Raw genomic sequence first — 72,089 nt, forward strand, 5'->3', positions numbered from 1 at the left:
ACATAGAAGAAGCTTTACTTGATGATTCTTGGATTATTGCTATGCAAGATGAACTAAATGAATTTAGAAGGAATAAAGTTTGGAATCTTGTACCTAGACCCACTGATAGACCTGTCATAGGAACTAAATGGGTATTTAGGAACAAGTTAGATGAGCATGGTACAATCACTAGAAATAAAGCTAGGCTAGTAGCTAAAGGATATAGTCAAGAAGAGGGAATTGATTATGATGAGACTTATGCCCCTGTTGCTAGACTAGAATCCATTCGCATGCTACTTGCTTTTGCTTGCTCTAGAGACTTTAAATTGTTTCAAATGGATGTTAAAAGTGCTTTTCTTAATGGTGATTTGAAAGAAGAAGTGTATGTTGAGCAACCTGTTGGTTTTGAAGATGTGCACTTATCTGATTATGTGTATAAACTTGATAAGGCTTTGTATGGTTTGAAACAAGCTCCTAGAGCTTGGTATGAGAAATTATCTACCTTTTTGTTGTCTAATGGTTTTTGTAGAGGTAAAGTTGATATTACCTTATTTACCTTGACTAAAAATAATAATTTGCTGATAGTACAAATATATGTAGATGATATTATTTTTGGTGCTACTAATGAACACTTGTGTAGAGATTTTTCTAAGCTTATGCAGGATCACTTTGAGATGAGCATGATGGGCGAGCTCAACTACTTCCTTGGTCTCCAAATCAAGCAATGCAAGGATGGTTTCTTTGTCAACCAAGGAAAGTACATCAAGGAGATGCTAAAAAAGTTTGGGATGGAGTCTTCCAAAGCCTCATCCACACCTATGAGCACGACAGTCAGACTCGACAAAGATGAGGGAGGTAAACCTGTTGACCAAAAGTTATTTCGTAGCATGATTGGCTCCCTACTCTATGCGACTGCTAGTAGACCTGACATTATGTTTAGTGTTTGCTTGTGTGCACGATTTCAATCATGTCCAAAGGAATCACACTTATTCGCCTTAAAACGCATTTTCAAATATCTTTCAAATACTCCAAATCTCGGATTATGGTATTCTAAGAACTCATTTTTCGATTTAAAAGCTTACTGTGATGCCGACTTTGGAGGATATAAGGTGGATAGAAAGAGCACTAGTGGAACTTGTTTCTTTTTGGGAAATTGCTTGGTGTCATGGTTTTCTAAAAAGCAAAACTGTGTTGCACTTTCAACGACCGAGGCCGAGTATATGGCTGCCGGTAGTTGTTGTGCACAAATTCTTTGGATGAAGTATCAATTACTCGACTATGGTGTTACTATTTCAAAAATTCCAATCTTTTGTGATAATACAAGCACCATATGTCTAACAAAGAATCCAGTTCAACATTCTCGTACTAAACATATTGACATTCGACATCATTTCATTCGTGATCACATTGAGCAAAATGATGTTGAACTTCACTATGTTGACACCAAGAATCAAATTGCTGATATTTTTACAAAACCACTAGATGAATCTACTTTTACTCGTTTGCGTGGTGAACTTGGCATGATTGAGTTGTAAACACTAGTCGAATACTCTTGTACATATTTGTTAAATTGAGGGGGAGTATTATTAATGTGAGCATTATAATGTCGGATAATACAAATTAATTGTATTTATCCATAATTATGGCTCAACATTCATTTATGTGCTAAATATTTTAAATTTTAGGTGTTCCTCATCTTGGCTACTTCGGAATCACCGCTCCTATTCGGATGCTCCGTTTCACCTCGGATCCACCGAACGTGTTCGGATCGTCCGAACCTGACCATAGGTTCCAGAACCTCCGATTCCCTCTTCGGACCATCCGAACAAACATCGGATCGTCCGAACTCCTTCCGATGTCATTTAATGTTCGCGCCTTCCCATGCCTGATTGTCAGACTTCGGACCCTCCGTTTACGCTTCGTAGCCTCCGTTCTAGGATCGGATCGTCCGAGTATTAATCGGATCGTCCGAACCTCCTGCCAGCTAACCGTTCCGTTCACATTCCGGACCTTCCGAACGCATGTTCGGACCGTCCGAACATGGCCTATAAATAGGCGTTCGGATTCTCTGATTTATTTGCCAATTCACATCTTCTTTCTCTCCCTACACAAAAACACTCACTTCTCACTATGCCTCCGCGCCGTAACGTAGCTGGCCGAAATGTTCGCCCTCGTCACGGTGCCTTTCACCATGATCTTACCCAACCACCCAACCCTCGTCCTACCCCACCTGAATTCGAAACCCGTAACATTCTGCCTGGTCGTACCCTTCACACCGATTACCTTCGTGCAAATTTCTTTACGTTGATTACTCTTATTGAGTCTCAACGTTGGGGAAACTTCTTTCTACCTTCCGTACCCGATCTCATCTACCCCTCTCTCATACATCAGTTCTATGCGAACTTTTCCCTAGTTCTTGGTGGTGATGACACTCGTGTTGTTACCATTGTTCAGGGTCGGTTCATTTCTTTTTCTACCGCCGACCTCTCCACTTGGTTCGATCTTCCTCGAGACGGACCGAGTGAATTCTTTTCTCAGTCTTGGACTGAGAATGACCCTACTTTTGATCGAGTCACTGCCTTGACCACCATCTTCGGTCGTCCGCCTACTCCTGCCGATGATCGTCCTCATGCGAAGGACCTTACTCCTCAGCTTCAGCTTGTTCTGAAGCTTATCACTTCTTCCATTGTTCCTCGCAGTGGAGACCTCTCCACTTGCAAGTATCTCGATCTGTACATTCTCTATTACTTAGTCTCTCAGCGTCCTTTTAACCTTCCTCGTTTTCTTATGTTCGCCATGGAGTATGCGGCTTCTTCTACTCGCGTCTCTTTTCCATTTGGCCGGTTCATTAACCGGATTCTAGCCCATCTGGGCATTGACTTTACAGATGAAGAATCCTTATCTATTTCTCCTCGCGAGACTATCGATCATGATACCGTTGTTAAGATGGGACTCTCTTGGAATCCCGTCTTATCCTCTTGGGTCATCGACAAGGATCGCATCTTTGCGTCCTATCGTCCGACCGAACACTTTCATGTTCCCTTCGGTCTCCTTCCTCCTCACGTTCAGACGAGAGGATTTCCCGCTGGTCCCCCTACTACGGGTACCACTCCTACCCCTTCGTTTGATATTCCCTCTACATCCCATCAGCGTGTTCCCGACCCTATTAGCACTCCTTTGATGACCATGGATGACCTTCCTCATGGCTTCACTCCGCCTGCTCCCTCTGGACCCTACGATCGGATTTTCGAGTATCTCGAGCGATTGGAGACTCGTTTTGACACTCGTTTTTCTCTTTTAGAGTCTACCTTAGAGCGCCATCATACCGAGACTTCTTCGCGTCTGGATTCCATCGAGGCTGAGATGAGGAGACATAGAGAGTCGCGGGATGCGGATTCTTAGCTTATGTTTTTGTTATTTTTTTATTTTATCTTTATGCATCATTGTATAAAAGGATTGCATTTATTAGTGGATATTTTACCTGTTTATTTGTCTCTCTTTATGCTTATGTCTTTTTGCTTATCACAAAAAGGGGGAGAATTTATTTGGTTAAAATTGCTGTTAATTGGTTATTAAATAAATTCGCCTTAATTCAACCTCTTAGACTTGTTATTTGATTAAGGGGGAGTTATTTAATAATAATTTAAATTATGTTGATTATTGTTATCTCAATTTTTAACCAAGTTTTGTGATCATCAAAAAGGGGGAGATTGTTACGCCTTAAACGCATACAAATCTCGAGGATGAGATTAATGTTTTTAATGCTGTAACATATCCCAAAGTTTTTGTTTTGATGATACCAAAACTTGGATTAAAAATGTACTAATGTTTTATATTGAGGCATGCAGGAAATTAAGAACAGTTTACGTTCGGAAGATCCGAAATGTTGTTCGGACGGTCCGAAATTGTGCAATTCAGAAGCAAAATAGAAGCTGTTCGGAAGCTGCGATGAGAGCGTTCGGACGTTCCGAAGATGTGATCGGACGTTCCGAACACAAGCAATCAAATCACTTCAATGCGGAGACAAATTGATATGACTGATTGATCGAGTAAGATTTCGGACGCTACGAAGTACATTTCGGACGCTACGAAGTGTTGAAGATTTCAAATCTCCGGAAACGCGGGAATGTTCGGACGGTACGAACTGGAGTTCGGACCTTCCGAAGCTGTGCATAGACTGTCTGAAAGAACTGTTCGGAAGCAACGAAGTATGATCGGTCCCTCCGAAGCATATGTTCGGACCCTACGAAGTCAAGAACGGACGATCCGAAGTCATCCCAAAATTACGCAAATTGATTTCAATCAGATCGGACGTTCCGAAGCATAAACAGAAGATCCGAACCTTGGCGTCCAAGTCTAGTATAAATAGGCCTTTGAGGATGCATTTTCAATTATTCGAATCCCACTCCACTCTCTTGTCTCTTACAAAGCTTTCTACTATCTCTTGTGTGCGTTGATTAAAAGAGTTGTAATATCAAAAGAGTTGTAGAAAAAGAGTGAAAGTAATACTCTCGATTGGGTTGTAAAGTTCGTGGCTATCCTTGGAGCCCTCAAGGCCAAGTAGACGCATCGAGGCGTGGTTGTAAAAGCTAGCTTGGAGCTCCTAAAGCCAAGTCGATATAGTGATACCTCGATCCTCATCGAGAAGGGGAGACGTAGACGATTCTTCGTCGAACTTCCATAAACATCTCTATCCCTCTTTACTTTACGCATTTACTTTACTACGCATTTATTTTACGCACTTACTTTACGCATTCATTTTATTTGTGATTGTCCCTCAAGTCTTCCGCTTGCAATTTTTGCAAACTCGTTTTAAAAACGCTAAAGGGCCTTAAAGAACCTATTCACCCCCCCTTTAGGTTCTTCAAACTCAGTACTGAAGTCAGATTTAAAATCTGACGGACGGATTTCTCGCCAAGTCAAATTACAAGCTTCGAAGGCTTTTCCTATCCCTTTCGTTTCCTTCCTTTTCTCCTTTCTGATGGATTTGCATGTAAGTATATATATATATATATACACACGTTGCATGAAGAGAAACGTGTCACCCTTTTCCAAATGCCGGTTGGCGCTCGGGCGGTAATAACATTCCGCCCAGGCGCGAGCTCGGCGCTCGGGCGGTCAAGATCTGCCGCCCGGGCGCGAGGCGCTCTGTCTCCGAATTACCCGTTGGCGCTCGGGCGGTCAAAAACTACCGCCCGGGCTCCACATCTTCTGCCCGGACATTAATTTGTGATGCATTGGCGCTCGGTCGGCCCTTTTCTACCGCTCTAGCGCCGAAGGTTCTGTCCAAATTCTTGGCTAACCATGCAACGACGCCCGGCCTCGTCATTTGAGTTCTTATAACCTCAATTATGTTAATTAATCAACGTCTGATTACAATAATTAAATCTCGGGCATTACAGAAACAGTCTCGCCAGCCATGACCACTACCGGACCAGTCACATGGCGAAACTTCCGAGAAACATTTCTAAAATAGTACTATCCGGCGGAAGTCAGATTGCAGAAGTTGAGTGAGTTTGAAAATCTCACTCAAGACCCAGATATGTCAGTAGTGGAGTATACATCTCAGTTTAACGCCCTTGGGTCTTATGCTCCGACAATTATGGCAAACGAAGTTTTGAAATTGCACCGTTTCAATAAGGGGTTGAACAGCAGGATCCAATCAGCTCTAGCAGTATACCAGCCTGCGAATTTCTCAGACCTGATAGGCGCAGCTAACCGTGCTGAAACTGATATCCAGCGCAGGGAGAAGGAATTTAAAAACAAAAGGCCTATGAGTAGTCAATCTTCGCATAACGGTCAGACTTTCAAGAGGCCTAACCAGTCCGGTGGACAATCTAAAGGGCCTTCACCTAACTCAAGCTACCAAGCTATTAAGCCTTGCCCAACTTGCCACTTACGACACCTGGGAGAATGTCGTAGAGCGAGCGGCGTCTGCTTTGGATGCAGGAAACCAGGACATCGTATGACAGATTGTCTAGACGCCACCAACAGAACAACTGGACCGGGTAAGGGAGACGGGTCAAATCAGGGGTGAATACCAATAAGCCACAGGAGAAAAAGCCTAACGCCAGGGTGTTCGCCATGAATCAAGAAGAGGCGGACGACGCCAATGAAGTCGTATCAGGTACCATCCTAATTCAAAAAGTACCTACTTATGCATTGTTTGACTGTGGTGCAACACACTCTTGTGTCTAAGAGATTTGCTAAGAAATTAGGACTTAAGCCCGAGTCACTAGTTGAGCCTTTTCAAATAACCACACCTACAAGTAAGACCATCGAAACTCATGAAATTCACAGAGATCGTAAGATCAGTATAGCTAACCAGACTTTCAGTGCAAACTTGATACAATTAATTATGGTCGACTTTGACATCATTCTAGGGATGGATTGGTTATCCAAAAACAATGCAATGGTGGACTGTAAAGGGAAAAGAGTTAAGCTCCGAACCCCAAATCATAAGGAGATCGTGTATCATGGTAAATGCAAGGAGCGGAAATCACTCCTTTCCGCTTCCCAAGCCTGGAAGGCCATGAAATCCGGAGAAGACATCTACCTTGCAATGATCAGGGAAGTAAAAGGAGAAGTCGAACTGAGGATAGAAAACATCCCAATAGTATGTGAGTTCCTGGATGTCTTTCCAGAAGAACTCTTAGGAACAATCTAGAACCGCGAAGTTGAGTTCGAAATTAATATAATTCCTGGTGCAGCACCAATTTCGAAGGCACCTTACAGGATGGCGCCAGATGAACTCAAAGAGTTAAAGGAACAACTCCAAGAACTACTAGACAAAAAGCAAGTTCGACCGAGTGTGTACCCGTGGGGAGCTCCAGTACTCTTTGTAAAGAAAAAAGATGGAAGTATGAGATTGTGCATCGATTACAGAGAACAAAACAAGATCACTATCAAGAACAGATACCCTCTCCCAAGGATAGAAAACCTATTTGATCAGCTTAAGGGAGCTACGGTCTTTTCTAAACTAGATCTGAGGACTGGTTACCACCAACTGAAGGTTAGGGCTGAAGATATCCCCAAAACAGCTTTTCGGACAAGATATGGGCATTATGAGTTCACAGTGATGCCTTTTGGGCTGACCAATGCGCCTACAGTCTTCATGGACCTTATGAACAGAGTGTTCAAACCATTCCTGGACCGATTCTTAGTGGTGTTTATTGACGGCATCCTCGTCTATTCTTCCAACGAGAAAGAGCATGAAGAACACCTCCGCCTTGCACTACAGACTCTGAGAGAAAAAGAACTCTATGCTAAGTTTAAGAAATGTGAGTTCTGACTGAAGAGTGTATCCTTCTTAGGGCATGTGATCTCCGAAGCAGGAGTATCAGTGGACCCCAAGAAAGTCTAGGCAATTACAGAATAGCCAAAGCCTAAGAACGCCACAGACATCAGGAGCTTTCTTGGACTGGCAGGTTATTACAGAAAGTTCGTCGAAGGTTTTTCTTCACTCGCCATACCACTGACTAAACTCACTCAGAAGAATTCCAAATTCATTTGGGACGAAGTTTGCGAGAAAAGTTTTCAGACATTGAAAGAAAAGCTCGCATCCACGCCAGTACTAATCCTACCCACTGAAGATAAGGAATTCACCATCTATAGTGACGCATCTAAGGAAGGTATGGGATGCGTACTCATGCAAAAGGAAGAGTGATCTCCTACGCATCAAGGCAGTTGAAACCGCACGAGCAGAGCTACCCTACGCATGATCTGGAGTTAGCAGCAGTGGTATTTGCCTTAAAAATTTGGAGGCACTATCTCTATGGCGCCAAGTGCAAAATTTTCACAGACCACCAGAGCCTCAAGTACTTGTTCACCCAAAAAGAACTAAACATGAGGCAAAGGCGGTGGATCGAACTACTGAAGGATTACGACTTGACTATAAGTTACCATCCAGGTAAAGCGAACAAAGTGGCCAATGCTCTAAGTCGAAAAAAATGGAGGCAAGATCACTCTAGCTTCACTCTCCACTCGGCCATGTCTACAAGAAACGGTCAAGTTAAACCAGGACCAAGACCCCGAGCTAAAGAAACTTAGGGGACAACTCGAGAGCGGAAAATCTCAAGATCTACAAATTGATGACAGAGGAGTCCTATGGATGAAAGAACGACTGTGTGTACCAGACAACGATAACCTTCGTCAACAAACACTGTCACAAGCACACAAGTCTAAATTCTCGGTCCATCAGGGGAGCACTAAAATGTACCGAGACCTTAAGAAGAATTTTTGGTGGCGTGGAATGAAAGAGACGTGGCAGAATTTGTCTCTAGATGCCAAGTTTGTCAACAGGTCAAACCAGAGCACCAACGACCCTGAGGATTATTGCAACCTTTGGAGATACCAGAGTGGAAATGGGAACATATCTCCATGGACTTTGTGGTAGGGTTACCAAAGTCGAGGCAAGGTCAGGACGGAATATGGGTAATCGTAGATAGACTTAAAAAATCTGCACACTTCCTATCCGTCCGTATGAACTACAATCTGGACAATATGGCTACACTGTACATGGACAACATTGTACGACTTCATGGAGTACCAGTGAACATCCTGTCTGACAGAGACCCAAGATTCGTCTCACATTTTTTGAAGATCTTCCAAGGGGCCATGGGAACGAAAGTTACTCTTAGCACGGCCTATCACCCTCAAATCGATGGCCAAACCGAGAGAAAAATTCAAACCCTGAAAGACATGCTGCGAGCGTGCGCCCTAGAATTCAGTAGCAATTGGACAACCATCTACCCTTGATCGAGTTTGCTTATAATAGCAGCTATCACAGCAGTATTGGGATGGCTCCATATGAATCTCTGTATGGAAGGAAATGTCGGTCACCCTTATAGTGAGATGAAGTGGGAGAAAAGGCTGTAGTACGACCCAAACTCATACAGATAACAGTAGACAAGGTTACAATCGTCCGAGAGAAACTCAAGGCAGCTCAAGATCGACAAAAGAGTTGGGCAGATATAAAAAGTAGGCCAGTGGAATTCAACGTTGGCGAGAAAGCCTACGTAAAAGTCTCGCCTATGAAAGGAGTTGTTCGGTTCAGTAAAGCTGGGAAGCTAAACCCCCGTTATGTGGGGCCCTTTGAAATTTTGGAAAAATTGGGCACACTGGAATACAGACTGGCACTGCCGCCAAACATGTCTAGAAATCATAACGTTTTCCACGTGTCCCAACTACGGAAATACATCTCAGATTCAAGCCACGTGTTGGAAGAAGAACCGCTCATGATCGAAAGTAACTTGGGAGAAGAGCTGAAGTATGAAGAAGTTCCCATCAGAATCGTAGACACCAAGGACCAAGTACTAAGGCGACGAATCATTCCCTACATCAATGTGCAATGGTCTAACCACACTGAAAGAGAAGCCACGTGGGAGCTAGAAGAAAGGATGAAGAACCAATACCCGTACCTCTTCATAGACCAAGCCAACCCAAGTTTCGAGGACGAAACTTCCCATAAGGAGGGAGGGATGTAAAATCCAAGATTTCGATTTTATCATGATAGTATTTGTAATTTTAGAGCGGATAATTTATATCGTGTGCAACATTTTGAACCCAAGAATTTAAGATAATATCGTGTATATTTTCGAACCTTGAGCAGATAAAGATCTAAGATTCGGGATGATATTGAGATACCGAGATAAAAATCAAGCAAATGATAGTGCAATCCCTAGATTCCGAATTCCATAATGTATTTAATATTAAATTTCGAAAATTTGGATGGAAGATTTAGATCACGGATAGATATGATTCTCGATTTAAAATCTGATTTTAAAATTCAAATCACTCGGATAACGCTCGATCAAGATAGCAGCCAACCCCTATAAATAGGAGGGCCCTATATCTCGAATTTCACACCTCCCACTCAGCATATTTTCGAGTCTCTTTCCCCCAGTCTCCCTGTGCCAAGTAGCGAAGCGCTGTTGCAGTCCAGCCACTGAAGTAGGAATTTCAAAAATTCCAGTAAAGAAAACCCCTCCCTTTCACGTTTTTTCTACAAGATCTAAGATAAGTGGGCTGTTTTAAATTTTGATTTTATGCATACGAAGGTTTCGGTTTTTGGTTTTAAAAATTTGGTCGAGCTCCGTCTCCTGCCTATATGTTTTTTTTACGAAAGTGGTTACGTGTATGTGTTGACACTGTGAGGATTCCTTGATAATGGGTGGAATTCCAACATATGGCCCTCAACGGTGGGATAGAACCGTTTTATGGCCTCGCCCCCTTAGAGGATTAAAACTTAGGGACAGACGTCAGTAAATCATTAAAGGTGAAAAATCGCAGTGTTAATATGTTACGGATACGATGTTACGATTATAAAAAGGATGTTGTATTTATATGTATGTTTCGAAAATGGTATAAATTTGTTGTGTTGTGTTCAATATCCCCCATTTACTGAGTATTTCCCAAAATACTCATCCTCCTTACTCTCCCCTCCCAGATAAGTCCGAAAAACAGGTTGAGGATGAAGAGTCCGAACAGTTCTAGGGATGGTGATTCGTGAGATCAGTAGTAGTACATTTTGAATTTATTTCTTATTACTTTGTTGCGTATTTTTCTTAATTGCTTGCAAGTGCACAACGTCAAATTGTAATAAAATGTATTTTCGTGTACAAGTGTCGATCCCATGAGGAGTATGTATCTAAATATATATTAATGCTTGTAATTAAAATAGTCTCAATTTTATTTAAAAAAATCAATTAAAAGATTTGTTTGCAAGAATAACTAAATTGACAATGGTTTTTAAATAAAATATCACACCAAACTATTGCAAATAACAATAGAATAAAAGATCTAGAGGTCCGATTTCACTCAACTATCCACCATGTATAATTTCTTGCAGCTATGTTAGAAAATCCTTCTTATTCATTAGCCAAGAATCCTATAGTTATCTACTCCCTCTCCCAAGTGTTAAATAGATATTGGTTATCTAAAATTTTATTGCAATGTTCCCATCAACAATCTACAAATAAATAACACATCAAGCACTAGATTCTCTATAGGCTACAATAGCAATATAGGCTCTCCCAAACTCTATAAATACCATTGATGTATTTTTCTCTTTTCTTGTTTATAATTTCCTTTTCCAAGTGATAAATTGTAAACATATAAATCATTCAACTTATGGCCAATAAATTGAAAGCATTAAGATTAGAACAATACAAATAAACAATATGAAGAACTTAAATAACTTAGTTCATAGATTTCAACACATGGTTTCTAGTTTTGTTCCATCTTTCCTCTAGAAATAAAAACTTAGCTCATAATAACACAAATAAAATAACAAAACATGGTTCTAAAACAAGACATATCAAATGAAAAATAAAAGAAAGAAGACTTAGAACAAGAAGTTGAAGTGCTGATTCCGTCCCCGGACTTGTGCAAAAGAATTCTCAAGAACTAGAAGAACTTGAGTCTTCAATAATTTCCAGCAGCCTCCACTCTTTTTCTTGGCTCCCAATACCCTAGATGGTAAGTAAATGATGTCTTTTTATAGTCCAGACCAGTCTCCAATCGCAGCACACCTTTTTCATCAACTTTTATGCGCAGCCTACAGAGTTACAGATTTTTCGGACTCTGTTTTGTGAAGACCGCGGGTGCGCCAGAACAAGGGCCGCGGGTGCGCTTCTGTTTCGGGGAAGGCTTTCATTTTTGAACTTTAGTGACCGCGGGTGTGGTCTCTTTGTTAGTGAGGGTGCGCTGGAGCTTCGGCAGTTTTTATCCTTTGCACTTTCCAATTCAACACTTTACTACTCCAAACTCTCATTCTAAGCTTCCAAACTACAACAACAAAAACAACAAATCACATAAAACCTGCTCAAGAATCACAAAATTCTAAGTTAAAGACAAGTAATAAAAGTACAATAAATTGCACTTATCAAACTCCCCCAAACGTAATATTTTGCTAGTCCCGAGCAAAACAAAACAACACAAAAAAACAAGTCATGAAATTATTTAAAGAACTTGGCCTCAAGATAAATTAACAACTCTTCATGCATTCACAAGTCAAATCAATCCAACCACTTTTTCATCCGGATAAAATCATGCAATCGGTTAATTTTCTTAACTTCTAATCTCTTCAACTCATGTTTCAAAACATTCTCAATCGATTTCAATTTTTACAAACACAAATCAAGAGGTCTTTTCCAGTAAAGATTGGGTTCAAGGCCATATTCATTCAAGAAAGGAATACCCAATAAATATTTGATGCAATGAGGTGTGTGTAGAATTGATCAAGATTTGTACTCAATGGAAGTGTTTATCGATTGTCCATAGGCTAGATCCTCCCAAACACTCTCCACTAGTATATTGGACAACTATGACTTGGTCAATAAGATTTGAAATGCTTGTAATGTTAGGCCTTGGCTCATGGCTAAAAATAAAGATTAGAAATTCAAATAAGAGAGTAAGTTGAATTTTATCTCTTTTGAAAACTCCACATTTTCTTTTATCTCCATTTTTTATTCATTTCATCTTTTTTTCTCCCTTTTTCTCCAACTTCTTCAATCAAACATCATTCATCATTTTTCTTTTCTTTTCTTTTGTAGGAGAATATCACTTTCTTTAATCTTTTGAATTCTTACTCCCTTGAGAAGGTAGGAAATATTGTATAATATATTCAAAGGGTTGATAAATGTGAGATATTTGAAAGGATATAGAATGGGGTCTTTTACACATATTAACGTGTGCCATTCGAATTCATATAAGCTCAAAGAGGTGACAAATGATAAATTATTTTTATTTGGTAGCTTGAAAGGCTCAATCGATAAAAATATCACCTAAATCATAGTTTGTCCGTATTTTCGCCTCGAGTGTTGTTTGGATAGTTCTAGACAAAATCTCAATTCACCAACACAAAATAGAATCTAATACTCGTGAAAAATGGTGTCTCAATGCATTAACCAAATACATATATATTCAAAAGAAAAGTGCTTGTCTTCCAAGAAGTTTCAAGAACACAATTCTTTTCTCATATAGGCTCAAGAGGGCTTCAAATGAATATTTATGAACAATATAAATGGCCCAAATAAAATCAAAGATTGCCTCAATCATATATGTGTTTCCAAAAATTTATTTCAATATCAAATGAAAATCTCAAAGTTGTATAGAAATTATAAGTCTCAAATTTACCAAATCTCATGATTATTCTCTAAATTTTTCAAATTGATCGATTAACATGAATGTAATGCATGACATTTCTTCTTAATGCAAAATTTTTCTTTTCTCATCATTGACCATTTTAAATAAAAAATTCCATGACTATAAACACACAAGCAACAAACTCACAAGAAAAAAATAAACACTCAAATAAAACTAAATAAAATGAACAACACACAAAATAAAACTAAAATCACACAAAATAGAATAAAATAACATCTCTCCCCCAAACTTAAATATGTGCATCATCCTCGATGTAAATAAACATGAAAAATAGAGGAATACACATACCTCGGGCAACGACCGTCAGTAGTCATTGCCATCCTCATCATCTGGGTCATCTTGTGGTTGTTGGAACTCCGGCGGGTGGTATATGGGTGGCCACTGTGGAGGAGGTGGAAATGGATGACCATAGGTTGAAGCTGATGGAAATTACTGAGCCAAGACAGACGTAAAATCCATCATATATCCCATAAATGTATCGGTCCTAAATCGAAACTCATCCATGTCTTGGCGTTGATTTCTCATTTCTTCTTCCAAATGGGTCAACCTATCTCTCATATTTCCTTATTGCGGTTGTGGTTATGGTTCTTGAGCTTGAGCCTGGTCACATCTTTCTGCAGCTCTTCTGTTGAATTCCCTTTCAGCTCGACGTGCCGCAGCTTGTTCACCTCTCACTGCCCTATGTGGTTGAACTACCACAATGGCATTTTTTGTCTTTAACAATTATTCATTCACTGCCCAAGTCACTTCCGCATTCTGGCATAATGCAGTGATAAGAGAAGGGTGGAGGAGTCCACTAGGAGAGTTACCTCTTGCATAATCAAGCATCGAACTCTGAAGCAATTGACCTAAATCAATTGTCTTCCCCGTCATGATGCAAAAAGTAAGGATTGCCCTCTCCTTGATGACAGTGGTGGTATGCTCGGTAGGCTTAATCCTAGCAGAAATAAAGGAATACCAATCTTTGGCAACTCTTTTCAGATCAGATTTTGCTAGGCTGACATGCACATCATCTCTCATTCTCCACTCTGCTCCCTCTATGTATATTGTTTGAAGAATATTATTATACTCAACTTGCTCAGTCCGGTATTCTTCATATTCATCATGCATACATAGAGGTATACCATACAGCGTATTGATAGTATGTGCATCAAAAGCTACCATTTTACCTCGAACCAAAACCTTCAATTGTTCATGCTTAACCTTAAGGTTAGCATAAAATTCTCTTACCAACGAAATGACAGCATCTTGTGGCTGCCTGCCAAACTCCTCCCAATGCCGAGCAGTAAGCATTAATCCAATTTCAGTTCGGGGGAAACTAAGATCAAATCCCCTTTCTTTTATAATGCTTTTGTTCAAAAATTTTCAATAGTTTTCCTCTGCTTTCTCGTCCCAAAACCTGTTTGCATCATAATATGCAAATGATGATGCACCATTGGATTGTTTCTTTCTTGTAGGCATTTTATCAAACACCTTCAAATCACCAAATTCTCCTTCAATCCAATTCACAAAACAAGATGATTCTTCACACCCCCAAACATGTTAACCACAATAATAACACCTCAACAATATACACACCAATACAATCAACAATATCAACAATGTATTCCACTAAAATTCAATTTTTTCTTCCATAACCAATAACACCAATACTTTCGAACCTCAACAAATGTACTATGGATTTGCTCACCTTGAGAGTAGAAATGTTTCTTGAAGAACAAAATCAAAGCTCCATTCAATCCTTGATGAAATTTTCGAGCCCCCTTTCAAACCCTAGGTTTTGTGTTGATTTTATGGAATGAAGATGGATATTGAGTGGAATTTGTGAAGTTATGTAGGTGTGGAGTGGTAAATTTGTGTTTGGAAAAACAAGATTTGAATTTAGAGTGTGTTTTGAGAAGAGAATTTTCAAAGTGGAGAGGAATTTTTGAAGAAGTGTTCTTCGTTTTGCGTAAATGTTGTCCCCATTTTGATTTTAAAACCATCGACCGCGGGTGCGCTAACACAAGGAACGCGGGTGCGGTATGCTCTCGGTAAATGCTTTGAAATTCAATATTCAGCGACCGCGGGCGCGCACCATCATAGACCGCGGGTGCGGTGTGGCTACTGGAAATGTAGCGCTGGGAGCGGTACAAGAAACACCGCGGGTGCGGTAAGCTCTCGGGAATTTTCATGATTTTGCATACACCATAAGCGCGGGTGCGGTGTACCTTCCGAAAAAATTTATTTTTGGTTCCAAAGCTACCGCGGGTGCGGTAATAATGCTAACGCGGGTGCACTCTGCCTTCGGGAAAATCTTGAATTTTGATTCTACTGGTACCGTGGGTGCGCTATAAACAATACCGCTGGTGCAGTGTACCTTCGGGAAATTTTTTTTTCTTCTTCAATTTTGAGTCCTAAAAAGAAAAAAAAATTTGGATTCATAAGATTTGGGAAGATACACGAGCACAATATACCAAAAGTACAAAACCCAAAATAATAATACAAAAATAAAAGCAAAACCAAAAACAAAATGCAATAAAGAAACAAAAAATTTGGGTTGCCTCCCAATAAGCGCTTGGTTTAACGTCTTCAGCCCGACTGTCACTAGTCTGATCAGTTTGGTTCGCTCAGTTTGACACTGTCGATATTCCTTACTTCAGTCCCATAGTACGGCTTAACCCGCTGTCCATTGACCTCGAAGGTTCTCCCATCACTGCACTTTAACTCGATAGCCCCATAAGGAGACACCGTTTCCACAACAAACGGCCCTGACTAACGTGACTTTAGCTTACCAGGGAACAACTTCAGATGAGAGTTAAACAGTAGTACTTGTTGTCCTGGTTTGAGCTCCCTTCTTACAATGATTTTGTCATGTCACTTCTTAGTTTGCTCTTTGTAGATCTTGGCATTCTCATATGCATCGTTTCGGAATTCATTCATCTCGCTCAACTGCAGTTTTCTAACGTCACCAGAAGCTTTCAAATCAAAATTTAATTTCTTCACAGCCCAAAATGCTCTATGCTCCAACTCCAACGGCAGATGACAAGCTTTCCCAAACACTAGCCTATAGGGAGACATCCCAATAGGCGTCTTGAATGCAGTCCGATAAGCCCATAACGCATCATCCAACTTCATAGCCCAATCTCTCCGGTTGGTGTTGACAGTTTTTTCCAGTATTTGCTTAATTTCCCGATTTGATACTTCAGCTTGTCCATTTGACTGAGGATGATATGCTAGTGCCACTTTGTGCTTGACATTGTATTTAGCCAAAAGTTAGTTGAAAATTCTATTGCAAAAATGCGTACCTTCGTCACTTATGATGGCTCTTGGTGTTCCAAACCTGGTGAAGATGTTCTTGTGGACAAACTTAACAACAACTCGAGCATCATTAGTACTTGTGGCAATTGCTTCCACCCATTTGGACACATAATCAACAGCAAGCAAAATGTAAGATTGACCAAAAGAGGATGGGAATGGACCCATAAAGTCAATACCCCAGACATAAAAAAGTTCCACGTCCAAAACATTTGTCACTGGTAATTCGTGACGTCTAGAAATGTTTCCTAACCTTTGGCATCTATCACACAATTTTACCAAAGTATAACTATTTTTAAACAAACTAGGCCAATAAAAACCAGATTGCAATATCCTTAGCTGTTGTTCGTGTTGCTCCAAAATGTCCACCATAAGGTGATGAATGACATTGTTCCAGAATTTTGTTTGCATCGTCGCCATCCACGCATCTCCTTATAACTTGGTCAGCACATCTCTTGAATACATATGGATCATCCCATAGGTAAAACTTTGCATCGTGAAAGAATTTCTTCTTTTGGTGATAACTCAAATCTGGAGGAAGAGTACCACAAGACAAGAAGTTGGCTATATCAGCAAACCATGGGAGTTTAGAATTTACCTCAAAAAGCTGTTCGTCTGGAAATGCTTCTTTTATGATTCCTTCATATTTTTTATCTTCAAGTTCGAGTCGTGACAAGTGATCAGCTACTTGATTTTCACACCCCTTCCTATCTTTAACTTCAAAATCAAACTCTTGGAGTAATAAGATCCACCTTATCAAGCGTGGTTTTTCATCCTTCTTGGCAAATAGGTATCGAATAGCTGCATAGTCAGTGATAACAACTACCTTCGTGCCTACCAAGTAGGGTCTAAACTTGTCAAATGCAAATACTACTGCAAGCATCTCCTTTTCAGTAGTTGTGTAATTTTGCTGTGCAACATCCATGGTTCGACTTGCATAATAGATTGATCTGAAAAATTTACCACGTCTTTGACCCAACACCACACCTACTGCATAATCACTAGCATCGCACATCAATTCGAAGGGCTCCTTCCAATCTGGTACTATCATAATTGGTGTTGTCACCAATGTCTTATTGATCTTCTCAAATGCCTGCAGACAATCATCATCAAAAATAAAAGTGGATTCTTTTTCAAGCAAATTACACAAAGGTTCAGAAATTTTAGAAAAATGCAGGGATGGATGAACATAGAAGAGTACGTGTCAAAGTTCTCCACCTTGTTGAAATTTGCTCCACATGTGGCTGACAGCGAGGAAGCTACTGCTGACCAGTTCATCAATGGATTGAACCCAGAGATTTTCACATTGGTGAACACAGGGCGACCGAATAATTTTACTGACGCCCTGAGCAGAAGCCGGTCTGATGAGACAGAAAGGGGCTTCATTTGTGCCTCCAGCACCGAGACCACAGCAACCACCTCCCAGATTTGAGGGTGGCGGCAACAGTGGAGGGAAGAAGGAATTTTTGAAAGCCAAAGGAAAGCAATTTAAGAAATAGGGTAGCAGTTCTTCCAGCTCCGGTGGGTCCTAGACAGAGCCAGAGTTACATTGGAGTTTATTGTAGGATTTGCGGAGGAAGACATGCAACTGAGCAATGCCAGGGAGTGACTGGTAGTTGCAACATTTGTAAACAGCCGGGACACTTTGCTAAAGTGTGTCCATAGAGAGGTTCCCAAAGATCTCAGGGAGCCGATTCATCGGGATCAGCAGCACAGACTAAGAGACGATCAACTGCAGTTCATACATTTCAGCCAGCGCCAGCTCAATCACAGTAGAGGGCAAGAGGTAGCCAGACTGTTAGCCAGCCTCCTCGATAGCAGGCCAGAGTATTCGCTTTGACAGAGGAGCAGGCCCAGGAAGCACCAAATGACGTTGTGGCAGGTAACTGTTCTTTATGTGGTTACTCTGCTTATGTATTAATTGATACCGGTGATTCACATACATTTATTTCTGAAAGATTTGCATTAAGTCATGCATTGCCTGTAGAGTCTTTAGCTACTGTAGTGTATGTCTCTTCGCCTTTGGGGACATGTTTGATATCAGTAAATGGTGTAAAATATTGTGTACTACAGTATGACGGGCATGAGATTGAATTAGATTGCATCGTACTTGGGTTGTCCGATTTTGATTGTATTATCGGTATTGATATGCTGACCAAGTACAGAGCTACAGTTGATTGTTTCCACAAGATAGTGAGATTCAGACCAGATATGGCTGAAGAGTGGAAATTTTACGGTAAGGGTTCTAGATCGAGAATTCCTTTAATATCCGTATTATCTATGACTCGATTGTTACAGAAAGGAGCAGAGGGATTCCTTGTATATTCAGTAGATTTACTGAAGTCAATATTAGCTGATTTTCCAGTGGTACGTGAGTTTGCTGACGTCTTCCCAGATGAGATTCCGGGATTACCTCTAGTTAGAGAGATAGACTTCAGCATTGAATTGATGCCAGGTACATTGCCGATTTCTAGAGCTCCGTACAGAATGGCACCAATTGAATTAAAAGAATTGAAAGATCAGCTGGAAGATTTACTGGCCAAGGGGTACATTAGACCGAGTGTTTCTCCTTGGGGTGCTCCAGTACTGTTTGTAAGAAAGAAAGATGGTTCAATGAGACTCTGCATCGACTATCGGCAACTGAACAAGGCAACGATAAAGAATAAATATCCTTTGCCTCGTATTGATGATTTATTCGATCAGTTGCAGGGTTCTGCAGTATATTCCAAAATTGATTTAAGATCGGGATATCATCAGCTGAGAGTCAGAGATTCTGATATCTCAAAGACAGCATTCAGAACTAGGTATGGACACTATGAATTTATTATCATACCATTTGGTTTGACGAATGCTCCAGCTGTGTTTATGGGATTGATGAACCATATATTCCAGAAATATCTCGATGATTTTGTGATTATTTTCATCGATGATATTTTGATTTATTCTAAGAATATGAGTGAGCATGCTGAGCATTTAAGAACTGTGTTGCGAATTTTAAGGGCTGAGAAATTATATGCTAAATTGTCGAAATGTGAGTTTAGTTAAGACAGGTAGTATTTCTAGGTCATATTATATCCGGAGATGGGATATCATTGGATCCTAGTAAAGTGGAAGCCGTGATTTCTTGGCCAAGACTGAGATCCGTGCCCGAAATTCGCAGTTTCATGGGTTTAGCAGGATATTACCGCCGTTTCATTAAAGATTTCTCGAGTATAGCTAAACCAATTACTCAGCTGACTCAGAAGAATGCTCCATTTGTTTGGTCTGAAGAATGTGAGACCAGTTTTCTGGAGTTGAAGAAGAGGTTGACCAGTGCCCCGGTGTTAATTATCCCATCCGGTACTGGTGATTTTGTGGTTTATTGCGACGCTTCTCACAGAGGGTTGGGATGTGTGCTGATGCAGCGAGGGCATGTTATTGCTTATGCCTCAAGACAACTTAAACCACATGAGACCCGTTATCCAATCCAAGACCTTGAATTGGCAGCCATTGTCTTTGCATTAAAGATATGGCGACACTACATTTACGGTGAAAAGTTTGAGATATATTCTGATCATAAGAATTTAAAATATTTGTTTTCACAATCTGAATTGAATATGAGGCAACGAAGATGGCTTGATTTGCTTAAAGACTTTGATTGTAAAATCAAATACTATCCAGAAAAATCTAATGCAGCAGCGGATGCACTAAGTCGAAAGGTATGTTCTTTATCCTTGTCGACGATCGGTGTTTCAAATTTAATAGAAGACTGCTGTTTGTCTGGATTAGCATTTGAAACAGATTATAGACCGTTGAGACTCTATACGGTGCAAGTAGAACCTGAACTGATTATGAAGATTGAGGCAGCTCAAAAATTTGATCAGAATGTACAGAAATCAGTATCGATGGTCAGAACATGGCATCGATCGGAGTATCAGGTACGTGATAACGTCTTGTATGTGAATAATCGTCTGGTTGTGCCGAATGTTTCAGATTTGAGACGACAGATCTTGTCAGACGCGCACAACAGTCGGTTCAGTATTCATCCTGGTGGAAAAGATGTATAATGATTTGAAAAGACAGTTCTGGTGGAAACAAATGAAGACTGACATTGCCGAATTTGTTTCCAAATGTCTGAATTGCCAGCAGATGAAGGCAGAGAGAAAGAAACCAGGAGGTTTATTACAGAGTTTGTCTATTCCTGAATGGAAATAGGATTACATTGCCATGGATTTTGTGACGCAGCTACCGCGTTCCTCCAAAGGTTGTGATGCGATTTGGGTCGTGATTGATAGATTGACCAAATCCGCATGTTTTATTCCGTACAAGATGACGTACAGATTTGACCAGATGGCAGAGATCTATGTCAGAGAAGTGGTCAGATTGCACGGAGTGACGAAGTCAATTGTATCAGACCGTGATCCTCGATTTACTTCGCACTTCTGGCAGAGTTTGCAGCAGGCTCTCGGTACGAAGTTATATCTGAGTACCGCATATCATCCACAGACCGACGGACAGTCAGAGCGGACTATCCAGACACTGGAGGATATGCTGAGAGCAGTGGTGCTTGATTTTAGCACTAATTGGCAAGATGCATTGTCGCTTTGTGAGTTTTCGTACAACAACAGCTATCAGACGAGTATTGAATGGCACCATTCGAAGCGTTGTACGGAAAGAAGTGTCGATCCCCTCTCTATTGGGATGATATCTCTGAAGTGCCTGAGATTGGACCTGATATGATCAGAGATATGACAGAAAAAGTGAAGTTAATTCGAAAGAAAATGAAGGCAGCGCAAGATAGACAGGCCAAATATGCCCATGTTCGACGCAGACCGTTGGTATTCGAGATAGGAGACCGAGTATTTATAAAGATTTCACCTTTCCGAGGAGTTGTCAGATTTGGCAAGAAAGGGAAACTGTCTCCACGATACATTGGGCCTTATGAGATTCTCGAGAAGATAGGAGATCGTGCCTATCGACTTGCTTTACCGCCTTCATTATCTGGGATACATGATGTTTTTCATGTATCGTTATTAAGGAAATACCTTCCTGATGCTTCACATGCTATTCAGCCAGACGAGGCCGAACTGGATGAAACGTTGAGCTATGTTAAAAAACCGATTCAGATTATTGATCGTAAAGAAAAACAGCTCAGAACAAAGACCATTCCGCTTGTGAAAGTTCAATGGACTCGTCATGGCACTGAAGAAGCAACCTGGGAGACTGAATCAGATATGCGACAAGAATTCCCAGAGTTATTTCGATAATGGCAATTTCTTATACAGTTTTGTATATATACTCCTTAGGAATACGATTGATTACTTGTGATTTCGGGGACGAAATCGTATCTTAGGGGGGAGAAATGTAAAGGCCAAGATATTGATTCTGTTAATCTGAGATTTTGATTATATTAATCTGAGATTATTGATTTTAAACTGATGTGATAATAGCCGGGCAATTGCGAGACCAGATTGAACAAAGCATATGAATTGTGCAAATCTTAGGCAGAACGATTGGCGCCCGAGCGGTAGAAAGTGACCGCCCGAGCGCCAATGTTCAACAAGAACATGTTCGGGCAGAGGATGTGGCGCCCGGGCGGTAGTTTTTGACCGCCCGAGCGCCAAGGTGCAAGTGAAAAGTGCTTGGACAGAGAATGCCGCGCTCGAGCGGTAGTTTAGCACCGCTCGAGCGCCGACCGAAGTTTAAGAAAAAGAGACATGTATTTTAACCATGCAACTTGTGATATATATATAACGTTTTCCTTCAGAATTCATTAAAAACGAAGAAAGGAAAACGAGAAAGATTGATAAAAATCCTTACGCCTTTATATTTCGATCCGTCCGTCCAAACTTGAATCCGAGTACGACACCGTGTTCCTAGCAAAGACAGCTACTACATGATGTAATTTTTGTTACGTTTTGTTAAGATTTGAAATTATGCTATGTCCAGAATCAGATACGATTCATATATAGTGTTCTTGACATAGTAGACATCATAGAATCAAAGTCAGATTAAGAAACAGATTGAGTATGGAATTGATATGGTTTTCAGAGTTAAATTGACTGAGATGTGATGTCAGATTTGCACTGAGGTTGATTATAAGTTATTGAAATTAGTATATACTGGTGTGGCATCACAGATATCGCAAGATTGTACTGTTGTACCCTCAGAATTTAATAAGACAGAGATATTTTGAATTAAATAGAATATTGATACAGAATACTGATATTGTCATTGCCAGATTGAACATTGACAGACTTTGAGTCGAGACTTCGATTGTATCAGAGCGACAGAACGAAAGGTATAAATAAATGTTGATTCGGGATTGCACAACTCGAGTTAGGTTTGACTTGAGTTTCCCAAAATCACATACTTGATTTTATTGCATTGATATTTGCAGATTATCATATTGATATGTTTAGTTTATTGAATGATAGCAGAGCCAGAGTTTGAGTCTAGGGCAGATCAGCCTAGCTAGGGCAGAACCGCCGAGTCTTTGTCAGAACCGCTAAGACTCTAGACTTATAGTGTATCGATGAGCTTAGATGTAGATCGACGTCTATTGTAGACATTCGATACAGCATACCAAAGTCTAAATTAGATCGGGATCCCTAGGTTAGAAATAAATTGAGATAAGATAACAAGTCATTGACTTAAATACAGATTCGTATTAGTTCATGTAATCAGATTGAATACATGTTTTAATGATTGTTTATGCTTTTATATACGTTTTATATGATTGCATTGATACATTGTTTATACTGGGATATTTATATCTCACCGGAGTTATCCGGCTGTTGTCTTGTCTGTATGTGTACATGACAACAGGTGGGACAGGTTCAGGGTCACAGAGGTGAAGAAAGATCAAGATTAGAGTGGTGATTCCGGACTTGGATATAGATAGGTTTATTTACTTGATTGTAGTAGTTGAACCTAGTTTTGAACTAGATGCATGTTATACAGGATTTGTATTATTATACTGGTTTGTATAATAGAATGATTCCATTACCTTCCGCATTTTTTTAAAAAAAATTAGACCCTGTTTATTCTAATTGATTAAATTAGTCCCAATGACGATTAAGAAGATGATTAGCGTCCAGGTCCCCACAATTACATTGGTTATTTGTTGGAATTAGCGGGGATAAAAAAGTTAGCTTTTGCTTTAAGTTTTGTGTTCTTTTTTTCATGGTATTCTCAGTGCTTTCCTGGCAACGATACTCTCTGTTTGAGCAAAATTGCATTTATCACGAAATCCTTATGTAAAATCAATAGTTTTTTATATCCCACAAGCATAAGCCCATGAAATTGAAATATGAATCGGGCACCTGTTCAAAATATATGGTTCCCCTAATAGTAAAATATGAACAAGGCACGTGTTTGTGTTAAAACATTGGATTTTACATATTGCTGATCTTACACAGTGGTTTTTGTGCTTTTTAATTTTCACAATGGTCACGAGTGTAATTTGCCTCTTTATATGTCAAGAAAGAACAAGTATTACTACTTTATTTCCTTTTATATATGTAAAATGTGTTTGTAGCATTCCGATTTTTGAATACATACAGCTGTATTTTTTATTTTTCCAATAACCATGTATCTTTTTTTTTCTCTCAATAGCGAATCGGACAACTAATATTAGATTCTGTGTACATTGGAAGTTGTATGAAACATTTGAAAAGATTGCTCGCAATTATCGATGAGCTTTATCTTTCGTCCAGAAATGATAACATTTGCCCATCTGTTGATTTATGTTTCAAATTGGTGAAAACACGTCCTATCATAGGGTAAGTGTGTACTTATCTTTCGTTGACTTTTATATACTGCACTTTATATCAACTAAGAAATATATGTTCTGTAAGATGGGCGGCTGTGAAGAAGGACCAGATTCTTGCCAAACAAGACTTGCCATGGGAATGAAGTTGACATTATGCACTTCTCGGTAGGCAATGCAATACCTGGAAGACTCTATGACAACAATCCATTGGACAACAGAGAAGGAAATGGTGGTGATGTGGATGTATGAAATATTATTATGGTGATAACTACTTGGTGAGTTGATTAAAGTAACATTCTTTACATTTTTTCTCTGGATGATCAGGTTCGGTCATTTGGTAGATGTGTATGCGTGGAACCCACACTGTACATTCCTTGATGGTATCAGTCCTTCAGGTGGGCTACAAACTTTACTTTTTCTCGATGTCACCAATGCCTGTATAAATTTCTCAAAATAAACCTGGTTATCATTTCTCAAAATAACTGTATAAATTTTACCTGGTTATCATTTCCAATGAGGATTATGTTTTGCCCTTTGACTTAGTAAATGAAACGAGTGGACATAATGATTGGCAAGGATCATAGTGGCACAGCAGCTTGACCGATCAATCGCGAAGTTATTTTCGTAAAACGAGTCAACCCGATTCATATTTAAGATGGAAAATAATACTTTTAAAATATGAATGTTTGTGATAAGCTACGTCAAGTTTTAAATGTTGTTCAGAATTGGTTTTATGATCTGAGGTGCAATATTGCAGTGTTTTTTCTGCTTTATCTCAATGGGATTGAAGGGTGTGCCTTCTCACTTATATTTGTTTTGATGAAACAGACCATCATTCTTGGTCATTGAAAAGCAGTTAATAAAATATTTGATTCATTAAAGAAATATACAAATTGTAGCAAACTTAAAATTGTTTAATTAGGCTCAATTGAATCCTACAAATGGCTCGAATTCCACCGTCCTCTGCACCACAAATAAATTCCTCTTACAATTTCTGCAAGTAATAAAAAAAAAACTTAAATGCATGAATTTACTCATATTTTGTGTCAAAACCCTCTTCTATCCTTGCTTTTATTATACTTGATTGATTGTTAAAAATATACATAACTGGGAATGAGCATTCGGTTTGACTATTGCTTGTCTTTGGTTGGATGCTTCCTCTGTCATCAACAATCTTGGATACGACATTAAAATCTTTTGATTCTGCTTATCCTTCCACAGGTAAATAAATGGTTTCTTTATTCCAATTTTTGCGCAAATTTTTTGTACTATTCTAAACTGTAAGTCTATTGGTGGAATGATTAACAATTAGCTTGGAAACCAGATTCTGTTGGTTTGAGAGCAAAGTCAATGTTTGTGCACAATTGGAGATCATTTTCCTTAGGTCATCACTGCAGCTCAAAAAATTGATTTATTTATTCACATCAGTTTGCATATTGCCGAGCAATCTCATTATTACATTCTCCTTTATGTACTAATGATTTCATTTTTTTCTTTCTTTATCAATCCATATTAACTACTTAGTAACACATACATTCTTTTGGATTTTTACATGGAATTTTTTTTCCCTTCATTGGTGAAGCTGAAACAGATCAACTTCAAATTTTATTATAAGTTCTTTCGTTATAAAATAATAATATCATAAAATCCTCATTATTTATTTTGATCCCTATGGAATATTGACCATAATGTTATCTATATCATGTTTATTTATTTTTCATCCTCTATCTTATCATGTCTACCGGATAACCTATTTTTGGCATGGATATTAGAATTTCTATATCTATTGAATCAATTTTAAAAAGTATTTGGTCAGTGTCTAAAGGTAAATATATTATTTAAGATTTTCTGTTTGTTGGTTTAAGTTAATATTTTTGTTGGTTTTGACTTTGTGCTTTTTTCTCAAAAGCGAAGGATAGTGGTTGCAAACAAGTTATTTGTAGAAATGTCATGCTCAATTCAATGAAACAGATAACTCGACCCCATCTCATCTGTTTGTTTTTAACAATGAATAAGCTTATTGTCTATGATTTATTATGTTGATTTATATTAGTAATCATATCAAATTCTTTTGTTGATTTGATATTGCATGTGATAATGTATTTATACGAGCTCCACGGTCTTATGGTCTAATCTCTCGCATATGTCAACAGAGTCACTAAATCATTATCTTAAAGCTTCCTAAACATGTGTTTATTATAATCTTTACAGATAAATTTACATTTTGGTTGGTAGATTAAACAAAAAAGTTTCGAGATCTAGCAGAGTTCTGATCTCCAAACCTGAACTCTTATCTGACACATTTGCATCTTTACTGATCTGGCATATTTGAATATTTGCTACATATGTATTTAAAACTGACGATTCATACATGGAAAATGCGGATGATGGAGACAGGAATCCAATCAATAGTCTACATAAATAAAAATACGTCGCGGGTTTTTAAAATTCTTAATATTACAGTAATAAACTTGACCTTAGCATGGATTTACAAACTTATTATTTCCATTGTTCTATCTACTTAAATTGTTGCTTTCAATTTCAACTTAAGCAAAACATAATATGTGTCTTCCGTAAATGATTTGATTCTACCACTATTGCTAGAATTTGTATTGTTAATCTTCGTGAAATAATCTACTTATAATATTTTGGTTTTTTTGGCAAATAAAAGGAGTTTTTCAATGTCTACTTTATTTTTCATGTATTTAGCGAAATCCGTGCAGTAGTTTACATTTTGTTATGTCATGTCAATTTTTTATAGTACACTTTAATAGACTGCTTTATTTCTTTTGTACATTTATGTTGTACTTGAGTATGATTCGATAAAATTAATATTTATTTTATTAATACGCTATAACATAGAGTGTTTAACTTATGCATACATTGTCTAAAGATGAATACAATTTTAATTGTTTTTGTTCAATTTATTAGCTGAATTTAGGAGACAAATTTGATGTTTTTATATTCAATAAATTTTAGTTCAATGATATTGTGATATGTTTTGGAAAATCATTTTACTAATTGTTTACTTCTTTTACGTTGAAATTTATCATTATTTCACATGAGACGATATTGCGACTTCAAAAGAAATATTATTTTTTGAAAAAATCTATATCATATAAGATAACAAATTGAGTTTGACATATTTATTTAAGCATTGAAATCCATTACCTTTTATGATTTACGTACAAAATATTTCGGTGTCATGCTGTCGTAACTTCGTAAATGTTAATATATTAGCTCAAGATATTCATGTGACCCGCAACGCTTTTGCCCCGGTGTCTAATATATATAAATCTTCTCTGTTGGATGTGGTTTCTGGTTTGGTGATAAGCCATTCTCGTTTCTGAATTGAATGTTATGTGAGTGTGGAGTATTTTTAGAGTTATTTGTTTACATTCTTACTGACATCATACTGTTTTGGTTTCTGTTTTGGTGTTCTTCGGAGGTGGAAGACTCGACTTGCGCTAGGTTCATTTTTCTGATTTGTTTCGTTTTTGGCTGACATTGTTGGGTTATTGCACTGCATTTGAGTTTGTTTTGGTGTATATATTTTATATTTAGTCCCGTGGCTGGGATCTGTCCAACATTAGGTGTAAACGTGCGCAACCTATTTCTCACGTTTTAAGTGTTTGCTGAATTGCTGCCATGAGTGGAAAACTGTTGGGTCTAGTTTTGGAGTTCGCGAGCACATTTATACAAAAATGGGGCATAAAGATCATGATGTGAAGAATGGTGCTGATCCGTTGCTTGGCCATAATGCTGGTGATTCGAACTTGAATGTTGGTTCTCGGGCTAAAGCCTCTAAGAACAATGGTAAACAATCTTTTGCTAGTCCCTTTTCTGTGAATGAACTTAAATTCTCTTGCAAATAATATACTTCATAGTGTGTGCCTCCTTTTATTTCATTTTGCTTTGTATTGTTATCAACTTCTTTTTATCAAATAGGCTGAGGGTTCCTTGAAAATCAATAGCAAATTCGTTATGGGGATTGAGAGCACCAAAAATTGTAGGTCCCTTTATAATTTAACATTTTGCTTGTGTATGCTTGAAAATTTATTTAACAAGGAGCTACTACTGACTTAATACTGGTTTGGGACATAAGTTTCTGGATTGGTATTGGTTGAATTTGTCACTCTGATCAACCCCTTCCAATTCTGAAGATGAAAAATTTAAGTTATTTTCGGTGCCTATTTTAAATTTGTTTAAAAAAGGTGTTGGATTATATGAATCCTTACTAGTTTTTTGTTTACTAGTTTTTCGTCAATTCAAGGCATTATTTATGAGAATTGAACTTGGTCTAGAACAACAAATCGTTCTACCTAGAGACTCATATCTTCAGAGTTCATGTCTTAGAGGCTGAATGTTTTCTCCAGAAGTATGATCTTTTTGTCAATTTAATGAAACTTGATGATTATCTTTTCTCTGTGTAGGGTTAAACCTACAGCTTCATGGCTTGATTATTTTCTAGTTTGGCTTTCTCCTGAAGCCTGTGGTTGCTGCAGTAAATTCACAAACGAGACCTTTTACCCACCAGATGATCAGGTTTCTCACCTGGCTGCTTTTATTGATGCTTTATGGTCGGGGACAAAAATTTTCACTTTCTATTCCATCCAGACTTTTTTATTCAAATTGATCATTTCTGTTCATGCTTCCATGTTCAACTTGAAGGAGTTTAGAAACCAAAGAAATTGATCAATACCGATGGCTTTTGCAATTATATTTACTTCGCGGCTAATTATATTTTGATAAAATAAACTTAGCTCATGATTGCACATATAGGTTGAGGAACTTTTCATGATGGGACAAAGCTAACGACAATCCATGATCATATATCAAGTGAAAATGGAAACCTGGAGCTAGCTTTACATGGATCCTTTCTTCCAGTTGATTATCTGGCTAAATGACCTTTCTTGTGTTGTTTTCAACTAATGCCAGACCATTATATCATCCCTTTTATAAACCAGTATTCTTTAGCTTAGCAAATTGCTAGTGTTCCTCAAAGGACTCAAGTTGAATGCATTAATTTCTACTTATTATTTACTCTTTGAGAAGAAATTTAGTGGAAAACTTGTGTAACAAAGCCATGATAGTCAATGACTGCCTTTAACTTTTTGTTCTCAGATGGTTGCTTTACTAGTCTGAAGGGAATTATCAGCTATAGTATTATCTCTATTCGAATGTTCCTCGAATAATTATGTTTGTGTGATTGCAGCTGGCAACTTGTTCGGTTAGTGTTATTTGGTCTTTATTGCTTTTTATTTTTGTGCAGCACCTGCTACTGCTCTTGCTTCTTCTTCGGTTTTTATTTTTTTTGACAGCAGCTCTTGGTTGTTCGGTTTAAAGCTCTTGGTTATTTGGTTTTGGTATTTCTTACAGCATCTTGCTAGGATATTTTTTTCAAGAGCAGCCTAACATTTCTCTTGGTTTCGGTTTTCTTTATCTGACAGTGGCTTCCTATTGTTTTTGCTTCTTCGGTTAGTATGAAAATTCATGAGGAGCGACTGGGCGTTTGTTGTTCGGTTTTCTTATTTTTACAACTTCATGTTGCTCTTACTTATTCGATTAGTGTTCTTCTAATTCGTTTGGATTGGATTGACCGTCATTTTGGTTGTTCGGTTTTCTTTTCTTTTTTACAGCAGTTTGCTAGGATAGTTCGTGTTCTTGGTCGTTCAGTTTTCTTTTTTTGACGGTGTCTTTCTACTGTTCTTGCTTTTTCGGTTATTGTTTTTGTAATTTGTTTTGATGATTTTGATGTTGCGTGAAAGAAGAAATGTCTGATTGGTTTTGATTGGATGGCTCATGCTCTTGATGGTTTAATTTTCTCTTTTTTACAGCAGCTTCCTATTGTTATTCTTTGTTCGGTTACTTTTTTCTCATTTTTTTTTTATCGGATGGATTTTGGAAGAAGACCTGATGCTGTCTCTGGTTTTGCGGGAGGTACCTTGCAATGTTTTTCCTTTCCTAGTTCATATGATAGGACATATGAATACAAATTAACATGATTTTTTAAAATAATTTAATGTGTTTTTACAATGATTATGTTATGTACAAAAGGAGTTTTAGATCTTTTATGGGTCTCATTGCGAGATACTTTTTTTATTATATTTCCAATACCAATACCCGCGCGTTTTGAAATTTTTTACCTATACGGAATGGTTAAGTGTTGCATTTTGATTATTTTATTGATTTCTCCAGCAGCACAAGTCGAGCCAACACAAACCAGTTTGATCAAAATAGTTGGGGTTGGAGTTGACTAGAATGTTGGATGACTGCTAAACCTTGGGAAACCAAGCTAATGGAGTAATCGAACAAGAATGCTTCTTCAAGAAACAAAATTACTTCAAATAGAATAGAGGACAATGAACTTGAGATCTTCTTCTGTGCTGGTGGTATGATGAAAAAAGTTATTTTTATTAACTTTGAGTGTTGATTCATGTTATAACTCAATTTTTTTTTGTAAAGATTTGATTTTTTTAGGTTTCATGAATGAAATTGGAATTTTGTGCTTATTTCTTTATTTTAATTAATCTATTTAGTTGGTTGAATTTCTCTTAAATTAGAATCATACAAGATTATGTATGGTGAAAACGGTGTGTTGTCGATATCTTTTTCGCGGTGTGAAAATGTGTTGTGAATAACTTTTTAACGACATGTAAGCGTACACTGTCGATGCTATTATTGTATCGTACAATGCACATTGTCAATGTTATTATCTGTGGTGTGTAGTGCGTGCTGCGAAAAATCGATTTGTGTACTACAAAAAAATAATTTTTGTTGTAGTGTGATGACGTTGCAGTCTCACTCGCGCATTTATAATTTTTATTCAATAATCTTTGCAGTTCAGCATTGAACATCAAGTCACTATTCATTTGATACAATGACAAATAATAGTTCATGATTCTTTCAAGTACATTGATATCAAGTCAATATCTTTTATTCTTTTTGATAAATATCACATATTTTCTTTAGGACTATTAACAATTTCAAATCTTATATCAATTTTCTTTAATAAATTCATTAGAATTTCTCTATTTATAAGATCATGCATAACTCATTTAACCAACAATGCATTAAACCAATATTCTTCAAGAATATTGCTAGATCTTGGATCTTATTTTAATTTTTTTTCATGAATATAACTATATCTTGCATCTTTTAATCAATAATCTTTATTGATTTTGATATACTTTGACATTTGATCTACATCTTTCGATAATATTTATTGATCTTATCATCTTAGATCTCATGTCAGATTTCAGTAATCATGAATTTTTTTTAGATTTTATATTAATCATGAATCTGTTTAGATTCTCAAATATATATATATATATATATATATAATAATATATAATAATAATATAATAATAACAACGAATCTATTTAGAAATAGATTCTTAATTAATATATTTAGATCTCTTTGAGTTTATCATGAATCTCTCTTAATATAAAATCATGTTTTTGCTACTTTAGAGCCATCAACATTATAAAATTTTGATATTCATGTGCACCAATTTATCAAAAATTATAATTGTGCTACTTTTATAAAATCAATGAATATTTAATAAAAAAAATTGAGTATTGACGACGTGTAATTCTTAATGAACATCAATACAATGCGATTTATCTTCATTTTCAATTAGTTACACCATCGTGATGATAATGTGAAAAACCGTATGAATAGAGAGAATCATAAACTCAATCCGTATGTGCTATTTTTATTGAAATCAATCAACTTATTTATATTGAAAAATACAAAATAAAAACCTTTATAAATATTATTTTATCATATCACAAATCTATCATATGTAAACAAATAAAAATAATAATATACAACAATAATATATTTATAACACTTCATAAACTGTTATTTTGACTTTTATTAAAGGATAAAAACTTGTGTGAGACGGTCTCACGGATCGTATTTGTGAGGCGGATCTCTTATTTGAGTCACCCATGAAAAAGTATTACTTTTTATGCTAAGAGTATTACTTTTTATTGTGAATATGGGTAGGGTTGACCCGTCTCACGGATTATGACCCGTGAGATGATTTCACATTAGACTCGTCTTTATTAAATGGTTACTTTTTGGAAACAAAATGGTTTTTTTTTTTTTTTAAAAAATTATTACTTATATCCAGTTAATTAAATATTGAAAGAGGCAATTGAGAAGTTGAGGCTTGAGGGTTGGTTTGGAAAAATTTGGGGGACTCGGCCGTTCTCAGCTAAGCATCGTTCTCTTTTCTCAGACGGCAATGTACGAGAAAATGCGAGCAATCGGAGCATTATCGAGTTTGCGCTGTGTCGCTAGAACGGCGAATATTCCTTCGCCAACTGTTTCCAACTCGTTTCAAATCGAACAATTAGCGATCGAAAATGCTTCTCAGCTGAACTGCTCGTTCTCTCTGCGCCGCCGCTTCTGCTCCGCTCTTCTGTCAGGTACTTTCCATTTGCCATGTTCAATTTATTTAATCGGCGGAAGAGCTTAATAGTCTTTAGAGAAAGAACAATGAGAAAGAAAAGGCAGATAATGCAGACCTTAAAAGTTACCTTTTAGGTAATGATAAGTGAGAAAGTTGGCATCTTTTCTGTCCTACGAAACAGTTAACGAAGATGTGAACACCATGGTAGAAAATTGCAAACTAGTGATAAGACTGTGATGAAAATATCTTTTTCCACTGGTTTTAAAGGAAACGAAGAAGCAAAGGTTTTGCACATACTTATATTTCAGAAATTTGTTAATGGATTGCGTTTCAGTTATTTCTTGAAAAACTTAAGATTACTCGAAAGTGTTTATATTTATGTGGATTGTGGTTGGTCCTGAAGAAAATTGCAAGTTAATCCTGTTGCGTTATTTTCATAACGACATACAGCAGCCAGAATAATGTGTAGCTGTCGATATGCATGTATTTACTCGCACTTGTCTGCTTGTTTGTACTTCTGATATTGTCGGTTTATCACCACGCCCTTCAAGCTAAGTTAACTTGTAGATATACTATCAGTTGAAAAATTTATCAATGATTTGTCTGATATCGCAGGCAATTTCCATGGAAACTATTCTCAAATGCAGTTAAATAATCAAAATGTTATGCATCTTGAAAAGCCTTCAATGCTGGGGCCTAGTGTAGCTTTTTCTTCAGAAGCTAGCATGGTTGAAAACGATTCATCAGGTAGTTAGTTATTTTTGTTATTAGAGGGTAACATGCCTCACAAATGCAATGTAGCCCATACACAGGGAAATACACTTCAAACTTTTTCTATATGAAGGAAATTATTTCACATGACACTAGATTTGTACTTTACTGATTATTTAACAATGATTGAATAAATATAACCAGTGTTTATTTAACTATGAATGACCACTACCTTGCATTTTTACCATGGATCCTCAATTCTTCTATTTAAGATACTCTTTAAATTACGGTTATAGCATTTATGCATTTTCATGGCCAAGGCGCGTCCTCCACTAAAGGGCTGCAACTGCACCAGTTGCTTCAGTTGTGCGTGCCTAGAGCTTAGGAAATAGTTTTTGGGATTTGAATAATTATGATTCATAAAATTTCAAATTTGATGATACTTACTGATTGGACTTTCATGGTTGTGTTAGATGCAGGGACTGCGAAGGAAGTATATGAAAAGATGCTGAAATGTGTATCTGAGATGAGAACTGCACCACCTAATGCTTGGTTGTGGTCACTTGTTGCTAAATGTGATACCCATGAAGATATCAAGCTTCTATTTGATATTTTGGAGAGACTTCGAAGATTTGTGAGTGCTTATGTGGCTTGATTGAGTAAAGTTTAGACCTCACCTTTTTATATGTATTATTTTTTTTTTACTTCGTTTGTGGATGCAGAGACTCTCCAATCTTAGGATACCCGACAATTTTAATATTGCACTTTGCAGGGATGTTACTAAGGCTTGTGTGCGTGTAGGGGCCATTGATTTTGGTGAGAATATACCGTATCACCGTGTTTCAGTTCCCTCCCTTTATTATAAATTTAAATTCAGAATCACAGCATTGAACTTTCTGGCGATTAATTAAACAAGAGTTCATTTGATTCTTATTATAGATGTAGCTCTTGATGAAATTAAAGTATTTTTATCTTGGGTTTTTATTTCCGAGGAGGGATCTATTATTTTGAAATTGGATCCTCTCCAATGGCATGCTGTGTGATATTGCTTTGACTTATTTGGCTGACAAGAAGTTAAATTGCTTTCTTTTGTTTCTAAATTTCGTATGTTTTCTTATCCATATATGTAAAATTCTAATTATTTTTGCACCAGGTAAGAAGGCGTTGTGGAAGCACAATTTATATGGATTGACGCCTGATATTGGATCTGCTCATTTTCTGTTGGTATTTTCCCGTTCACTCGTTTAAGATTCAATTGTCGTCGATTTGTATAGATGCACGATTCCATATCGGAAGCAAAATTTCCTCTTTCTTTCTTTCCATCCTCAGTTACATGCCAAACAACATAATGATGTAAACCATATGGTAGAAGTGATGAAACTTGTGAAGAAGAATGGGTTACCTCTGCGACCTGGTACAGCAGATATAGTTTTCAGGTATGTATATTATGAGCGGTTCCTTCAGTGTTTCATTTAATCATTCCCATCTAATTTTATTTAATTTATATTTTTTGCACTTATTCATTCACTATCTTGAATGGATTTAAAGATTCAATTTACTATCGCATTTGCTTGTCCATTGGTAACTCAAGATTTCATCAGAATAATATTAGTTCCCTGTCTATTACTTCCCTTGTTCCAGTCATGTCACGCTCCATTGCAAATCTATTCTTTTTCACATGAAGTCATGAACCTTATTATATATGATATGTGATTCCTGGATTTTTCTTAGCCAAGTGATTGTACTTTAGGCTGCATGCAAACATAACCCATGTGCATTTTTGTCTCTCAAAATGTTTTGTATCTGTATCAAATTTGTGCATATGTATAGATATTCCTTCTTTTTTTTTTCTCTCTGTCTCATTGTTTCTTTGTTTAATGAAATTCATGGGATGATATCTATGCAAGTCAGAGGAATTGGTTGAAACTTTGACGAGATTAAGTGTTGATGTGGTGTTTCATGTTCTGCATTTCATATAGTTTGTTTTTCTCATTGAATGTGGATTATTTCATTAACTGTGCTACTTTCTGAATTTAATCATCATATTTTCTTGCTAATTTTTTCTTGCAGCATATGTTACAGTGCCGAAAGGTGGGGTTTGATGTCCAAATACGGGAAAAGGTTTGTTAAGTCAGGAGTAAGCCTTAGACGGACTTCCTTTGATTTGTGGATGGAATTTGCTGCAAGAAAAGGTATTTAAAGTGCCTGTGTTTTAGCTCTACTGCAAAACCTCTTCCGTGTTCTGAAATTTTGTTGCTTTATAGTGTTTGGTTAATTCTTTAATAACTTGCACCTTACATAATGTGAAAGGCTTGTAAATGCATCAGTGCTCGTGAGACGACCTCGAAATTTTTTTTTAAACATAACTTGAAAATAATAATTTAAAATATTTAACATTTTCATAACCATAATAAATTAACATTTAAAATCTCAAGTGCATAAAATAAATCTCTAAATTGTCCACTAACCAAAATCTTACGCCGACTTTAAAAAGATCAACTAACATAAAATTAAAGCATAAAAATCTCTAATAAAATTATTAACAATAATCCTTTAAATCTTATGTCTAATATTCTAGTGCGGAAACATAAAGGTCCCTCGGAAGTTCACTGCTGCGCACTCGATCCACTCAATCGTCAGCGCCTCCCATAAAATCATCAAATCCTGCATCATACAAACCTAATGACTCAGAACGTTCTAAACATGAATAGCAAATAATACATATACAATCACAAGCATTTAAAAATCATATTTTTATTTAAAGTAGCTTTTGAACATAAATAACCCATTTAAAATAATTTTAAGCATAATTAAATCATAAATTGTAAAATAATATAAAAGTACTTTAAGCATAAATAAATCATTTAAAAATAGCTTTAGAGCATCATAAAATCATTTTAATCATAAAGCTTTCAGTCATACATCATTTTGGGTGAAGTTTGATCCTGGAAAGTGGGTAGTTTATATCCTCCGGTCGACTGATCAGTTTTCAGCTCCACATGGTCCATGGGGGTGGGCACTAGGCTCCACCATGGAAATCCGATTGTCGGGGTCCTTCTGGGGCCTTTTCCCATACACGGGGTCCCTCTGGGGCCTTGGCCCTCACGATATCTCCACAAAATCATATAAGTTGACTGTTCCCTCAAAAAGCGGATCCCCCACACATCATATATCATTTGTCACAGTCACATCCCTCAAAATATTTTTCCTTTTCTTTAAAAATCATAAAATAGCATAACTTCCAAAAATAGCATTTTAAACAGTATAGATTACACAACTTTACCTTAAATCATAAAATAACATATCATCATCAAAATCATCATTTTAAATCATAAAATATCATTTAACATGCATTATGATCCTTTGGGACGCTGCCAAGCTTTTACGTATTTTCCTAGTGTAAAATTATCGTTTTGCCTCTAGACGAGTCTCTTTTTCTCACTTTTAATGACATGGACTTATCCAAATAATTATTTAAGCTTAAATATAATTTTTCATAATTTTATTCCGCTTAAATCTAGGTGTTTCAATTAATTCTTTAATTAACGTTTCGTGAGGCGATTAAATCCCGAATAAATTCAAAACTCCATATTTTGATCCCAAATTTTAAACATAACTTTTTCATTACCTAAACTACCCTGTGAGCCATGAACCACACCCGTGGATCCATGGTTCCAATTTTTGGTCTTATTAATCTCGTTTTGACCCTTAAGTGAACAACCCGAGCCATCTTCCAAATTACTCGAGCTATGGTCGAGCCACCTCGAACCAAACCCGAGCCAACCCACCTAGCAACCCTCCTGACCAAGCCCATCCCATAGAACCTAGCCCTAGCTCGCCTGAAACCTGACCCCAAACCTGTGTATCGCGACATCTTCACGCCTAAGACTCCTAGTGGCACTAGGACTCTCCCAGCCGAACCACCACCGAGCCCACCTGACCCTAACCATCCCTGGACCACGCCTAGACCCAACCAAGCCCAGCCCAAGCCGCTGAACCCACGCACGAGCTACCTGCAAGTGAACAGCAGCCTGCACGCCTTGTGTACTCCACGCTTCTCTCGTTATGCTCGGCCTCGATCCAGCAGCGAGCCCAGCCGCTCCAGCCGCTGGTCCGACCCCTGCCCATCACCCTAGGACCCTGATGGACTGCCCCCAGGCCATCTGCACTCCCCCTCTTCTCTCGAACTCCCCTTGCATGCGTGGGGGAGAGTCCCACTTCACGTGGACTCTTCCCCAGCCCATGACTTGAGCCCTATCCCACCTAGGACTCTTCCTAGTTCCTAGGACCTAACCACGACCCTTAGGACCCAACCTCCAGACCTGGTCGAGCCTCAAGTGCATGGCCCTTGAACCTTGGACAAGCCAAACAAAACCCACGGCTCTCTCTGATTCTTTCCCCAAGGTTCCAGCTTGCTTTTTCCTTTAAATTTATCATGTTTTGATCACAATTCAATCATATAACATCCTGCCTTGGTAGCGTACTCGTTTGATTCAAAAACATTTTCAAAACAAGTGTAAACTCATCAAAGCTTTGAAAATACGTAACGTACAATAATCGAACACCAATATTTTTCATGCACAATCAATAACCACACACATATTATGATTTGTATGATGTTTGAAAGAGTTTAGGAACGTGCCTTTGCGTTTATAATGCTCGAATAGACGTTCGTTGGCGAGGGTGTTACATTGGACGACCGGACGACGAAGAACTCTAGCTTTCCTTCCTTCCTATTTTTCGAAAATATGGTGTGTGTGCTAGGAATTTTCGGCTGCTATGGAATGAAAATATGGTGTTCTAAAAGCCTATGTAACTTATTTATAATTTAATCAACATGCTAATGAGCTTGAGTGTTGGGCTTGCAAGGATAAGGGTAATTAGGCCTACTTTAAATAAATAAATTGGCCCAATAACTCTTATTTAATTAAAACATAATAGTTTATAAAATTAGTTTCCCAAAAATAATATTTTTGATATTTTAAAACTCCTTGTTTGCCCAAAACTGGCTTCCCGGGAAAAATCGAGCTCGATTCGTAAAATAATTTGAACTCTAACATTTTTAGAAAAATTAAATCATTTTTAAATCATATTAAGAAGCCTTGCAATAATTTAATGAAAAATATATATTTTTGTCTTGGTCGTCCCCGGTCTTCTTTTCCCTGCCTATTATCGAATATTCGGGTAAAATCCTCAATTTCATATAATCATGTCATATTATCATTTAATCATGCAATCATACATTTAATTATATATTAAACATCATGCTAGCATTTAAAATCAATTAATTAAACAATTAAGCAATTAAAAATTTGCATGCATGTGGTTTACGTAGGTTGGTTTTTCGGACGTTACAGCTCATATTTTCATTCCCCGTTGCAGGAGATACGGAGGCTTTATGGGAAATCGAGAAATGGAGATCAGAATCTATGAAACAACACAGTCTTTCTACTGGATTTTCATGTGCCAAGGTATTCACATGTTCTAGATCACTGGTTTGAATTGTCTAGGTGATTGGATGGCAATTTAGAATCATTAGGAATAGATCCTGGCGCGCAGTCCTGTATTTATAGTATAGTTCTTTTTTCGGTTTAGTGTTTTTTCCTTTAGTGTTACTCTTTTCTAAACCTGAAAGTGCTTCTGCAATATTGATATGGATTATGATATGCATCAGCAGTCCACTCATGTTTGTACCTTTCTCAGGGTTTGCTTCTTGATCATAAGCCTGAAAGTGCTGCTGCAATCATTCAAGCAATCAATCAGGTAATTTTGATTAAAAACTCAACTTTGAAGGAAAAAGCTCGTCCTTGTAACATTAAGTGGCTGGGTCTTGATTAAAGTAGATGCAATTATATAGCTTGCTCAAGTGCTTAATCTTTTTCCTCGATTTTTTCTGTGATCTTGCTTAGTTATGATTTTCAACTGTACTGACAGACATGATGGCACTCGCTGATGTGCCTGCTTTTAGTACTGTATTCTCCAAATAGTTTCCATGTTCCATTTGCCTTGTATAGAGGATGGAGTAGCAAGGTTGATACACTTTCACATGCAAATAAAGGATTCTTTTATATGACAATATATGTCAAATTTTGTTCAAGTTTTTTGTACCCCCACACCAACACCCGAAATTGAATCACGAGGTTGATGCCCCATTCATTCTAACTTGCTTGTTTCTTTTTCATTCATTAAGATTGCTTATGTATTCCATGTCATATTTTTCCAGAGTACAACTGACACAAAAAGGGCAGGGTTTGTGGTTGAACTTCAAAAGCTAGTTAGCGAGTGGCCATTGGAAGTCATTAAACATCAAAAGGAAGAGAACAGAAAGGTACACCGATCTCATATTATGTTTCCATTAAGACTGACAACACCAATTTTCTTCCTTATTTTCAAGTCAGAGTTGTTTCTGGAAAAAAAAGGAAAGAAAATATATTTATAAGCCTGGTTTGTTTTTTGTCACTAAAATGTTAGTTAAGACTTGCATAGAATCATTTCAGTAAGTGTTGATGAAGATCATTGCATAAGAAACAGGTTGTTTTATTGTCTTGCCCAGGCATTTGCTGCTGCATTGCAAAATGATATATCTACCCTGATTAGTGCTTTGCCAAGTGTGGGCGTGGCCACGAACCTTACAATGGAAGATTTCACCATAAAAGGAGTGTTATCTTGAAGTGTAGGATCAGTCAGAAAGATAGTGAGGATGATGTCGTGGGAAATAGAGCATCCTACTTTGACTATGACAAACCCAACTGTCCGATCAAACGGCAGGTATCTTGAGCTTCCTGCGTGCTTTTAACGTAAAGTGATTTCGATACTGTAGCTTGGACTATAGAAAGAAAACCATGATGCAATTTTCTATGCTCAAGTATCACTGAAACAAAGACTTTTGTGGGTTGATTCAAGAGTTAGCGTAATCCTAAAACACAGAAATCATGTCGCGAGAGTGAAAGTGTACCCCTCTAAGGAGTGACTTGTTTCTCATAATGTATATACGATTTTTCGTGCACTTCATTTGAGCTTTTTCATGTTGGTGTTTGTCATATCATCTAATACCTATTATTATTAATTTCCCAATATTCATTTTTGTATAATTTCTACACCATTGGATTTGTATGCATTACTAATTTCTGTCCAAACAAAATCAGGCGTTTTTCAGGAACTTGCATAAACGTGGACTGATAATATTAGATACATATCATGACTTCCTTGTGAATGTTCAGTTCTAAACTCTTTTACACGATTGTGCAAACCTTATCTCCTTTTGGACGACACCTTAAATTTTTTGAGCAAAAATCCATGGCATACTGGATTATCTGCCTAAACTATACGTAAAATCAACAGAAAGCTGCAGGTAGTATGACCAAAACTAGCAAACCCCGACGAAATTGTGAGCAAGATTAAAATTTGTTTGGCTCCGAGATGAGAATTGGTTGGAAATGAAAGTTTGATCAAGCATATTAATTGCAATATAAATTAAATTATTTTTACTATTTGTAAGAGATATGTTTTCTTAGGAAGTTGCAATTCTATCAAATTCTTCTTTTTTCGAATATCGTATTGACCCTCACAATTAATAATATCCTAGATATGCTTGGTTTGAAGGCCCATGAGTGTATTTAGTACATGTGAAATACGCAATATGATTTCAAATTTATTTGTGCTTTGAAATTCAAAGGTGATGTGTTATAAAAAATTAAATCGGATGACTTGTTCAACCTTCCCATCCCATGCAGTACACCACACGTGTATAATTCAGGTGCAATTTGTCTCGACACTTTTGGAAAAGCCTAATTTTGCTGCCGTAAAAAAAAGAAACTCCTGAACGAAACACAATTCTAAAACACTACGCATGCAGGCGATGCCACCAAAAAAACACTTTCTAACATATCAAAACAAAAGAGACGGTCCTATAAATCAACCCTCAAAACTACACCATAAACCAGAACAAAGTCCAGACTCTGAGTTACAGAGCAAAAGGTTCCCATTAATGGAGGCAAAAAGTGGAAGTAAACTCAGCATCCTTGTGTTTCCTTGGATTGCACATGGTCATGTATTCCCCTATCTTGAACTATCCAAGAATTTGTCGAACAAGAACTTCCATATATATTTCTGTTCAACAGCCATCAACCTGGATTCAATCAAAAATTCACTTCAAGAGCAATCTTATTCAATCCAACTAGTTGAACTCAAATTACCATCATTCCCTGATCTTCCTCCACACTTCCATACAACTAAATACGTCCCTCCAAATCTCATGCCAAGGCTTTTTCATGCCTTTCAAATGTCAATCTCCAGCTTCAATGATATCATCAGCTATCTGAAGCCGGATTTGCTGATTTACGATGTTTTTCAACCGTGGGCTGCCAAAATTGCCTCATCCATCAACATTCCTGCAGTCCATTTCGCCACCACAGGGGCTGCTGCATATTCATTTGTTTATCATACGTTCACAGGAAAAGATTCAACTTTCCCTTATCCGGCAATGTACCTTAAAGACAACGAAAGAAAGGAGTTGGAGGCTGCGCTTGGTGTACTTAAAAGAGTCGAGGATTACAAGGGTATATCATTTGCCCACTTTCACCTATCTGATGACATTGTTTTGATGAAGACATGCGGGGGGATCGAAGGGAAGTATGTCGATTATTTGTCTGTTCTTTGCAAGAAAAGCGTGCTCCCTGTTGGTCCACTTATTGCACAATCTAACAATGGGGAAAATGGTGCGGAGATTGTGGAATGGCTGAGTAAGAAACCCCAGTTTTCAACTGTACTAATTTCTTTTGGAAGTGAAAACTACTTCTCTAAAGATCAAATGCAGGAGATAGCAAAAGGCTTGGAGCTCTGTAACGTTAACTTCATATGGGTCGTTAGATCTCCTGTCGGAGAAACAATTAACATTAATGAGGTAATGCCGAAGGGGTTTCTTGATAGAGTTAAAGAAAGGGGTATTATTGTGAAGGAATGGGCACCACAAGCTAAAATCTTGGCACACAAAAGCGTAGGTGCTTTTATGAGTCACTTGTGGGATGAGTTCTGTCATTGAAAGTCTTTATTTCGGCATACCAGTTGTAGCAGTACCGTTGAAACTCGACCAGCCTTTGAATGCCAGGCTTTTGGTAGAGGCCGGTGCCGGTGTGGAGGTTGCAAGAGATGAGGACGGAAATATAAGCAGAGACGAGATCGCAAACGCGATAAATAAGGTTATTGTGGAGACATGTGGTAAAAAGTTAAAGCTCAGGGCAAAGGAATTGAGCGAGAAGATGAAAAATGAAGAAGAGGAGGCCATGAATGAAGCTGTGGAGCAGCTGTTGCGAGTTTGCATGAAGTATAAGCAACAAACTTGAGGATGCTATAGGATATACACAATATCATTATGAGATGTAACATAGGATGTTCGTTGATGAATGATCTATGCCCATATGTAATTGCTTTGAATTTGAGGTAAAAAGAAAATATGGACATATCACAATGTTTGTTTCGAGGTGATAGCATTTGTAAGAATAAAATAAAATATAGACAATAATATATTTACATGTGTTTGTTCATATACAAACTTGGAGTTTGAGATTGATGGATCCTTTTAGATTTAGGAAGTGCATTCTCTCAAGTGAGTGAGTCTCATGTGAGACCGTCTCACGGATAATAAACTGTGAGACTAGTCAACCCTACTCATATTCACAATAAAAAGTAATAATCTTAGCATAAAAAGTAATACTTTTTCATGGGTGACCAAAGTAAGAGATCCGTCTCACAAATACGACCCGTGAGACCGTCTCACACAAGTTTTTGCCCTCTCAAGTATGGTTATTATTATGGTAATTGTTGCAATTTGTATCTTTAAAGAAATATTTAACAACTTATAAAGTAAAACCAAGTAACCGGTCATCTACGATATTGGCCATCTCCAACCCATATCCTCTATCCTCTAAAATAGAGATTTATGATATCTATTTTTAAAAATCTTCTCCAACCCATATCCTCTAAATATTACCAAATACTCTATTTTTTTAATTTATTTCATTTTCAACCCATTTCCTTTAAATATTAAGAAATACTCTATTTCTTTAATTTATTTCATTTTCAACCCATATCTTTTAAATATTACCAAATATTTCATTTCTCTAATTTATTTCATTTTCAAATACACAAACATATATATATAATTAATTAATTTCATAATATATTATTTAACTAAACCTAATTAATTCGATAAACATAACGCAACGTTTAATCAACAAAACCGACCCACTTCCAAACTTTATCTTGGTCGACCAAAGCAAAATACTTTTGTATCTTGCTTAGTATCTTGCTTTGGTCGACCATGAAAAGTATTTTGCTTTGGTTGACCAAAACACACATATGCTTTGGTCGACCAAAGCACAACACATGTGTGCTTTGGTCGACCAAAGCATGTGTTGTGCTTTGGTCGATCAAAGCGACCAAAGTTCATGTTTTGGTTGGTGCTTTGGTCGACCTAAGTGTGAGTGTGTGAGTCGACCAAGTTTGTGTGTTGGTCGATTTTTTCTTCTTCAAGTTACCAGTCGATCGAGAACAGTGATACTTTCTTAAATTTTTTTACAAAAGGACTATATTGTAATTGTTATGATGACATTTCAGTAATTTGGTGGAATCTCTATATTGATCTTCAAATGAATAGTGATCCTCCAAAAATAGAGGATCACTGTTGCAGTCTCTAAAATGAAGATTGCATTTGGAGTTGGGTTGGAGCACCAACCCATACTCTATTTTGGAGATTTCCTCCAAAATAGAGATGGGTTGGAGATGCCCCTAGTTGGAGTTAGAAAATAGAACAAGGGTCTGGGAGCTCTGTCTAATTTCTATGCTTCCTGTTAGTAAACTAGCCCCCACCCCTGTCGATTCTTTATCATGTCGGTCTCTCGTATTTTTACGTCAGGGACGAGCTAGAGAAATAATTTTTGGGGATGCAAAAACAATATTTCTAAAATGATGAATAGCTGATTATTAAAAAATATCAATATAGAAATAATAATTGATATGGAGACACAAAATAATAATCATATTTTTTATATTTGCGTTTATATAATAATTATATTCTAACAATAAACCATCTCAACGCAGTTAGAACAATAAAAATAAAAAGAAAAACTTAAAATTAGAGTTTTAAAACAAATCACCTGAAAATTATAAGGAATTCAACGTACAACGCGAAAAGTTTTCAATGCTTCACCATGAATATATTTCATAACAATCAAGTAGAAAAGCAACGATGATTAAAATAAACGACAGCGAAAAACCAGATGTAAACAAAAACAAATCGGGGAGTTATAAAAAATTAAATCGAATAGATGTTAAGCCTTCTATTTTTTTGGTATCATTCTATGTTAGACAAGAGTGTATTCCATACATTTATACAATTTTTTTTTTTTTTTTACAATCAGAACTATGATCAAGCAGCTCTATTTAAAAAAATATCCAATCGATCCGACATATTTAACTGGACGGTCGGATCGAAATAATATTATATTATATAAAATATTAATATAATATAATTAATAATATATTTTAAATTTCGCAGACCTAAAAAATATATATAAATAGAAAAAACAATATACATACCAAAACATTAAAACTAAATTATATATTCAAAATATCAATTACAGTTGATATCAATTCAAAATATTCAAAACTAAATAACTATAACTATATATATATATATATATATATATTCAAAATATCAATTACAGTTATGTATTTTTAAAACAAGAAAGATAGATTAAATAAACTCTAATGCTATTAAAACAATATTTTAACGAAGTTCAAATTACAAATGATCATAAAATATATATATATATATATATATATATATATTAAATTTAAGATTTTAAAAATAATAAAATTATTATTTTTAAAAAATATCGAAAATCTATTGAATCTGAAACATCCCTTGTTTTTTAACTTTAAAATCCTACTAATTTTTTTTATAAACATTATTTCGAAAATTAATAGTTAGCATAACTTAACATTTTCATAAATTAAAATAATTTAACATTAGCTTCCTCATGGTGGCTGAGGGATAGAGGTGGTTTTTACCTTTATGGAGTTGCAGGATGCTGATAGAGTCAGATGTGTCACTTCTTTGCCGAAGAATGATGCTCAATTATGGTGGGAAGGAGTATCAGTGTTGGTAAATCTGCATACCCTTACTTGGGAAGACTTCAAGGAGGTATTTTACTCCAAGTATTTCAATAATGAGCTATGCTCCCGAATGACTAGGGAGTTTATCAAGCTGAGACAGGAAGATCGCATTGTGGCAGAGTTCGTGAGGAAGTTTGAGCAAGGGTGTCACTTCGTGCCTATGATAGCTAATGACGTCAAGGAGAAACTGAACACTTTATTGATAGTTTACGGTCGATCTTGCGCCCTGATGTTCACATAGCTGGTCCTATTACTTATGTATATGCGGCGTCTAGAGCTTTTGCAGCTGAACATGATCAAAAGGATATCGAGAATGACAGGCAAGAGGCCTTTCAAGGCGTCACAAGGACAGTTTCAGCAGCCAACTAAGAAGTCGTTTCAAGGCGTAACAAGGGCAAAGAACAACAACCATAGAAGAAGGCTGTTCAGAAGTCTACTGATTATCCAATGTGCCCAAAGTGCAGTTGCAAGCATGGAGGGAGAGTGCTTATTTATCCTAGCTATGCAGTTCGGATTGACACACTCTAGCGATCTCATGAATCACGTATTTCAGCTTTACTTGGATTAGTTTGTCATAGTATTCATAGATGAAATCCTTATTTATTCGAAGAACCAGGAGGAGCATAGCCAGCATCTGTGTACTTCATTGCAAGAATTGCAGAATCGTACGTTGTTCGCAAATTTCATCCAGTGTGAATTTTGATAAAGTGGCTTTTTGTGACATGTTATCTCTAGTAGTGACATTGAGGTTGACCCATCCAAAGTAGAAACACTGAAGGAATGGGTTGAGCCGAAAAACGCATCCGTGATTCGCAGTTTCTTAGGCTTAGTGGGTTACTATATAAAATTCATCAAGGAATTTTCTTCTATAGCAGTGCCACTTACCTTGTTGACGAAGAAGAATGCCAAGTTTGTATGGAGTGCTGACTGTCAGAAGAGCTTCAACACTTTGAAACAAGCCCTTATAACAGCACCAGTATTATCCATGCCATCATGACAAGGCATGTAACGTATACCGTTTTAAAAGTGCGGAATTTTTTTTTAAAGCTCACATTTTCTATATAACATTTAAGGCAGCCGTAATTATTTGATAATAAAAATAGCGCAGTTTAAAATAACCAAAATCATCCAAGATCAAATGTAAACATAAACGAGTAAAAAATCGTAAAATCATCAACGTAAAAAATATTTATCTCCTCTCAAATCTCATAATAAAAATGCTGAAAACAAGCGGTCCTCGGGTCGTGTCACTGCACCAGGTCAGAGTTCGGCACCTCCAGTCCCCTCATCCTCAGGCTCACCTACATCACACATGCCTAGTGAGTCTAAAGACTAAACACACATGTACCATGAATAAAAAATGCCTATTCATAGCACACGACAGTGAAAAATATCATATTCAACATATCTTTCATTATTTTTAAAGGCGTAATGTAAACGTGTTGTATGAAATTGTGACGTGTCAAAACAGCTCATCGTTAATCATCATTCATCATCATCATCTATCATTCATCATTTATCACTGGCGAAATCAGTTCCTTAGAGGTGACTATTGTACATCATCATATACGATGGATCCATCATACATAGAACTGCAGTACATGATGGCTGTCGGACATCCATGACAAGATTACCCATCCATTGTGCCTAGATCTCATCATCATCATTAATATATACATCTTATGCATTTACATATATTTCGATAGCCACAACTAATTCCATCATTCAAAATATCATCATTTTCATCACTTATAAAAATCATGCACGTATGCAATTTTCTTTAAATCCAAGCATGCAACGTATATTTTCATAAAATCTTAAAAATCGTGATCATGATACATAAACATTTAAAGTATGGTAAAGTTTGTGCTCAGGGCGCTGCCAGAACAAAAATCACATCCGGTTGCAAAATGATGATTTTGCCCCTGGAAACCTAAAAATTACCGTTTTAACCCACATCTAAAATTGACCCGAAGCTTACCAAACTCCTTAAAATGTCCCAAAACATATTTATAAGCATCCCTAGACATAAACTCGATCCCATTTTACAACTTAACCGATTCGTTTTAAAACTTGGACCGGGGTCCCGGTTTTAACCCGAATTGACTCAAAACTTAACCGAAATTTCCTCAACTTGAACCATAATTTAAGAAACTCATTCTAAACCATTTACTACTTAAATTATGTCCTTTAAAACCATGAAATTTCGGACAACACCTAATGTTCCTAATAAATACTCTTTGTAAGGTCCAAAATTAAGACGATGTAGTCCAACTGCATTCAAATTTAAGGATTATGAAAAATGGTTAATTAATTGATTTTAAATTTTAAATTTATTATGTGACATGTTTATATGATGTTTTAGTAGTTTTTATACTTACATGCATTGAAATATATTTTTAAGGGTTATTCGAGTTGCGATCGAGGAAAGGAGACCGATGGCTGAAAAATGAAAAAAAAATGTTTTTATTAAATAATTTTTTTTAATTATTTAAAATATGATTGATGATTTTTCATAATTTTTAAAATAAGGAATTTTGAGGTGATTTTATACGCTAGGAAGTAAATTTTATCGGTGTTGGATTTTCAACAAAAATATGAATGTGTTGGCAATCCGGCTAATAACTTCACAAACTTTTCTACACAAAATAATTTTTATATTTTAATTAAACACTAATGTGCCTAATTAATCTCCTTAATGGGCCTAAGCCTTGTCACTGGATTCATTAAGTATATTATATACAATTTCACCACATAACCCCACTAAACCTCACGCCTCTTTCCCCTAAAATTCCAAATTTTTCTCAGCACAATTATACGACACACACAATATTTTTGAAGAGAAAATTCGAAAGTTTCAAGAGAAATCAAGCCATGGTCGTTCGTCGCTGTTCTTCGCAATCGTCAACGAGAATTCATGCGTTAAATATGCAAAGGCACACCATATTTCTTTCCTTCAAATATCTATCACACCATAATATTTATTTGAACATGTTTTGAAAGAAAACAAGGAACACAACGTGATATTTTCGTAACTATGCTTACATGTGTATTAAACTCTTGAATTGTGGTTTCAAAATCATGTTTTTATGTTGTTCAAGGGGCTGCAATGATTAGGACATGATCAAGCATTGCTTAAAGTCCTAAGAACACACACAAAACGCTGCAAATCAAGAAACGATCATGCTGGAACCAAAAATTCTGTCATGGTGTATGTAGGGCTCGGTTTCATGGGATGGTGGCTGGCTTGGTCTCGGCTTGGGGCCAGGGCTAGCTAGGAGTCCTAGCCACCCGAGAGAAGCCCATGTTGTCACGTTTTGTGCAGCAGCCGCACAAAGGCAAAGGGGCTCGGCCAGCGGGCTCAGGGCTTGGCTAGGGTTACTCCTTAGGATTTTGGGATATTTCAGAGTCAATGGAATTAAGAAAAATTCAAATTCGAGGATTTTTACGTCTAGGGGTAAAACAGTCATTTTACACCTAAAAAATAGTAGACGCCATGACAGTGTCCTGAATGCTGTTTTACATGTTAATATGATTATTTTAAATGTTCATGGATTTTTACATGTTAAAATGTTTATTTAAAATGTGTATGAATTTATGATTTAATATGTACATTTAAAAGATATGTTACATGCTTGGTTTAAAAGAAAAAAAAAGTTATATACATGTTTAAAATTTATAAAGTGATGAGAATATGAAACGTTGAAGGAAGTGAAGTAATTGTGACTAATACGTTGATATGTTGGAGATATCGTGAGGGTGAAGGTCCCAGTGGGAGCCCGACGATCGTATTTCCATTGATACAAATATGAATACGATGATAGGTTAATACGTAAGGCCAAGACTCAGTTGACGGGTGAGAGTGTCCCTGATGTCCCTGTCGCCCAGTACTTTGGTTACATGTAGATGGATCCATCGCCCAATACGTAGACGAACACGAAAGTCACAATTAACGATCTGAGTTCAACGAAAGGAAAAAGAAATACGTATATGTTGATGATAATATGTATATGAATATGTTGAGGATGATATGAAAATTTTTATGTTTAAAGTTTATGGATTATTATGAAAATGATATTTTAAGTACAAGCATTTTTACTGTTGTATATGATTTTATACGTATTATTTTTATAAAGAATATGTTGCGTTGAGTCTTTAGACTCACTAGTTATGATCGATACAGGTGATATTGATAATTATGATGTTGGAGGTCTTGATTGTTGACTTTGCTGAACTGTCGGTGCACATAACCCGAGGAGCAGCGCTTATATTTTTCCGCACTTATGATTTATGTTTATGTTAAAGATTTTATGACTCTTTATTTATGGCTTTTGAGAGGTTTTTGAGAGGTGATAGTATGTGCTATACTTTTCAAATCATTGCTTTTTATGTTTGGTAAAACGTTTGACGATTCCATGTTTTGACTATTTCCTTTGATTTTCAAATTCTAGTTGGTTGTTTTATTTAAAAAATAGTGCAAAAATAATTTTCTTATTTTGTACATGTTCGGCCGAATTTATAAAAGGTTTTTTTAAAGAAAATTTCTAGTACTTTTTAAGAAAACGAGTAGTGGACGTTTCACTCGCCCACCCCCCTCTTTTTTTTTTTATAATCATATCTCAACACATGGCCCCCAATTCTTAAAAATTCGGTCCACCTTCTACCCCCACTTGTCCAGCCTTTAAGGCTCACCATTGGGACCCTAATGAACCTTCTAAACTAAGCCAAAACGAAATATAAAGCTACTGCACAAGCCACGTGCAGAAGCCGACCGAACCTAGCACCTCACATCTCAAGTCACGCCATGCTTCCAAGGATAAAGCTTCTCCCGCGACCAAACACCCATGACTCATTCCTAACATTTTACTAGACTCTACAAGGTCTGAAACCCAGCTTGGTTCGAGCCCATGCATCGCAGCACCCCCAAACCTTAGATCTTGCCATACCGAGCCCCCTCCTACAACAAACACCGATTGGCCCCTCGAAGTTGTCGACCAAACCTCACCTCTAGCATAATAACATCATTATTCTAGTGATAACAGCTCCCTAATGACGTATACAGCAGCCATTACACTGCAAAAACCAGAAAAAATCGAGAGTTATGCAAGAACATCAACCAAAAACGAAAATGCTTCGGGTACAAGGATGGATCAATACTTTTAAAGCAATAACACATTCAACAGCTTATAAAACGTGTATTATGGGTAAATAATATTACAATGCGTGCCTGGATGATGTATATAAGCGAGGAGATCGAAGAACGAGTGCCAGGAGAATTTTTCTTTGCAAGCAATGAAGTGGCCGAGATCTTTCTTGGGTTTGCTGCTCGAAAAGCCAAGGGAATGATGTCTAAATGGGGGTGTCTACCGGTGGGGAGATTAGTTCAGGTTTACGGTTAGTTATGTATTAATTAAATAGTTAACAAATAAACTAATGGGCCCTATATTATCATTTAAAAGTTTTAAAAGGATTTTAAGCCCAAAATGATTAAAAGTATGCCCATTAAGTTCAAACCTATCCCTGGAAAATATTTCGTGTTGGAAATTTTTTGAAAATATTAGCCGAACTCTCAAAAAATTCTTCGGTTCGATAAAATTTACGTACCGCTGAAAAATATGCTCTGGCGGGTAAAAATACCCAACAAAGCCCATTTCTTGAAAAATACCTTTAAAATATCTTAAATTAATTAGTAAAAATTAACCGTGTAATGAAAATGATTTTCCTGATAATTCTCTGGTCTCCGTTCCCCGTTCGGGCGCGAAATGCATCTAGAAACCCTAATGCATGAACTTTTAACATTTCATGAAATAAATTCTATCATGCATGAATTATGCATAAAAATAATTAAAATAAAAATCACAGATTGCATGCATTCAGGTTACGTGAATTAAATTTCTGGCCCTTACAACTCTACCCTCCTTAAACAAAAATTTCATCCTCGAAATTAGAACGTACCGAATAACTCCGGTAGCGACTCCTCATCTCGGTCTCCCAAGTAGCCTACTCCTCGGAACGATTCAGCCACTTGACCTTGACCATCTGGATCACCTTTTTCGGAGCCTCTTCTCCTGCATGTCCAAAATCTGAGTGGGTTTCTCCTCAAATGATAGGTGCGGTGTAAGATGAAGTGGCTCATAGTTAAGCACATGCGAAGGATTTGACATGTACTTCCACAGCATGGAGGCGTGGAACACATTATGAACTCCCGTAAAGCGACTCTGTACGCAAGTGTCCCAAATCTCTCTAGGATCTTCAATGGTCCGAAGAATCTTCTTCCCGAACCTCATCACACCCTTCATCGGGGCGACCTTCATGAACACATGATCCCATACTGCGAAATCCAAATCTCTCCGCCTCTGATAAGCATAACTCTTCTGACAGCTCTGTGCAGTCTTCATCTTGTCCCAAATCCTGGCCACTAAATCCGATGTCTGCCTGACAATATTCGGACCCAACTCTGCTCGCTCTCCTACATCGTCCCAATAAACTAGCGAGCTACACTTTCTTTCGTACAATGGCTCGTATGGAGCCATACCTATCGATGCCGGATAAATTTTGTTGTATGTGAACTCCACAAGAGGTCACTTCGGCTCCCAGCTGCCCTAGAAGTCGATTATGCATGCTCGGAGTAGGTCCTCTAGAATCTGAATCACCCTCTCTGAATGCCCGTCCGTCAGAGGATGAAAAGCAGTACTGAACAGTAGCTTTATACCCAATTCATGATGGAGATTCATCCAGAAGGCATACATGAACCTCGGATCCCTGTCTGACATTATGGACACTGGAATCCCATGCGGTCTGACTATCTCTTTGATGTACAGCTCTGCGTACTGATTCATGGTGAATGTCTTCCTGGTCGGTAAGAAATGAGCTGATTTAGTGAAACGATCAACAATCACCCACATTGTAGAGTACCGTACTTTTACCGTTCAAAATTTGCGGAAAATTTTAAAATTTTCTTAAACATAACATAACCTTCAAAGTTTGCCATAAAATATCTCAACCAAGTCCCCATAAGACATGGTTGCTCAAAATAACTTCAATAAAATTTGCTCACAAAAGGTTTGCTCAAAGTGCTTATCTCAAAACATGAAATCAGAGTAAATTAACATTTGCATAAAAACATAAACATTGGAGTCCTCGGGTTAGCTTCCCGCTCAGTCCAAGCCTGCCCCTTGGTCGCCACCTCCTGTCTCCCCTATCAACATACTCACCTGCATCGATCAAGTCTAGTGAGTCTAAAGACTCAACACGTATAAACTGGGAAATAACGAGTACTACATAATAAAACCACATGCAACTTTAAAAATAGAACATACATACTTGAACTTGAATTTAACATGCTTGAAACTTGAAAATCGTGAGCTTAACTTAGACGTGCCATCAACATGAGCTTTTCTTAAACATTCTCGTAACATAAACTTGAGCGTATAAAGCATAATTTTGCGTAGAGGCATGTTTCAAAGTAAGTGACCCATAACATAATAAGGCCTGATCAGACAAACCATAGTCCTGAGCTGACAGGGACGTATCCACTGCCGCATACATAAGATCCCCGTTCATAAGTTTAACGGGTGGATTGGTCCCTGTTCATAAGTTTAACGCTTTCCAATCCCGATCTGAACCCGTTCATAAGTTTAACGGGGCGGAGAGGTCCTTGGCCACGTTCACCGACTTCCCAACCCATTCATACATTTGGTCACAAAGCAATTAGCATACCTCAAGCTTTAAAAATGTTTTCTTTTGCACGTCATCATACTTACTTGGCGTTGAGGGATTCGTTGGATCTCGTTTGGGGTCGTCGCTGCTGCACATACTAACATGAAACTGCATACTAAACTTGCATAGCTTAGACGTATCAATCCTACTTACTTACAAGTCCATTCAATTCCTTAGGACGTTCTTAAATTCACATGACTCGACCTTGTAAATCATTGTACTAGACCATGACATCAAACCTCAAGGCACACTATAGAATTTTTCCCAAAATATGAAAGACACGGACCCCGTGCCCAGGTCCGGCCCCGAGTACGTATAGGCTCGGTAAAATGTGTGTGAAGGAAAAGGGAAGGCACGGACCCCGTGCTAAGGTTCGGGTAAGGGTCCGTGTACTCACTGTAATGGCGCACCAATGGAAAATCGAAGACACGGACCCCGTGCCAGGGTCCGTGCTCGGGTCTGTGTACCTGCGGGACAAGCGAAGTTACGAAATTCTGTACATGTTTTGTTTAACGCTCTCGACTCGATTGTATGGACCATGAATCAACACCACGAGACCATCTTAGGCTACTATATTATTGAATCAAGCCTATACGATTGTCCCATCACAACCACATATCCCAAATAGCTCATCAAACTCATGAACAAAACCTTCGACAGAAAAATGGTTTACACGACTACTCGTTCTACCAAGGACCCAACAACATGAAACGACACATCAACAGCCATCCCAACAACCTGCTAAACATACCTAGACGCAGCAATGGTCACCCATTGATCCCCAACGAAGACTGCAATAAATAAACTTCAAGAACGCATCAACATCATATTTTTCTGAAAAATGCAGTTTGATCAGTCCCACGAAAAACGTCATATCTCACTGAATTTTTGTCCAAAAATTTTGAATTTTATATCAAATCGAAGGTATCAAAAAGTTCTACGTTTTTTGCGTTAAATGTTTTCCCAAAATCGTGACTGAAAATTCGCAGTTTTAATAAGAACAGTAAAACGTGATTTAGATCTAAAACTTTTCCTTCAAAATCGATCCAAACAAACAACCGCTCAAACTCTGAACAATATACCTGAATTTTCACACTTAAAACAACGCAACACATAATATGACATGATCGACGCAGCAAAAGAGAGAATATACGTGCCTTTAAATCGTAAACGTTACCGAACCGACGATACCGAAGCGGAGATGGAAGCGAGGTTGATCCGGGACGACCGTGGCGCTAAAATCCTTGAAGAATTCACACGAAAATTGCTGGAATAATATCATAGGAGGGGCGATTGCACTAGAGTAGGAAGAACCCTAGGTTTTCTTTCTCTCAAAATTAATAGAAACTGAATTGTGATAGTGTGTGTGTGTTTTGTCGATATCAGTGTGTGAAAAGTGTATAAAATGTGTAAGTGTGTGTGTGGCGTGGGTTTAGATAGTAATTAGGGAATAAATTATTGCTATAATGCGTAATTAACATGTAATTAAAATGCTAATCCTCTACTAATTAAATAAAATCTCTAACTTTAAAATAACTTGCACAAAGCCAACTTTAAAAGTCTTAAAATTCTAAAATTCACTAAATAAATAATTTTATGCAAAAAGGTGCTAAGGCTAAATAACTTATTTAAAACTCCCCAAACTCAACTTAAAAATAAAATACCACATTTTAAATTGCCAAAATCGTCGCCGGTCTTTTCCTCAATCCCGCCTCGAATGATCACCTGAAACATGAAACTCGAAAGACTTTTTAACGTGCATCACAATAAACATGACTAATTTAAAATAATACATTTAAATAAATTATGCATGGCTAAGAAAATCATTTTAAATTAAATAACTGATTAACAAATAAATAATGCATGGGTTTTACGTGTACGAATTTTGGCTCTACAGTTCCTCCCCCACTTATAAATTTTTTTTCCTCGAAATTAAGTCTTACCGAACAACTCCGGGTAGCGAAGTCTCATATCTTCCTCTGACTCCCAAGTGGCCTCTTCCAATGATTGGTTTAGCCACCGAACTTTGACTAGCTTAGTCACTTTGTTCCGGAGCCTACGCTCTTGCTTGTCTAGGATTTGGACTGGTTTTTCTTCATAAGACAAGTCTGGAGCCAGCTGCAACGGTTCATAACTCAGAATGTGCGAAGGATTAGCCAGATATTTCCTCAGCATCGAGACATGGAACACATTGTGTACCCCGGCCAGATTTGGCGGAAGGGCAACACGATAGGCTAGTGTCCCAACTCTGTCCAAAATTTCAAACGGTCCAATGAACCTCGGACTCAACTTGCCTCTTTTACCGAATCTCATCACCCCCTTCATAGGTGCTATCTTGATGAAAACGTGATCACCAACGGCAAATTCGAGATCTCTCCTCCTCTTATCAGCATAACTCTTCTGACGACTCTGGGTGGTCTTCATTCTATCACGAATCTTGACCACCACGTCTGCAGTCTGCTGAACTATTTCTGGTCCAAGTTCCACTCTTTCTCCGACCTCGTCCCAATGAATTGATGATCTGGACTTTCTTCCATATAAGGCCTCGTAAGGAGCCATACCTATTGATGATTGGAAGCTGATGTTTTAAGTAAATTTCAATAGAGGTATCTTAGACTCCCAAGTTCTCTGAAAATCAATCATACACGCTCGCAACAAGTCCTCTAAAATCTGAATCACTCGCTCAGACTGGCCATCTGTCTGCGGGTGAAAAGCTGTACTGAAAAGAAACTTTGTCCCCATGGCTGCATGTAAGATCTTCCAGAAGGACGATGTGAATCTCGGGTCCCTGTCGGACACAATTGAAACTGGGAATCCATGCAGACAGACTATCTCCCTGATATAAAGCTCCGCATACTGCGTCATGGAGAAAGTCGTCTTCACTGGCAAGAAATGCGCTGACTTGGTGAGTCGGTCCACTATAACCCAAAGAGCGTTAAAACCTCTGACTGATCTAGGCATCCCAACCACAAAATCCATAGTAATATTCTCCCATTTCCACTCTGGGATCAGGAGTGGCTTAAAAATCCCTGTTGGCCTTTGATGCTCTGCCTTCACCTGCTGACAAGTGAGGCATTCTGACACAAATCGGCGGATGTCTCTCTTCATCCCTGGCCACCAATACAAAATCTGGAGATCCTTATACATCTTGGTACATCCTGGATGGATAGAATACGGAGATGCGTGTGCCTCTGTCAAAATATCCTGTCTGATCGATTCACCACTAGGCACCCACATTCTACATCTGTATCTCACAATCCCATCTGACAATATATAAAGAACCCTGCCCTTGGCCTCATATTTCAGTCTCCATTTCTGTAGCTGCTCATCTGAAGACTGTCCTGCCCGGATACGGTCTAGCAAATCAGATTTGATTGTCAGATTAGACAGCCCTAGGAGCTCTACCCTCACGATAAATCTCTAGACCAAACTTCTGAATCTCAGACTGAAGAGGTCTCTGCACTGACAACTACCACCTTCCTGCTCAATGCGTCTGCGACAACATTAGCCTTTCCCGGATGGTAGCTAATTTCGCAGTCGTAATCCTTCACCAGCTCTAACCACCGTCTCTGTCTCATATTCAGCTCTTTCTGCGTGAAGAAATATTTGAGACTCTTATGATCGGTGAAAATCTGACATTTCTCGCCGTATAGGTAGTGTCTTTAAATTTTTAGTGCAAAGACAATGGCGGCTAACACAAGATCATGCGTCGGGTAGTTCTTCTCATGCACTTTCAATTGTCTGGAAGCATAAGCTATGACCCGACCCTGCTGCATCAATACTGCGCCTAACCCGAGCTTAGATGCATCAGTATATAACACAAAGTCTCCTTGCCTTGATGGCATGACTAGCACCAGCGCAGAAATAAGAGCTTGCTTCAACGTATCGAAGCTCTTCTGACATTCATCACTCTACACAAATTTGGCATTTTTCTTGGTTAGTGAAGTGAGCGGCACTGCTATGGACGAAAACCCCTGAATAAACTTTCGGTAGTAACCCGCTAAACCCAAAAGGCTGTGCCGTCCACAACTGTATACAGTCTCTGGCCCTTAGCCTCGTCCCTCTGCCTCCACTTCTGTAACTGCTCGTCAGAAGTCTGCACTGTCCGAATTCTATCTCTCAGAGTCGGTTGTACTGTCAGAGTGGCAAGATTCGGGGCCTCGCCCCAAGCATAAACTGCAAGCTCAAATCTATAAATCTTAGCCTGTAGCGGTCTCTGCACTGACAGATGAGCAATCACTGCGTGCTTCCTACTCAAAGCATCTGCAACCACATTATCCTTACCCGGATGGTAGCTAATGTCACAATCATAGTCCTTCACCAACTCAAGCAACCTCTTCTGTCGCATATTCAGTTCCTTCTGTGTGAAGAAATACTTCAGGATCTTATGACAGCTGCTACTTTCGCTGGATCCACCTCGATTCCACTGCTAGATACTATATGCCCCAAAAACGCTACTTTCTGCAACCAAAACTCGCACTTACTGAACTTCGCAAATAACTTGCGACTCTGCAAAATCTGTAAAACTGTCCTCAAGTGTTGGCTGTGCTCCTCATGGCTCTTCGAGTATATAAGAATGTCGTCAATGAATACTATGACGAATTGATCGAGGAACGGCTGAAATACTCGGTTCATGAGATACATGAAAATTGCTGGAGCATTTGTCAATCCAAATGGCATCACCAAGAACTCATAATGCCCATATCTGGTCCTGAAAGCTGTCTTGTGGACATCTGCATCCTTCACTTTCAGCTGATGATACTCTGATCGAAGATCTATCTTGGAGAACACGGTAGCTCCCTGCAACTGATCGAACAAGTCTTCAATTCTAGGCAATGGGTACTTATTCTTGATCGTTACCTTGTTCAGCTCACGGTAATCGATGCACAGTCTTATGCTTCCGTCTTTCTTTTTCACAAAGAGCACTGGTGCACCCCACGGTGAGAAACTCGTGCGGATAAACTCCTTGTCTAAGAGCTCCTGAATCTGCTGCTTAAGTTCTAACATCTCTGCTGGAGCTAATCTGTACGGTGCCTTAGAGATTGGCACTGTGCCTGCATGAGATCGATTGCAAACTCCACCTCTCTATTTGGTGGAAGGCCTGCGACGTCGTCTGGAAAGACGTCTGGGAAATCTCTGACTACTGGCACCCCTGATACAGAAGGAGTGGGCATGTCTGGTGCTGAGATAATGCTGGCCAAAAAGGCCTGACACCCTTCGAAATGAGTCTCCGTGCCTGCATGCAAGAGATCACGCGCGGGAAACTCCTACATCTGGCTGGCTCAAAAAGAAACTGCTCCATGTTCAATGGTCTGACTAACACTGATATCTTCTGAAAGTCGATAAGAACTCTATTCTTAGTCAGCCAGTCCATTCCCAATATGATGTCGAATTCTGACATCGGCAGTAGGATTAAATCTGCATATACCAGGTGTCCATGCAGTTCTAGATCGATATCTCTGACCACACTGGTAGCTAACAGCTCTTCCCCTGATGGGACTGTCACTGAAAAGTTCACGTCTAGGACAATGGACTTGAGGTCCAAATGATAAGCAAAAGTCTCCGATATGAAGGAGTTGGTGGCTCCTGATTCTATCAGTGCAGTTGTGGATAATCTCTTAATAAAAATGTTTCCTGAGATTCGTTAGCACAACACAAAACTTATATCCCCAACATACAAACAGTAACCTAAAGCATAATAGAACTCAATATCCCAAGTCACCAAAAATATTACTAGCACACTAATAATCCCAAGCAAAATTTCCACATGCATGGCAAAATAATACTGAGTTGAGGTAGAAAAGTTTACCAGTCAGTAAAGTGGTGTCTGGATCCGCCTCCTGTGCGTGCATGGCGAATACACTGCCCTGGGTTGGCTGCTTTCACTGCGGGCACTCCTTCACAATGTGGTCACTGGATCCGCATTTGAAGCATTTGCCTGATCCGTACAAACACTGGCCCCTATGCTGACGATTGCACTTTGGGCACACGGGGTATTCTGGCTTCTGAGGAACTCCCTGCTGCTGGATTGGACCCTTGCCCTGCGGCGGTCCATGATACTGCTTCTTCCCTGACGGCCCTTGGGGAGGCCTCCTATGCTGGGGTCGCTGATGCTGCTGCTGCTGGTACTGCGGAGCCTGATAGGGCCTCTTGCCCTGCCTATCAGCCTCAATATCTCGCTGGTCTTGCTCTGCCGCCAGCGCTCTAGATACGGCGACTGCATAAGTAGTAGGGCCAGCTACTCTCACATCACGGCGAAAGATCGGCCGCGGTCCATCCATGAAATGCCTCAGCTTTGCTTGGGCATCATTCGCAATGAGGGGTACGAAGTAACACCCCCTCTCAAACTTTCTGACAAAATCTTCCACATTACTGTCTCCCTGTCTCAGCGTCATAAATTCCCTGGTCAGACAAGAGCGTACCTCTTCAATGAAGTAATCTAGCATCCCCTGACAGCAAGAATATAGCACATCTGACCCTGTCAGCGTCAGTCAGCTCCATAAAGTCAAATATTACATCGATGGACTTGATCCATCCCTCAGCTACCATCGGGTCAGTAGTACCCGAAAACTCCTTCGGACTCATCCTCCTGAACCTCTCATATATTGCCTCTGGTGTAGGCCTATCCTCGGGGCCTACAGCAGTCTGGCTCCTCCCAAACTGTGCAAAGAATTGCGTCATACCATAAAGCATCTGCGCCTGCATATCTGGAGGTTGTGGTGGAGGATTGGCTCTTCCCTCATCTCGAGGCTCTCTCTCCTCCTCCATAGCTTCCCGGTTAATCATACGTCTAGGAGGCATACTGTTCCAATGAGTTACCCAACACGCAAACCCAACATGCATGAATATGATATAAATGACATACGATGCACAAAATTTGAACTTAAACATGAACGTGCTGAAATCATGGCTTAATGCATACTAGATAGCATAAATTTTTGAAATTTTAAAACTTAAAGACTTGAAGTGTGACTTTGTGAGCTTCTTGCGGCTGGCGGTAGGCGTAACCCTTTACAAGAACACCGCTCTGATACCAACTATAAAGCCCCAGATTCGACGACTGTCCTCACTGTACCAAGATGAGTCTTTCCTGCGTGCTTATGTCCTCACTCACACGCACCCTAGGAAACTTCCCATGAGGTCACCCATCCCAAAATTGCCCCACATCAAGCACGCTTCACTTTGGAGTTCTTATGTGATGAGCTACCGAAAAGAAGATGCACATTCGTGATATGAGTAGTACAAATCAAATCTTTTAAGCCCTCTTCAACTGTACAATCCATTACATTGAACATTCTCGGAATCCCTCTCATTCCCGTGTGGGTCGGTTCATTCATGTTCCCTCCACCTAGAAGCCTGCCAGGAGCCGCTCATTGTCCGTGAAACTGATTGAACCGGCGATCACCCCCCGCCCTCTTCGGCCCCGGGCCTCACATGCCCACCAGCTTCCGCTTGGTTCGTCCCCGAACCACACCGTACTAAGAGAGGTCGGCTCTGATACCAACTGTAGCGTACCGTACTTTTACCGTTCAAAATTTGCGGAAAAATTTAAAATTTTCTTAAACATAACATAACCTTCAAAGTGTGCTATAAAATATCTTAACCAAGTCTCCCATAAGACATGGTTGCTCAAAATAACTTCAATAAAATTTGCTCACAAAATGTTTGCTCAAAGTGTTTCCCTCAAAACATGAAATCATAGTAAATTAACATTTGCATAAAAACATAAACATTGCGGTCCTCGGGTTAGCCTCCCGCTCAGTCCAAGCCTTCCCCTTGGTCGCCACCTCCTGTCTCCTCATCAACATACTCACCTGCATCGATCAAGTCTAGTGAGTCTAAAGACTCAACACGTATAAACTGGGAAATAGCGAGTACTACATAATAAAACCACATGCAACTTTAAAAATAGAACATACATACTTGAACTTGAATTTAACATGCTTGAAACGTGAACATCGTGAGCTTAACTTAGACGTGCCATCAACATGAGCTTTTCTTAAACATTCTCGTAACATAAAATTGAGCGTATAAAGCATAATTTTGCGTAGAGGCATGTTTCAAAGTAAGTGACCCATAACATAATAAGGCCTGATCAGACACACCATAGTACTGGGCTGACAGGGGCGTATCCACTGCCGCATACATAAGATCCCCGTTCATAAGTTTAATGGGTGGATTGGTCCATGTTCATAAGTTTAACGCTTTCCAATCCCGATCTGAACCCGTTCATAAGTTTAACGGGGCGGAGAGGTCCTCGGCCACGTTCACCGACTTCCAAACCCATTCATAGATTTGGTCACAAAGCAATTAGCATACCTCAAGCTTTAAAAATGTTTTCTTTTGCACGTCATCATACTTACTTGGCGTTGAGGGATTCGTTGGATCTCGTTTGGGGTCGTCGCTGCTGCACATACTAACATGAAACTTCTTACTAAACTTGCATAGCTTAGACGTATCAATCCTACTTACTTACAAGTTCATTCAATTCCTTAGGACGTTCTAAAATTCCCATGACTCGACTTTGTAAATAATTGTACTAGACCATGACATCAGACCTCAAGGTACACTATAGAATTTTTCCCAAAATATGAAAGACACGGACCCCGTGCCCAGGTCCGGCCCCGGTTATGTGTAGGCTCGGTAACATGTGTGCAAAGGAAAAGGGAAGGCACGAACCCCGTGCTAAGGTCCGGGTAAGGGTCCTGTGTACTCACTGTAATTGCGCACCAAGGGAAAAGCGAAAACACGGACCCCGTGCCAGGGTCCGTGCTCGGTTCCGTGCTGCGGGACAAGCGAAGTTACGAAAATTCTGTACATGTTTTGTTTAACGCTCTCGACTCGATTGTATGGACCATGAATCAACACCACGAGACCATCTTAGGCTACTATATTATTGACTCAAGCCTATACGATTGTCCCATCACAACCACATATCCCAAATAGCTCATCAAACTCATGAACAAAACCTTCGACAGAAAAATGGTTTACACGGCTACTCGTTCTCCCAAGGACCCAACGACATGAAACGACACATCAATAGCCATCCCAACAACCTGCTAAGCATACCTAGACGCAGCAACGGTCACCCATCGATCCTCAACGAAGACTGCAACAAATAAACTTCAAGAACGAATCAACATCATATTTTTCTGAAAAATGCAGTTTGAGCAGTCCCACGAAAAATGCCATAACTCACGAAATTTTTGTCCAAAAATTTCGATTTTATATCAAATTGAAGGTATCAAAAATTTCTACGTTTTTCGCGTTAAACGTTTTCCCAAAATCTTGACCGAAAATTCGCAGTTTTAATAAGAACAGTAAAACGTGATTTAGATCTAAAACTTTTCCTTCAAAATCGATCCAAACAAACAACCGCTCAAACTCTGAACAATATATCTGAATTTTCACACGTAAAACAACGCAACACATAATATGACATGATCGACGCAGCAAAAGAAAGATTATACGTGCCTTTAAATCGTAAACGTTACCGAACTGGTGATACCGAAGCGGAGATGGAAGCGATGTTGATCCGAGACGACCGTGGCGCTAAAATCCTTGAAGAATTCACAAGAAAATTGCTGGAATAATATCTGAGGAGGGGCGGCTGCACTAGAGTAGGAAGAACCCTAGGTTTACTTTCTCTCAAAATTAATAAAAACTGAATTGTGATAGTGTGTGTGTGTTTTGCCGATATCAGTATGTGAGAAAGTGTGTAAAATGTGTAAGTGTGTGTGTGGCGTGGGTTTAGATAGTAATTAGGGAATAAATTATTGCTATAATGCGTAATTAACATGTAATAAAATGCTAATCCTCCACTAATTAAATAAAATCTCTAACTTTAAAATAACTTGGACAAACCCAACTTTAAAAGTCTTAAAATTCTAAAATTCACTAAATAAATAATTTTATGCATAAAGGTGATAAGGTTAAATAATTATTTAAAACGACCCCAAACTAAACTTAAAAATAAAATACCACATTCTAAATTGCCAAAATCGTCGCCAGTCTTTTCCTAAATCCCGTCTCGAATGATCGTTTGAAACATGAAACTCGAAAGACATTTTAACGTGCATCACAATAAACATGACTAATTTAAAATAATACATTTAAATAAATTATGCATGGCTAAGAAAATCATTTTAAATTAAATAACTGATTTAACAAATAAATAATGCATGAGTTTTACGTGTACGAATTTGGGCTCTACACACATGGAATTAAATCCTCCAATAGTCTTTGAAATCCCTGTCAAAAAATCCATAGTAATATTTTCCAATTTCCACTCGAGAATAGGGAGCGGTCTCATCTTCCCTACAGGTCTCTGATGCTCTGCCTTAACCTGCCGACAACTCAAACACTCGAAGACGAATCACATAATATCTCTCTTCATGACCGGCCACCATACAGAGTCTTTAGGTCCTTATGCATCTTCGTACTCTCTGGATGGATGGAGTACAGGGTTCTGTGGGCCTCGCTCAAGAGATCTACTCGAAAGGAATCACTGTCAAGAACTCATAGGATGTCCTTATATCTAAGTATGCCGTCCACAACTGTATACAGTCTCTGGCCCTTAGCCTCGTCCCTGTGCCTCCACTTCTGTAACTGCTCGTCAGAATTCTGCACTGTCCGAATTCTGTCTCTCAGAGTCGGCTATACTGTCAGAGTGGCAAGATTCAGGGCCTCGCCCCAGGCATAAACTGCAAGCTCAAATCTATAAATCTTAGCATGTAGCGGTCTCTGCACTGAAAGATGAGCAATCACTGTGTGCTTCCTACTCAAAGCGTCTGCAACCACATTATCCTTACCCGGATGGTAGCTAATGTCACAATCATAGTCCTTCACCAACTCAAGCAACCTCTTTTGTCGCATATTCAGTTCCTTCTGTGTGAATAAGTACTTCAAGATCTTATGATCTGTAAAATCCTGCACTTCTCCCCATACAGATAGTTTCCCCAGATCTTCCGAGCAAATACCATTGCTGCTAGCTCGAGGTCATGAGTCGGATAGTTCTTCTCATGGACCTTCAGCTGTCTGGACGCATAGGCTATCACTCTGTCCTGCTGTATCAGAACTACGGTCAACCCAAGCTTAGATGCATCTGTATATACCACAAACTCTCCTTGCCCTGATGGCATAGCTAGTACTAGTGCCGTGGTCAATACTAGCTTCAGTCTGTCAAAGCTCTCCTGACACTCAGGTCCCCAAATAAACTTGGAATTCTTCTCAAGGCGGTCATAGGCGCCGCAATAGAAGAGAAGTTGTGGATGAACTTTCTGTAATAGCCTAACAATCCTAAGAAACTACGGATCTCTGTCACGCTCTTAGGAAGTGGCCAATCTCTGACTGCCTCCACTTTGTTGGGGTCGACCTCTATGCCATCTTGAGATACAATGTGGCCCAAGAATGCCACCCTGTCAAGCAAGAACTCACACTTATTAACTTGGCACACAGTCGTCGGTCCTGTAGAGTTTGTAACACTGCCCTGAGATGCTGACTATGCTCCTACCTGCTCTTAGAATAGATCAGGATATCATCAATTAAGACTATGACGTTCTGATCCAAGTTTGGCTGAAACACGCGATTCATGAGATCCATGAAGATCGCTGGCGCGTTTGTCAATCCGAAGGGCATCACCAAAAACTCATAGTGCATGTATCGCGTCCAGAAGGTTGTGACGTGTGGCATCTGCAGATGGCTAGCCGCCTCGAAAACAAATGGCTTCCCATTGGGCGGTCTGATAGAAACTGACCTCTGTCAAAAATCTACCACTGCTTCGTGAGAGGATAGCCATTACATACCCAAGATGATGTCAAACTCCGGTAGTGGTAGAATTATCAAATCTGCATGCACCTCATACTTCAGTAACAAAAGTTCCAATCTCTTCACTATCTGGGAATTGAACATTTGATCCCCAGATGGGATCGATACTCTGAATCCTGCATCCATTCTACTGGTACAATTCCTAGTCGCTTGACAAAGGAATCAGATATAAAGGAATGCGTAGCCCCTGAATCTAGTAATGCATGCATGGCTATACCTGCAATAGATATCCTTCCAGTAATAAATGTCGAGTCTGGCTCTGCATTGGCCTCCTCGGCATTCATCACATAGGCCCGACCATTAGTGGGGCCCGTGTTCTTTGGGCAGTCCGCTGCTTTGTGACCTTCCTGTCCACAAACGAAGCATATGAAAGTCTCCCATAGGCACTTGCCGACATGGAACTTGCTGCACTACGGGCACAGCTACCTGTCATCTGGCTGAGGCGCCCCTGGCGCCTGAGGAGGTCTCTGCTGCTGGGGCCTCCTAAACTGACCCTGGGGCTTCTACTGCCCCTGCTGCCTCGACGGCCCTGAGAACTGTCTCTTCTACGGCTGAGTGCTGGACCGTGTCTGATGCCGCTTCCTCTGCATCTCAAAATCTATATCCCGCAGGGCCTGCTCCGCCTGAAAAGTGCAGGCGGTGGCCTCATCGTAACCTGTCAGCCTCATCAGCATGACATCCCGAGGGAGGGTTGTTCTCAATCCATCTAAAAAGTGCTGCAGCTCCTGATCGGCATCCCTCGCTATCATGGCCACAACATGGCAGCCCCTGTCGAACTTGTGGATTAACTCTGCCACAGATGAGTCCCCCTAGCGGAGACTCATAAAATCTCTTGTCAGGTGGCCCCTGACGTCAGCTGGAAAATATTTCCCATAGAACAACTCCTTGAACCTGGCCCATGTAAGGGTATCCAAGTCCACAGCATGAGCGGTTCCCTCCCACCACAAGGACGCATCGTCTCTCAACATATAGATGGCGCACCTGGCCCGGTCGCCATCCCTCATCTGCAGATACTGAAAGTGCAGCTCTAGAGATCTAATCCATCCATCAGTTAAGAACGGATCATTAGTACCCCCGAACTCCTTCGGGTTGAGCCGATGGAACTGCTCAAAAACATCCACCTGAGGCCTAGGAGCCTGCTGTACATGCTCCAGTAGTCTAGCCATACGCTCCAGAACTTGTGTAGCTGGGTCCCTTGGCGGGATTGGTGGAGGTCTCCTGCCACCTCAAGGAATCTCATCCTGTCTATCAACACTGAGGTCGCATCTCGGAGGCATGATCTGAATACAGTCCAATTTATAAACGTAACCCATCATGCAGTTAATCTAATTTTTAACACAATAAACCCTTAAATCATAAAGCAGTTAAACATATACAATAGATTATTTTAACGCGTAAATCATGTAAACATGCAGGTGATAACAGTAAATCATTTAAAATATTTAATTAATAACAGCTTACAGACTTGAAGTTTGAAGACTGAGATGTAGAAGCTGGCGGTGGCACAACCCTATACAGGACCCTTGCTCTGATACCAACTGTAACGTCTACCGTTTTAAAAGTGCGGAAATATATTTTTTTTAAAAGCTCAATTTTCTATATAACATTTATGATGTAAAGATCATGGGCCATTAGGCTGAACCAACAAAGGTCTCGGCCCATACCCACGTACCCCTACTGGTCATGGGTCGTTAGAATGCTCAACTGGTACCAAGTCTCTTTGAACTATGTACTTATGCCAGGAGGTCATGGGTTCCAGACTTGGGGATGTACCACTCCACCATCCTGGTTTGGAGAGTTCTATGAGTGACTGTGCATGGGCATGGGCCTCGGAGAATCCTAACGACCCATGACCAGTAGTGGTGTGTGGGTATGGACCGAGGCATTTGTTGGTTCCGCCTAATGGCCCATGATCGTTACAAAAAAGGGCGCTTTTTTTTTTGTAACGGTCATGGGCCATTAGGATGAACCAACAAAGGCCTCGGCCCGTACCCACGGAACACTACTGGTCATGAGTCGTTAGGATGGTCCAACATGGGCCGCACCGTATTATAACGCCCCGAAAATTTGAGGGTCCACGCGAACCACATGCATTTGAGTTATTTAAATTCCTTGCTCATTTCAATTAAATGATTTAATTGCATTAATTAATTATGTTGTGCATATTTACATGTTTAAAATATATTTTTTCTACATGATTGCATCAAAATGTATTTTTAAAGGATATTTGAGTTGCGATCGAGGAAGGAGACCGAGGGCTGCAAAAAAACAGAAAATGTTTTTATTGGTTAATTGTTTTTAACCATTTAAATTAAGGGTGATGCTTTTTTTAATTTTTGAAAATATGGGATTTTGAGGCGTTTTTATACACCGAGACGTAAATTTTATCAGTGTTGGATTTTCAACAAAAATACGAACGTTTTAGCAACCAGGCTAATAAATTCACAAACTTATTTTAGCAAAATTATTTTAATATTTAATTAAATCCTATTTAAGAGTAATGAGCCTAATTTTGTATGCTTAACAGGCCTAATTTTAATTAAGGATTTAATTAGTATATAATATATTAAAACACCTCAAACCCTACACTAAAACTCACGCCAACTTCCAGAATTTCTCACCCAAACTTTCCCTCAAGGACACGGCACCCAATTACCACAATTTGAAAGGAAATTTCGAAAGTTTCAAAGAGGAGTTGCTAAGGATTTCAAGCCAAGGTCCCGTCGTCATCGTTCTTCGATTTGTCAACGAATAATCGTGTGTTAAATACACAAAGACATGCCATAATCTCCTTTTTACTCATCATTCACACCATAATAATTATTTAAAATTATTTTGCTGGAAAACAAGGGGTAACTTGTGATTTTCTCGTTTTTCTGTCATATGTTGTTTTTTTTAGCTTGTTTTTGATTCCATATTAATTTATTAAGTGGTTGTGAGGGCTGCCATGTTAGGAGTATAATCAAGGAGGTTTACTTTAGGCTTTAGGGTCATACAACTCAATCAAACACAGCACACGATCAAGGGAAACAAGCTGAACCACCTTACTGCCATGGTTTTGAGGGGCACAGTTTTGGGGCTTGGTTGGCTTGGCTTGGATTGGTCAGGGCTTGGGGCCAGGGCGAGCTAGGGGCTGTTATGGGTCAAGGGAAGAGTCCTAGCCATGCTAGGACTCGAATACCAGGGGCTGGGAGGAGTCCTTGCTAACAAGGACTCCACCCGAGAGAAAGCAAGGGGCTGCGCAGATTTCAGAAACTTGTGCAGGGAGGAGGGGCCTTGGCTAGGTTAGGTCCTTAGGGTCCTAGAAGGGTGCTAGAGGGGTTGGTTCAGAGCCTGGTTGGGTTGGTTAGGTCCTAGCAACAGAAACGTAGGGTCCATGGTAGGTGAGTTTCTAGGCCATATTACGCTTCTGCTGGTGGAGCTTCGGTTTTGGAGCTTGGGCTTGGTCTGGGTGTGGTCCAATATGGTTAGGGCAAGGTTGGGTCAAGGGTTAACCAGCTAGAGGTGTCCTAGTTGGCTAGGAGTCTTGGTGAAGGTTAGGAGTCACACATATAGGTTTTTGGGACAAGTTCCAGAAGTTTTTTGAGCGACTTAAGGGCTGGTTCTTGGGCTTGGGGTTGGTCAGTAGGTTCATTGATGGGTTGGCTTGGGTTTGTCTTGAGGTGGCTCGGGCATGGCCTGAGTAAATTGGGAGATGGCTCGGTGTGTTCGTCGATGTGTCAAAAACGAAAATTAAAAGGCTGAAATTGAATTCATGGGTCCACGAGTGTGGCTCATGACTTGGAAGGGTAGAATAAATATTAAAAATTCTATGTTTAAAATTTGGGATCAAAATATCGAGTTTTGGGATTTATTCGGGATTTAATCGCCGCACGAAATACTAATTAACGAATTAATTGAAATACCTAGTTTAAGCGGAATAAAATTATAAAAATTATATTTAAGCTCAAATAGTTATTAAAAGGATAAGTTTTAAATTTGGAAATTTTATATTATGGTTTGGTTTAATTCGGGATTAAAACGCAGTAATACGTATTATTTAAAGATTAATTAAAAGTCCTCGATTTAAGCTAAATAAAAATATGAGAAAATTCATCTAAGCTTAAATAATTATGTGGGACATGTTAGAGTCAATGAAATTAATAAAATGTCAAAAACGTGAGAATTTACGTCCAGGGGTAAAACTGATCTTTTTACACCTTGAAATTAGTAAACGTCATGACAGTGTCCTGAATGTTGTTTTACATGCTAATATGATTATTTTCTATAGTTATGGATGTTTATGGGATTTTATATGTTAAAATGATATTCTAAATGTTTAAGAATTTTAAATATTTATGATTTAATATGTCAAAATGTTATTTTAAATGTTTTGAGGTTAAAATGACATTTTAAATGTTTATGGATTTTAATATGTTCAAATTTTTATTTTAAACGATTATGGATTTTTATGATAAAACCATAACGTTAAAAGATATGTTGCATGCTGGTTTTTAAAAGGAAAATGATATTAAATGCATGATTTTTATAAAGTGATGAGAATTTAAAACGTTGAAAGAAGTGAAGTAATTGTGACTATTGAGGTTACGAGGTTGAGGTAAGAATAAGGATGTCGTGAGAGGAAAAGGCCCCAAAGAGTGCTCATTTTCGGGAGAAGGCCCAGAGGGAACCCATGAGTGGGAAAAAGCCCCAGAGGGAGCCCGTCTATGCGAGAAGGCCCTCGAGGGAGCCCCGACGATCGTATTTTCATTCTATGAGGATAGGCCAAGGCTCAGTTGACGGGTGAGAGTGTCGCTGATGTCGCCGCCGCCCAGTACTTTGGTTACATGTAGATGGATCCATCGACTTTTTGAGGTTTGAGGAAAGTCACAATTAACAATTTGAATTCAATAAAAGGAAAAATGTTTATGATCATGATGAAAAGATTTATGTTATGAAATGAGGAAAAGGAAAATGTTGAGGTTCATGTTATGCATGTTCATATGAATGTGTTTATGATGCTATGAAAATGTTTACGAAAATGGTTATGAAAATATTTATGAAAAGTTTATGAAAATGGCTATGTTTAAAGTTGATGCATCATTATGAAAAGCGTTTTGTTTAAAGTTTATGCATCATGAAAATATTTACGAAAATGTTATGTTTATGCATCTTCATGAAAGCGATATTTTAAGTACAAGTATTTTTACGGTGCATGTGTTTTGTATATGTAGTACTTGTTATCAAGATTATGGTGTGTTGAGTCTGAGACTCACTTGGTGTGATTGATGCAGGTGATATGTTATGGAGGTCTTGATGGTTGACTTTGCTGGACTGAAGGTGTACATAATCCGAAGACCGACGCTATTTTTCCGCACTAGTTATGATTTATGATTTTAAGTTATGTTAAAGATATTTTACTACGATTTATTTATGAGTGGTTTTTGAGAGATTATAGTATGGGCTATACTTTTCAAATGGTATTTTTAGGTTTGGTAAAATGTTGGATAATTGTTATGCTAAACTATTAGTTTTCAAATTATAGTTGGTTGATTTATTTTAAAATGATGTTGAAAATATTTTATGATTCAGCTGAATGCTATGTGAGGTTTAAAAAACAATTAGCACATTTTAAGGAAACGAGTAGCAGACGTTACAGTTGGTATCAGAGCAAAGGTCCTATAAAGGGTTGTGCCACCATCAGTGCCGGGAAGCTCAGTCGTCAAGCCTCAATTGTAAGTTTACATGCTTTATATGACTTACATGTTATTACATGCATGAATACATGAATTATATGTTTACTTCACACGTTTAATAGCTCTATGAGGATATATGTAGGGATGGCAATAGGTAGGGTATGGGTCGGATTTCATACATCCATCCCCATACCCATTTATTAAATTCATCCCCATACTCATCCCCATACCTATCGGGTATTGAATTTCATCCCTATCCCCATACCCATCGGATTATCGGATACTCATACCCTACCCAAATACCCTATTATCATATACAATTGAATTTTTTCAAATTTAAGTTGTTTCAATGAAGGTATGAATATTTAAAAAATTATTTAAATGAACAATATGAAAAATTATTAATGATAAAAATTTGCAAAATAAACTTTATAGAAAAAATAACAAAATTTAAAAATAGTTTATATTAGTTGAATAAAAGTACGCAATTCAATAAAAATAAAATATTTTTCAATTTTTGAAGTCAAACATGGAATAAACTTACCAATGGAGAAGATAAAAAATTGAATGAAAAATAAAAGAGCGGTAAAACCTTGAAACGTAAAAGTGAAAGCGAAAGGGAAGAGAAAAGAAAAAGTATCGATTTACTTGAATTTGAGAAGATGAACCTTTAATATAAATAAATATAATGACTATATATATGTATATATTTAATTTAATTTAAACGGGTATTCAGGTCGAGTGTGGGTTGGATTATATCAAAATCGCCTCCATACCCAAACCCGACAATCCACATACCCGATTATCCAATTATTTAATCGGGTCTAAAAATCCCTCCATACCCTCTTCTATTCGGGTCGGGTATCTGATCCTCCAATGGGTTCGGAGGAAATTCTCATCCCTAGATATATGATTTATATGCTTTGGAATTTTTATACGTTATACGATATGAAATAAGAAATTATATAATTTTAACGCATGTTGGCTTTGTGGTGGAATTGGACTATGTTGATTTTTGGGTTTTAGTATTGACGTTATACTTTTTGGGTCATAAGTTAATCATGAATATTATGAATGCTTTTGGGACACACAGATTTTCTAAGAAAATATTTATGATTTTTGGTTACTAGTTGAATTAATTTTTGGGAATTACTCAAAAGTAATAATTATTTGAGGATAGCAACGACTTTGGAATATAAAAATGTATAATTTGGGATTTTAAGTTTTGATGAAAGACAAGATTGGTTATAGGGATTGATTTTTTGGGTAAATAAGTTTAAATTATTGAAGTTATGTTATGGGAAACCTTTAGAAGGAAATTAAGAATGCCAAGAACTTATGAGTTAATCGTAGGATTTTCGAAAT

At 38.3% G+C, this 72,089-nt stretch overlaps 3 protein-coding genes and 2 pseudogenes across 5 annotated transcripts; 4 read left to right on the forward strand and 1 right to left on the reverse strand.

The window, feature by feature from the left end:
• Nucleotides 1-9,011: 9,011 nt before the first annotated feature.
• LOC140835382 (uncharacterized) lies at nucleotides 9,012-9,464 on the forward strand. Its single transcript, XM_073200875.1, has one exon. The coding sequence runs from the start codon at nucleotides 9,012-9,014 to the stop codon at nucleotides 9,462-9,464; it is 453 nt and encodes a 150-aa protein (XP_073056976.1).
• A 14,569-nt stretch (nucleotides 9,465-24,033) lies between these two features.
• LOC140835383 (uncharacterized) lies at nucleotides 24,034-25,045 on the forward strand (annotated as a pseudogene).
• Nucleotides 25,046-32,361: 7,316 nt separating this feature from the next.
• Nucleotides 32,362-40,365, forward strand: LOC140833873 (uncharacterized). Of its 3 annotated transcripts, none has more exons than XM_073198352.1 (11): nucleotides 32,362-32,635; nucleotides 33,235-33,366; nucleotides 33,804-33,964; nucleotides 34,053-34,146; nucleotides 34,484-34,554; nucleotides 34,660-34,766; nucleotides 35,401-35,522; nucleotides 38,713-38,801; nucleotides 39,034-39,093; nucleotides 39,554-39,658; nucleotides 39,884-40,365. In XM_073198352.1, the coding sequence occupies exons 1-11, from the start codon at nucleotides 32,452-32,454 to the stop codon at nucleotides 39,998-40,000; spliced, it is 1,242 nt and encodes a 413-aa protein (XP_073054453.1). In that variant the 5' UTR covers nucleotides 32,362-32,451; the 3' UTR covers nucleotides 40,001-40,365. The 3 variants fall into 3 exon arrangements, with proteins under 3 accessions (XP_073054453.1, XP_073054454.1, XP_073054455.1); XM_073198353.1 differs by having other exon boundaries at nucleotides 33,810-33,964; XM_073198354.1 differs by lacking the exon at nucleotides 33,235-33,366.
• Nucleotides 40,366-41,143: 778 nt separating this feature from the next.
• LOC140833872 (mogroside IIIx synthase-like) lies at nucleotides 41,144-42,858 on the forward strand (annotated as a pseudogene).
• A 7,670-nt stretch (nucleotides 42,859-50,528) lies between these two features.
• LOC140835384 (uncharacterized) lies at nucleotides 50,529-52,037 on the reverse strand. Its single transcript, XM_073200876.1, has 2 exons — nucleotides 51,553-52,037; nucleotides 50,529-50,577 (listed from the first exon to the last, which is right to left on the reverse strand). The coding sequence occupies exons 1-2, from the start codon at nucleotides 52,035-52,037 to the stop codon at nucleotides 50,529-50,531; spliced, it is 534 nt and encodes a 177-aa protein (XP_073056977.1).
• Nucleotides 52,038-72,089: the final 20,052 nt, after the last annotated feature.

Source organism: Primulina eburnea, chromosome 6 (assembly GCF_022965805.1).
Source record: "Primulina eburnea isolate SZY01 chromosome 6, ASM2296580v1, whole genome shotgun sequence".
NCBI classification, from domain to species: domain Eukaryota; kingdom Viridiplantae; phylum Streptophyta; class Magnoliopsida; order Lamiales; family Gesneriaceae; genus Primulina; species Primulina eburnea.

What these genes read in the sequence shown, in the direction of transcription:
- LOC140835384 (XM_073200876.1), bottom strand. Translation starts at nt 52,037, where the DNA reads ATGGCTCCATACGAGCCATTGTACGAAAGAAAGTGTAGCTCGCTAGTT. An exon ending in GAGAAGAGGCTCCGAAAAAG is followed by an intron (nt 50,578 to 51,552) that starts GTGATCCAGATG and finishes TGGTTTTTGCAG; the next exon opens with TGTAATGGCTGCTGTATACG.
- LOC140835382 (XM_073200875.1), top strand. Translation starts at nt 9,012, where the DNA reads ATGAAAGGAGTTGTTCGGTTCAGTAAAGCTGGGAAGCTAAACCCCCGT.
- LOC140833873 (XM_073198352.1), top strand. Translation starts at nt 32,452, where the DNA reads ATGTACGAGAAAATGCGAGCAATCGGAGCATTATCGAGTTTGCGCTGT. An exon ending in GATCTGCTCATTTTCTGTTG is followed by an intron (nt 34,555 to 34,659) that starts GTATTTTCCCGT and finishes TTCCATCCTCAG; the next exon opens with TTACATGCCAAACAACATAA. An exon ending in CTGGATTTTCATGTGCCAAG is followed by an intron (nt 38,802 to 39,033) that starts GTATTCACATGT and finishes TACCTTTCTCAG; the next exon opens with GGTTTGCTTCTTGATCATAA.